At 45.3% G+C, this 69,003-nt stretch overlaps 6 protein-coding genes and 3 pseudogenes across 11 annotated transcripts; 6 read left to right on the top strand and 3 right to left on the bottom strand.

Annotated features, from left to right (window-relative positions):
- The first annotated feature begins 17,626 nt into the window (after nt 1-17,626).
- Nucleotides 17,627-19,105, top strand: LOC126956488 (mitochondrial fission factor-like; annotated as a pseudogene). Its single transcript, XR_007726394.1, has one exon. The product of XR_007726394.1 is annotated as a mitochondrial fission factor-like (transcript).
- Nucleotides 19,106-19,265: 160 nt separating this feature from the next.
- LOC126956487 (uncharacterized) lies at nt 19,266-23,893 on the top strand. Of its 3 annotated transcripts, none has more exons than XM_050793480.1 (2): nt 19,266-20,001; nt 23,799-23,893. In XM_050793480.1, exons 1-2 carry the CDS (start codon nt 19,426-19,428, stop codon nt 23,862-23,864), a joined length of 642 nt encoding a protein of 213 aa, XP_050649437.1. In that variant the 5' UTR covers nt 19,266-19,425; the 3' UTR covers nt 23,865-23,893. The 3 variants fall into 3 exon arrangements, with proteins under 3 accessions (XP_050649437.1, XP_050649436.1, XP_050649435.1); XM_050793479.1 differs by having other exon boundaries at nt 19,266-20,226; XM_050793478.1 differs by having other exon boundaries at nt 19,266-21,013; nt 23,799-23,887.
- On the bottom strand, nt 21,145-56,219 carry LOC126956498 (uncharacterized). Of its 2 annotated transcripts, none has more exons than XM_050793489.1 (2): nt 54,963-56,219; nt 21,145-21,951 (listed from the first exon to the last, which is right to left on the bottom strand). In XM_050793489.1, exon 1 carries the CDS (start codon nt 56,217-56,219, stop codon nt 55,782-55,784), a length of 438 nt encoding a protein of 145 aa, XP_050649446.1. In that variant the 3' UTR covers nt 21,145-21,951; nt 54,963-55,781. The 2 variants fall into 2 exon arrangements, 1 of the variants encoding a protein (XP_050649446.1); XR_007726396.1 differs by lacking the exon at nt 21,145-21,951 and adding an exon at nt 30,538-34,884 and having other exon boundaries at nt 54,963-55,327.
- LOC126956493 (annexin-2 receptor-like) lies at nt 23,875-24,695 on the top strand (annotated as a pseudogene).
- A 1,092-nt stretch (nt 56,220-57,311) lies between the features above and the next one.
- LOC126956491 (annexin-2 receptor-like) lies at nt 57,312-59,216 on the top strand. Its single transcript, XM_050793485.1, has one exon. The coding sequence runs from the start codon at nt 58,556-58,558 to the stop codon at nt 59,138-59,140; it is 585 nt and encodes a 194-aa protein (XP_050649442.1). The 5' UTR covers nt 57,312-58,555; the 3' UTR covers nt 59,141-59,216.
- LOC126956484 (uncharacterized) lies at nt 59,212-60,282 on the bottom strand. The gene has a single exon (XM_050793475.1). The coding sequence runs from the start codon at nt 60,263-60,265 to the stop codon at nt 59,393-59,395; it is 873 nt and encodes a 290-aa protein (XP_050649432.1). The 5' UTR covers nt 60,266-60,282; the 3' UTR covers nt 59,212-59,392.
- A 1,825-nt stretch (nt 60,283-62,107) lies between these two features.
- Nucleotides 62,108-62,792, top strand: LOC126956490 (annexin-2 receptor-like). Its single transcript, XM_050793484.1, has one exon. It carries the CDS (start codon nt 62,117-62,119, stop codon nt 62,699-62,701), a length of 585 nt encoding a protein of 194 aa, XP_050649441.1. The 5' UTR covers nt 62,108-62,116; the 3' UTR covers nt 62,702-62,792.
- Nucleotides 62,773-63,844, bottom strand: LOC126956485 (uncharacterized; annotated as a pseudogene). The gene has a single exon (XR_007726393.1). The product of XR_007726393.1 is annotated as an uncharacterized LOC126956485 (transcript).
- Nucleotides 63,845-65,669: 1,825 nt separating this feature from the next.
- Nucleotides 65,670-66,354, top strand: LOC126956492 (annexin-2 receptor-like). Its single transcript, XM_050793486.1, has one exon. It carries the CDS (start codon nt 65,679-65,681, stop codon nt 66,261-66,263), a length of 585 nt encoding a protein of 194 aa, XP_050649443.1. The 5' UTR covers nt 65,670-65,678; the 3' UTR covers nt 66,264-66,354.
- The last annotated feature ends 2,649 nt before the right edge of the window (nt 66,355-69,003 follow it).

The raw sequence follows: 69,003 nt of genomic DNA, 5'->3' as shown, positions 1-69,003 counted from the left end.
TTTATATTAATACAACTGCACAGATAACCAGTTCTTAATATTACTTACCAGGCGAGGCAGCTTGGCTCACGCCTGTAATCCCAGCACTTCTGACAGCAGAGGCACAGGGATTGCTTGAGCTCGGGAGTTTGAGACTAGGCTGGGCAACAGGGTGAGACCTGTCTCTACAAAAAATACAAAAATTATCCATGTGTGGTGTTACGCACCTGTAGTCCCAGCTACTTGGGAGGTTGAGGTGGGAGGGTCCCTTGAGCTCAGAAGATAGAGGCTGCACCGAGCCAGATGGCACCAATGCACTCCAATGGAGCGAGACCCTGTCTCAAATAAGTAAGTAATTTAAAAGATTACTTATTCATGGGTCTCAGGGCTAGCAGTGTTTCCTGTGTCTTTTTCTTTGGAATAATAATTTAGTGTGGTTTATAAAAGAACTACCAGTTACTTAATCGTACCACAACTTTGTTTAGTAATTCCGGTAGACAGAGCAGGTCCGGGTTGGCCTTGCCTAATTTGTCTGTCTTTTCAGTTTTAAACCTCCTACATGTCAGAATATAGCCCTGATTGTGGTTTCTCTGCATAGGGAATCCAGATTTAAGCAGAACAAGTATCAGTTTATTTCGCCTGTGATAAAGAGCCTTAAGCCTGTGTTCAAAATATCTTATTCTGAGCGAGTCCTGGATTAGGGATTTCTTAGACTAACAAGTCCATGCTTCCATTCAAAGTACCCCTGTGAATGTGATTTCTTAGGCTCTTATAAGTCCAGATTGAGTCAAAACCAGTACTAGCGTAGCCATGCCTGCGACTTCTTAGTCCCAGTAACTTTTGGTTTCATAATAACTTACCCTGCTTTAGTTATGCCTGAGTTTTAAATATAGAAGTCCGGGCATGTCGGTGGAGATATTTTAGGAGTAGCAAGTAGCAGTTTAGCAGTGCCTGCAGTCCCTTAGTTAGAAGTCCTGGTGAGACCAAGCAGATATTGATATAGGTGTGACAGCGATATCACAGCTGTGAAACCACATTGTTTAGAAGTGTTTGCATTTTCTTCTTTGTAGAGTCAGTTTTCTATGTTTTGCTTGGTTTTGAATTTTCATTTTATGATTTTTTTCCCAAATGTATTGTTTTTATTTTATTTTCAGCTAACTTGCCCTTTTGAAAAACAACGGTTACTAATTTTTCTTTTGTCAACCCTTGGCTTTATGCTGTCTGGTTTGCGATGGCCTATGATCCCTGGAACTAAACACTCTAGTCTTTTCGCCTTACTGGCCTTTCGTGGATGGCATTACCACGCTAGATGCTCCTTGTTGGTTGCACTGCCGGTTGCTTCTGTGAGGCTTGCTAGAGCCCAGGATGTTGAGGTGCTGGGTGACCCCGTTTCCTCAGTTGTGTCTTTGATAGGTTCAACCACTCTGCGGGTTCTTGGTTTATTCGGCTGTGTTTTGGAACAAATGCTGATTCTTCCTGGGAGCTGAGTGTCTCTCAGTCGCGTTCTTGGCTGTTTTCTTCAAAAGCGGCCATTTCTCCTGGTAGCACCGCTTGTTGGCGACATCAGATGCTTTCCCCCATGGCAGTACTGGTTGTTGCATGGAGTGGCCGGTTTCTCACTCGCACTGTGGCAGCTGGCAGTTATTCTGTGGGGGCGCAGCTCTCAGCAGCTTTCCTTGGTCCTTCGTGTCAGCTGTCCCTGTACCGGTATTTGTGGCGGTATTTCCGTCTGTGTTTTTTAGATAACAATGCCGTTCCTTTCTCTAAAACCAGCTATGTCTGAAACCGGCAATTTCTCTCGGGCACAGAGTCCTCGGTTTCGCAGAGCCTGTTGTTTCTAGGTTCCGGAACTGCTGTTTGCTCCGTTCCAGCGACATTGCACCCAGTACTGTTAGGTGCTCCCTGTTGGAGTTTTGAGACAGCGTTTTGAGATAGATGCACGAGTACTCCAGACCTGACACCTGAAGAAAGCATTATCATTTCAAGCTCAGTAGGGCAATAGAATGAGTGGTGTTAGAGAAAGCAAGCAAATGCTTGAAGAAAGGGCCACTCCACAGTATTTTTGGCTTTCTCCCCACCTTTTTTTTTTTTTTTTTTTTTCTGAGACAGGGTCTGGCTTTATCACCCAGGCTGGAGTGCAGTGGCACAAGCATAGCTCACTGCAGCCTCAACCACCTGGGCTCATGCAATCCTCCCTCTCTGTCTTTCAAGTAGCTTGGACTGCAGGTAAGTGACACCATGCCTGGCTGGCTGATTTTTCAATTTTTTGTGGAGATGAGTTCTCACTCTATTACCTAAGCTGGTTTTGAACTCCTGGCCTCAAGTGATCCTTCTGCCTCGGCCTCCCAAAGTGCTTTTGTTGCAGGTGTGGGCCACTGCAGCTGGCCTATTTTTGACTTCAGACAAAACAATTCAATACCAGGTCCAGGTGAAACAAAGCAAGACAATAAATTACTAATCCGCATCTCTGAACAGCTGGTGTCAGTTCCAGTGCCTCAACTCAATGGGAAGCCTGCAGGCAAAATTAGTTCTCCAGTGCAGTCCATACAGGTTACTTCTTGCAACATAGTGCTGACTGAAGAGTGGTATGCGGATCTAAAGAGGCAAACTGATACTAGCTAGCAGTGTCTTCATGTTGATCAACCTAGTCAGAATGGTAACTTAGTTTTTTGGGTTTGTTTGTTTGTTTGAGACAGTCTTGCACTGTCACACAGGCTAGAGTGAAGCGGCATGATTTTGGCTAGTTGCAAACTCCACCTCCTGGGTTCAAGTAATTCTCCTGACTCAGCTTCCCCAGTAGCTGGGATCACAGGCATGCGCCACCACACCTGGCTAATTTTCCTGTGTTTAGGAGAGACCAGCCTGTGTTGACCAGGCTGGTCTCCAATTCCTGGCCTCAAGTGATCTGCCCACCTTGGCCTCCCAACGTGCTGAGATTTCAGGTGAGAGCCACCCCACCTGGCCTACAAGAGTAACTTTTTTTTTTTTTTTTTGAGATGGAGTCTTGCTTTGCACCCAGGCTGGAGTGCAGTGGCACAGTCTTGGTTCACTGCAAGCTCTGCCTCCTGGGTTCACGACATTTTCCTGCCTCAGCCTCTCGAGTAGCTGGGACTAAAGGCGCCCACCACCACGCCCGGCTAATTTTTTGTATTTTTTAGTAGAGACGGGGTTTCACCGTGTTAGCCAGGATGGTCTTGATCTCCTGATCTTGTGATCCGCCCGCCTCGGCCACCCAAAGTGCTGGGATTACAGGCGTGAGCCACCGCACCCCAGCCGTAATTTTTTTAAACAAATGATTTAGCACTGCCTGGAATCATTTTAGTCATACCAAGTATGATTTCGCAATAGAGAGTCTCGCTCTGGCTATGCTTGTAGCATAGCCTCATGTAGAAGTTGGGGTGTCTAGGCTACAGGACATTTTTGGTGTTGCAAATATCTGTTTATCCATGGCTATTTCTTCTTAATCCGAGGAAATTTCGGATAGGCGCAAGAGGCACGGGTTTAGTGCTAATGCAAATACAGTGGTAGGATAGATCGCTGCGTTCAACACTGTTTGCAATTTCTTTGTAGGGTTCTTTGTATGTTTTGTATACTCAAAAAAATTTTTTTTGATGTATCTTGTTCTGGGAGGGAGGTTACTGGTGTATTTTATTTTCATTTGTTTGCTTTAAATATTTCGTTACTTATTTTTTATTTAAATGTTATGCATTTTAGCTTTTCTTACCCACTGCCTTCCCCAGGATAGTAAATGTGGCATATTTCTTCTACTGAGTTTGAGTACCACGTCTCAGCTTTATGCTAACTTGCCTTCTCCCGCCCGCGGTGGAGCCGAGCTGGTGCCTGGTCTCTAGGGTTCTTTTCCGCAGTTCTGCTCCTATGCCGAGCCAGCGGTTTCGCATCAGCACTTTCGCCAATAGCGGAGACTCGTTGTTTTCTCGGTTGCTGCACTGTTGTTAGCGCTGAACAAAAAAACGTTTCAGCCGGACGCGGTGGCTCACGCCTGTAATCCTAGCACTTTGGGAGGCAGAGGCGGGTGGATCATTTGAGGTCAGGAGATGGAGACCAGCCTGGCCACCTGGTGAAACCGGTCTCTACTAAAACTACGAAAATTAGCCGTGCGTCGTGGCGCATGCCCCTAATCCCAGCTACTGGGGGTGGGGGCTGAGGCAGGAGAAGCACTTGAACCCGGGAGGCGGAGGTTGCAACAAGCCGATATTGCGCCACTGAACTCCCGCCTGGGCAACAGCGCAAGACTCCTTCTAAACAAACAAACAAACAAACAAACAAAAAAACAGAACGTTTATCGTTCTCAAGACTCAGAAGTTCTTTGTGGTATCGCTTCCTCTGTCGTAGCACCGCCACTTTCACCCCGCTGGGTGTCTCGCTGTCTCAGCACGGTGATTGGCTGAGACTTTCATGGGAAGGGCTTGTCCTCGGCTTTTCTGTCACAGGCGTATCCCACTGGGTAGGCGCTTTCTCGGTGGAAGCACCGTACAACCTTCCAACCCGCGATATTTCTCAGAGACCACAGTTTCTTAGTGGCAATACCTTAACTGCGCCAAAAATAAAGCTTGACGCCGGCTGCACCGCTGGTTGTTCAGTGTCGGCACTTGATATTGATGCAGGATTTTGCCTCCTTAGCTCAGCTAAGTCCGGATTCTTGTCTCAAGATCAGGAAGAAATGGGCACGCGGATATCGAAGAGTGGAGTAGAATTTATTAAGCTTCTATAAAAAGGGGGGGTCCTGAAAGAGGGTTGCTGGTTGCCTCCTTCGCAGTTGAATACAAAGAATTTTATATGAAAGCTGATGGGGCTGGGTTCCCTGTTTGTGTATGGCGAGATTTCCTGGTGGCTCCACCCACCCCCATTCCCCCAGTGCGCATGTGGGCCCTTAGTCTGCTGCAAGCGTGAGTTTAGGCAAGTTCCCTGTGCAAGTTCCCTTATCTGCACAAAACACCTGTCGGAGGTTGTCTGGGGACCCTTCCCTTACAGTCTCCCTAAAACTGGCTAACTCCTTTCACTATGTCCCAGTACCGCCGGTTCCTTGGACTGGCACTTTCTTAGTCGCAGCACTGATCATTCGTCCAAGCAGGATTGATCTCGGTGGCAGCATCGCTGTGGGTCGAGCCCGCCGCTTCTCCCGAGCAGTTTCGTTAGTTTTGGGTCCTAGCACCGCTAGTGGTACCTTAACGGCTCTTCATGGTCGTGGAGTTGCAGGACGTTTGCCAACTCCACCCCACGCTGCCTGTCTAGATTCGGCTACGGGGCAAAAAGAACAGACTCCTGCAAAGGAAGAACCCCGAGGGTTGGATATTTAGGAGTCCTTTGCAGTCCTTCGTCCCGGATGCTGCACTTGGCCTTTCTCCTCCCTCTTGGAGAAGAATGCATATTTACTTCTCTCCACTCTCCGGGTTGCATTGTCCAGGGATCTAGACTACCTGACATTTTAGAGCTTCTACTGGATCATCCTTTAGAAAGAATTATCAGTTACAATAGTGTCTATCCATCTGCTTTAAAAAGATTTGCCTTCACGATTCTTTGTCAATGTTTGGTGTCTTTCTCAATAAAATAACAGAGAAACATCAAATGCCTTTGGTTTCTTTTGTTTTGTTTGATCGTTATTGTTTTAGGATTAGGACCAAGTCAGAGGTGTGTGGCTGGGTAAGGAGTGCAGGTAGGGAACAAGCCGGGGCACCTCCTGCTTACATTCCCTGATTCCTCGACCCAAGCACATACTTGGTAGGGCTGTCTTTGACCAAAAGCTACCATCTTTGCAAGTTCTTCCTGGGCTCTGACAAGTACCTGGGAATTGGTGCCATAGTCCCCAACTCTACAAATTGCTTTACTGGAAGATGGGTTGTCAGACCAAGTTGACTAGTTGAAAGGTGACTGGGGCAGGTTAGGTAGGCAATGGTTACCTAAAGGCTGTAAAACCAAGTGACTAGACCTACATACCTTGGTGGTGAAGACCTAGGAAACCAGGTCTCATGCTTTGACTCAAAACCCAGCTCCATCACTTACACACTAGAAGGTGTAACATTTCAGAAGTAAATTCAAATCTTATGCTTCATATTCCTGATCAGTAAACTGAATGGCATATTACACTAATCATGGTGTCCATGTTTTTTCTAGGTTATACTATTGAAAGATCTTAGAACACTCTAACACAGTGTAAATGTTCATTATATATTACTTACAATTACTTTTTATGATTTTTTTCAGTCATTTTTTTAATACCCCAAATCACCAAACACAAGCCTGAATCCACTAAAATGTCCTAACACCCTCATTTTGAGACAACTCGTGGTTCTCCATGCTAAATTCTTCGTGAGGAGTAATAAATTCAGTTTACTGAACTACAAATTCAGTTTCTGGTGGTCTTTGGCTAAAGCATATTCACTCACACGAGAAATTAATGAAAATGACATCTAGCAGGGACGTTAATGGTTCTTTAATTACTTTGGGTTCATTTCTGATTGGCCTTTATTTCTAATAAAGGTATCAAGAAAGGCAAGAAATAAGAAAGTTTAGAGGGTGCTAGGAATTTTTTTTAACAAAATATTCACTTCACCACCCAGATTTGTGGAAGGAGAAGTAGTTTCAAATAGTTCTGTAATTATTTGAAACTGGAAGTATCAAATAGAGTCCCATAAGAATAAGTTTCCTTATTAGCAACTTGGAAGTTCCTAGAGTTATGAAAGGTGACGTTTTGTATTTTTCTTAAAGAGTATAAATTTTGCATCTATACTTATTTGTAAGGAGATCCTGGCCAGAAATATGATAAGGCTATGTATTGTGACTATTGTTTTCTTATTATTAGAAATTCTTCACTCTTTAATTTTTGTCTATCACCATTCTTTCCATGTGGGAAAACCTTTAAAGGATCCAATCCAAGGCCAGGCGCGGTGGCTCACGCCTGTAATCCCATCACTTTGGGAGGCCAAGGTGGGTGGATCACGAGGTCAGAAGATCGAGACCATCCTGGCTAACATGGTGAAACTCTTGTAGTCCCAGCTACACGGGAGGCTGAGGCAGGAGAATGGCGTGAACTCGGGAGGCAGAGCTTGCAGTTAGCCGAGATCATGCCACTGCACTCCAGCCTGGGTGACGGAGCGAGACTCCATCTCAAAAAAAAAAAAAAAAAAAAAAAAAGGATCCAATCCTCAAAGAAAAAAAAAAAAAACCCTTTGATTATGATTGTGCATGATAAGTTTAATTGATGCACCTATATTGTCTTGAAAATACAGTCTTTCTTTCTTTCTTTCTTTCTTTCTTTCTTTCTTTCTTTCTTTCTTTCTTTCTTTCTTTTTCTTTCTTTCTTTCTTTCCTTTTGAGACGGAGTCTTGCTCTGTCGCTCAGTGGCGTGATCTCGGCTCACTGCAACCTCTGCCTCCCGGGTTGAAGCGATTCTCCTGCCTCAGCCTCCCGAGTAGCTGGGACTATAGGCGCGTGCCACCACAGCCAGCTAGTTTTTGTTGTTGTTGTTGTTGTTGTTGTTGTTGTTTTAGACAGAGTCTCGCTCTGTAGCCCAGGCTGGAGTGCTTTGGCTTGATCTCGGCTCACTGCAAGCTCCGCCTCCTGGGTTCAGTCATTCTCCTGCCTCAGCTTCTGGAGTAGCTGAGACTACAGTCGCCCGCCACCACGCCCAGCTAATTTTTTGTATTTTTAGTAGAGACGGGGTTTCACAGTGTTAGCCAGGATGGTCTCGATCTCCTGACCGTGTGATCTGCCCGCCTCGGCCTCCCAAAGTGCTGGGATTACAGGCGTGAGCCACCGCACCTGCCTGAAGTGAAATCTTTACTGCTGCAATTGTTTGGTTGAAAGCATGGAAGAGGTGGAAGCCCCGGTAATCCACTGTGCTGCACACAGCAGAAGCCTCCGTCTAAGCAAACGCCTGCTGAACTGAGGCTCAGACTGATGCCTCAATTCTTGTTTATTTATTTAGAGACAGGGTCTTGCCCTGTCACCCAGGCTAGAGTGCAGAGACGTGATTACAACACTCCATCTCAAAGAATAAAATAAAGTGAAAGTTTAATGTATACTAGTATGCTAGCCAGAATTGAATTCTTTGTTTTAATCTGCATTTCTTTGATTTTAGTGAGCCTAAACTTATTTTTCCTATAGGTTTGAAGGAAACTTTTCTCTTCACAGAAATTAACCTTTTGTCAGCAAATTAAAATATTTTTCTGAATTTTTCTTTAACTTTCAAATTTAATTACATGCTTTCTTTTTAAAGGGGAAAGTGAGCAAAGAATATTTAGCATTTATATATTCAAATGTTTCAATCTTTTTCTTTGAAAGTTCAGAGTCTACATTGTTTTTTTCAATTAATTTTTTTAATGTGATAAAATACAAATAAGAGAAAATTTACCTTTTTAACCGTTATTAAATGTACAGGTCAGTGGCATTAAGTATATTCACAGTGTTGGGCCACCAGCAAACTGAAACTCTATACCCATAAACAAAAACTGCTCATTACCCACTCCCTCCAGTTCTTGCAAACCACCATTCTACTTTGTTTCTATAAATCTGTCTACTCTAGGTACCTCACACAAGTGAATCATGCAGTATTTTTGTCTCTATAAATTTGTCTACTCTACGTACCTCACACAAGTGAATCATGCAGTATTTGTCCTTTTTGACTGGCTTGTTTCACTTAACCTGTTATCCTCTGGGTAAATCCATATTGCAGCATATGTCAGAATGTTCTTCCTTTTAGAGGCTGAATAATGTTCCCTTGGATATATATATTCCATTATGTTTATTCATTCATCCATTGATGGACACCTGGATTTCCTCCATTTTTTGGCTTTTGTGAATAGTGCTTTTATGAACACAGGTTTATAAATATCTATTCAAATGCCTGCTTTCAAATGTCTGTGTATATCCCCAGCAGGAGAATTGCTGGATTACATGCTAATTCTATTTTTGGAGGAACTGTTATGCTATTTTCCATAGTGGCTGCATCATTTTATATTCCTGACAACAGTGCACAAAGATTCCAAGTGCTCCACATACATACTAACGCTTATCTTCTGTTTTTTTGTTTTTTGTTTTTTAAATAATAGTCATCCCAGTGGGTGGGAGGTGGTTATATTCACTTTTGCACTTGGAAAACTGGCAACAAAAGCCAAGGGCATGGCAAAGTGTAATAAAATGTGTAAAAAAAATCAAAAAAAAAAAAAAAAGCCGGGCACAGTGGCTCACGCCTGTAATCCCAGCACTTTGGGGAGCCGAGGTGGGAGGATCACGAGGTCAGGAGATCGAGACTATCCTGGCTAATATGGTGAAACCCCGTCTCTACTAAAAATACAAAAAATTAGCCGGGCGTGGTGGCGGGCACCTGTAGTCCCAGCTACTTGGGAGGCTGAGGCAGGAGAATGGCAAGAACCCGGGAGGCAGAGCTTAAAGTGAGCCGGGATTGCGCCACGGCACTCCAGCCCGGGCGACAGAGTGAGACTCATCTCAAAAAAAAAAAATTACTTACTTTGAATTTAGTGGTGTTTGAGCCAGGAGATGTGCCGACTACCTCAGCTTCTCAATAGGAAGCTATGGCTCTGGGAGGTGCCTCATCTCTCTTTAGAAGGTTTCACAGGAAATAGTAAGAAAGGGTGAAAAGAAAGGCGGAGTGTGGTCGCTCACACCTGTAATCCCAGCACTTTGGGAGGCCAAGGCGGGCGGATCACCTGAGGTCAGGAGTTCAAGACAAGCCTGGCCAACATGGTGAAACCATGTCTCTACTAAAAACATAAAAATTAGCTGGGTGTGGTTGTGGGCACCTGTAATCCCAGCTACTTGGGAGGCTGAGGCAGGAGAATTGCTTGAATCCGGATGGAGGTTGCAGTGAGCCGACACAGTGCCACTGCACTCCAGCCTGGGCAACACAGTGAGACTTCATCAGAAAAAAAACCACAAAAAAGCACCTAGATACTTTCCATTCCCTTATTTTGCTTTCTGATCCGTAAATGTTTTCTTTTTTTATTCTCCAAGACACCAAGAAATAAATTTTTTAAAAAATTCTGCAAGTTACTTAAGTTTTTAAAAGATCTGTTTATATAAGACCTGAATGAAAAATACAAGTTAGTTTTAATTATTATTTATTCTTAATCATTTTGTATTTTTTCTTGTATTATTTTATTTGTTTGTGTGGTTTTTTTTGTTGTTGTTGTTTTTGTTTTTGTTTTGAGATGGAGTCTCACTCTGTTGCCCAGCCTGTAGTGCTGTGGACCGATCTCGGCTCACAGCAACCTCCACTTCCTGGATTCAAGCGATTCTCCTGGCTCAGCCTCCCAAGTACCTGGGATTACAGGTGGGCACCACCACCCCCAGTTAATTTTTGTGTTTTTTAATAGAGATGGGATCTCAACATGTTGGCCAGTCTGGTCTCAAACTCTTGACCTCAAGCGATCCACCCGCCTTGGGCTCCCGAAATACTGGGATTACAGGCATGAGCCACCACACCTGGCCTTACTTGTTTATTTTAAAGATGGGAGTCTTACTGTGCTTCCTTATTTGTTTATTTTAAAGATGGGAGTCTTACTGTGCTGCCCAGCCTGGTCTCAAACTCCTGGACTGAAACAGTGCTCCCACCTCAGCCTCCTGAGTAGCTGCTACTGCAGTACTACAGGCAAGAGCCACCACACCCAGCTCCTTAGATGTTTTCAGTGTAAATTTCTTACAAAACTTTTTTTTTTTTTTTTTGAGACGGAGTCTCGCTGTGTCGCCCAGGCTGGAGTGCAGTGGCCGGATCTCAGCTCACTGCAAGCTCTGCCTCCCAGGTTTTTACGCCATTCTCCTGCCTCAGCCTCCTGAGTAGCCGGGACTACAGGTGCCCGCCACCTCGCCCGGCTAGTTTTTTGTATTTTTTAGTAGAGACGGGGTTTCACCGTGTTAGCCAGGATGGTCTCGAACTCCTGACCTCGTGATCCGCCCATCTCGGCCTCCCAAAGTGCTGGGATTACAGGCTTGAGCCACCGCGCCCGGCCTTACAAAACTTTTATAGGGGCTTTTCCTTTTTAAAACAAACAAACAAACAAACAAAAAACTGGCCATTAGAAGTATGACATTGAGTAAGAGAGCAATCATTGTCCTTATTTTAAGATATGTTTTCATAACTGGTACATGCACTTATATTTGTTTATCCACTTGTTTATAATACTGCATTAAACACTAAAATTGACAGAGTCTATTTTTTTTTTTTTTTTTTTTTTTTTGGAGACAGAGTCTTGCTCTGTCGTCCAGGCTGGAGTGCAGTGGCATAATCTTGGCTCACTGTAACCTCCACCTCCCAGGTTCAAGCAATTCTCCTTCCTCAGTCTCCTAAGTAGCTGGGATTACAGGCGTATGCCACCACGCCCAGGTAATTTTTTTCTTTTTTGAGATGGAGTCTTGCTCTGTTGCCCAGGCTGGTGTGCAGTGGCACGATCTCCACTCACTGCAAGGTCCGCCTCCTAGGTTCATGCCATTCTCCTGCCTCAGCCTCCTGAGTAACTGGGACTACAGGCACCCGCCACCACGCCCGGCTAATTTTTAGTAGAGACGGGGTTTCACCATGTTGGTCTCAATTTCCTGACCTCGTGATCCACCCGCCTCTGCCTCCCAAAGTATTGGGATTACAGGCGTGAGCCACCGCCCCCGACCAATTTTTGTATTTTTACTAGAGACGAGGTTTCACCATGTTAGTCAGGCTGGTCTCAAACTTCTGATCTCAGGTGATCTGCCCACTTTGGCCTCCCAAAGTGCTAGGATTACAGACATGAGCCACTGTGCCCAGCCCACAGTCTAATTTTAAACAGTTATTACTTCAGAGACACATGGTATCCATTTTGTGTTGTTCAATTTCTCTCATTCCAGCTCCCTTTACATATCTTGTTTTAAAATATTATGTTTTCCCCATTCCATCCTGCCTTCTAAAACCATCTCATCATAACCTCAAGTCTTTCTGGCCCTGTATGCTATATTTTCTGATATCATTTCCAATTTTCTTATCCTTTCCTGTGATTTCCATTTTTTGCAATTCATCTTTGAAAAATTGTAGAGTTTGGCAATCTTCTCGTTTTGTTTTTGTTGTGCCTGTGATGATTTTTTCAATGTCTTTCCTTTAAGCTCTGTTGGACTTGAGCGCCTGTGATTTCTAAAGTCGTTTCCAACAATCTGATTCTATGCTGCCCTCAAAGCCCTCATCTCTATGGCTAACATAGGAAATGAAAGCTCAGTTCCCAGAGTACCCAAATGCCAGCCACTGTCATCTGGATGGAGCTCTGGAAACTGAACTGTTCTTTATTTTGGAGGCCACATTGACTGTTTCCTTTGTGGCTAAAATAATCAGTGAAGATAGGGAGGAAAAGAAAAGCAGACTGAGACTTCAGAACAGGAAGTGAGAATGGTCACATGGGAAGCTTGCTCCATGTATAAATCACAAAAACACTTTCCAAACCTACTTCGAAAATGTATTGCCATTCTCTTATACTGATAATTGATGTTTAATCAATCTAACAAGAAGTGCAGTCTGGGCGTGGTGGCTCACACTTGTAATCCCAGCACTTGGGAGGCTGAGGTGGGCGGATCACCGAAGGTCAGGGGTTTGAGACCAATATGGAGAAACCCTGTCTCTATTAAAAATACAAAATCAGCTAGGCATGGTGGCACATGCCTGTAATTCCAGCTACTCGAGAGGCTCAGGCAGGAGAATCGCTTGAACCCAGTCGACAGAGGTTGCAGTGAGCTGAGATCTCACCATTGCACTCCAGCCTGGGCAACAAGAGCGAAACTCTATCTCAAAAAAAAAAAAAAACAAAACTGCATTTAAAAAAACTGCTATTCCTGCCTTCCAATTAGATAGTAGCACCTAAGCTCCCCTATATTCAAGTTTAGAACTCTCTCTGTGTGAAAGGAAAATGGCCTCATAGCTGACAAAATTAATGCCAACATTGAGTTTCTGGGTTTTAGTTTCTCATATCTAAGGTGACAAAAAAGTTTTAGTGTCCAAAGGGTGATTGCTACTACATGTTTTTTCATCTCTTTCTGAAGACACCCACTTTTCTGTGCCTGTCACACTGCAGGTTGAAGCTATGGAGATGCATAAATCTTTGCCCTGGGATATCTGCGGGAAGGAGTGAGTGTCAGATGCCGCAGGCCCTGAGATGGTAGAGACCGTGAGAGCATAGCCCCCCTGGGACAAGTATGCACCAGTGACATACTTGAGCCTTCAGTGTTGCTGGATTTCAAAATCTTGCTGGATATTTAGTTTTGCTGGACCCAATCCATGCGGATTCTTGAGGCTGGCGGGCCCCAGGTTGGAAGAATTCTCCAACTGCTGGGAATGTCCAACCCGGAGATAATGCCCTGGAATGCCATGGTTGTCAATTCAAAAAGCACAGGTCTGGGGATCTTCCTCATGTCAGCCTACATTTAATTTCCAACTCCACCCTGTTAATGTAAAATTCAGAGCATTGTAGGAATATTTATTGATGATTGCTCTCTGCTCTCAGCAGGGAGGCCAAGCTCAGTTTCAAGAGAACCCCAGGACAGTGGACCACTGCCCCTTCCCACCCTGTTGGTATCCATAGCTATTCAAAGGCTCCCTGAAGTTCAGCCTCCAGCTCTGACCTGGTTCCCGGCCCCTTTCATGCCCCTGCTGACCTATATGTGCTTCCAATCCTGACTCTACCCACCCAAAATCAATTCCACAGGTGGAAAATATGAAAGAAGGCTTTAATAATCATGTACAAAGAAATATGAATTATGAGCAGACCTAAAATTAAAGGGTTTTTTTTGCATATTATTGATTGTGTGAATAGAATTTTTCCAAATGAAACACCTTGAGGGCATTGAGAAGATGAAGAACAAAATATGGAAGGATCTCCACTGCAGAGACTTCCAGCTCCAGGCAGGGCACAGTCCTATGAAAGTCAACTAGAACAGCATGAGGGCCTCCACTGGGGTGCATGAGCTCCTTCCAGGGCATCATTTGAAAAGGGTGGTGCTATGAGCTATGAGCTATGAGCTATGAGCAAGTTCCTTTCTTTTCTGAGTTCCAGTCTGTCTTAAGCCTTAGTTTTCAGCCATTTCTTATGGGCAGCCTGGGCTCTTAGGCTTGCTCTGGGCATCTATCTGTCCACCTTTGTTGACTGTATCTCCTGGCTGGTTCAGGACCCATTAGGCTGTGTTATCTATAGCCCTACACTTATTTTTCAAGTGAGCGTAGCTCTTCTGTGATTTCAGCCATTGGTCCCTAGACATATGGGTCTCAACAGCATTTTTGTCCCCTTTAAACTCCAAGAATGACTTTAGCCTATGTAAGCACAGCCTGAATGCACTGCAGTTCATATTTGGACAGAACTGGGGACGTTGGCAGTGGTGGCTCAGTGCAGTGAAGCTGTCCAGTGCCCAGTCCCTGCTTATTTTAGGTTTAGGTCAGGTGGCATGTGGGCTCTGGACATGTTGCTTTCAAGACAGTTCTTCCAAAGATGATGAATGGAACCCCATATTTTAATCTCCTGATCAGGCCAACCTATATGGCTGGTCTAGGAAAGGCAGTAAATGATTCAGTTCAGTACTGAATGTGCTTTTATAATGTGTTCTGTCTTATATAGAATGGCAGACACCAAAGTCCAAACACTTGGGAGATGATCACTCATTTGCCTGGAAAATTTTCTTCAGGACTTAATACAATTAAGGTGAAAATTGTATTTTTCAGAAAGACACAGTTGAAAGTCAAAAGGGTTGTTATGATTGAATCAGGCAAGAACAGGGTAAATGAGGGAAATTCCATGGGAAATAGAGTACAGTTACTGCCGGTGTCCATTGTAGGGGAGAAAAAATACTACTTTTTCCTCACCCATTGCAAGGGCCATGGCTGACACTCTCATAACAAAACACAGATTAACAAGAGAAAAGCACACACAAATTATTTAACAAAGTTTTCTATGACAAGGGAGGCCTCAGAAATGAAGACCAAAGACCCAGTGAAAAGTATGTATTTTTATGCTTGGATTCTATGGACAGTCATGTAGAAGTATGATTGGACAAAAAGTGTATTATCTAGTGCTATTAAATTGGGTGCTGGGGAACCCAGAAATGGTGGTCTGTTCAGATGCTTTTTGGCCTCTGTGTCCAGGGATGGACCCTTTGGAATGAGGGTTTATGCCCTACCTTCAGGGGAGGTAGGCCAGATAATTCTTTAATGGCCAGCTACCACAGAGAAAGGCATAGTGTGTATGGCAGTAGTGAACTCGCTTCTGTGGTTTTCTTAATTGCCAAGGTACAATGAAACCTCCTTATGAAGTTTTACAGTTCACGATCTGGGTCTCTGTGTTATCCAGTTAGTCATTAAATGAGTCTCTCAGTCCTGAGAATAGGTCAGCTCAGTTAAACAGTTAACAGGACTGTCTCAAGTCAGGTGGTGGGATTGCAGAATGGCTTCCACCAAAGTTAGGCCTGTATATGACACAAGCAATCATTCATTTAGTTAGAGTTATTTCTGGCTGGGCACGGTGGCTCATGCCTGTAATCCCAGCACTTTGGGAGGCCGAGGCGGGTGGATCACAAGGGCAGGAGTTCGAGACCAGCCTGGCCAATATGGTGAAACCCCGTGTCTACTAAAAATACAAAAATTAGCCAAGCGGGTAGTGGCGCCTGTAGTCTCAGCTACTTGGGAGGCTGAGGCAGGAGAATCACTGGAACACAAGAGGCGGAGGTTGCAGTGAGCCAAGATCGCGCCATTGCACTCCAGCCTGGGCGACAGAGTGAGACTCCATTTCAAAAAAAAAAGAGTTATTTCTATTGAAACAAAAGAAAAACAAAGGTTACTGGTTAGAACCATCTATTAACTCAGTTTGTTGAGTCCAGAGGGCAGCCAGTTGAGAAATTTCTAGATGTTTAGCTTGAATTATCTTCAGTTTGAATGGGGGCAGGCAGTGGCAATCTGACAGAATTTCCTGGTTTGGAGTTTGCATGAGGTGTTCTGGTGAAATTCCTGAGTAGTCCATACATGAGTTGTGGTGATTTCTCTGCAGTCTACATTAAACCATCCAGCTTCAGTTTACAAGACTTCAGGAAAAGTGTAGTTTAGTTTTAGCAATTCCAAGTCAGAAGGGTAGAAGAAAAATCTGAAATATTAGTTTGAAGAGCCATACTGAGCCTGTTTTGGTTTTTTGTTTTTTTTTTTGGAGACAGAGCCTCACTTTGTCATCTAGACTGTAGTGCAGTGGCACGAACACGGATTACTGCAGCCTCCACCTCCCTGGTTCAAGCAATCCTTCTACCTCAGCTTTCCAAGTGGCTTGGACCACAGGCATGTGCCACCATGTACTTTTTGTAAAGATGGGGTTTTGCCACGTTACCCAGGTTGGTCTCGAACTCCTGGGCTCAAATGATCCTCCAGCCTTGGCCTCCCTAAGTGCTGGGATTACAGGCCTTAGCCATGGTGCCCAGCCCATAGCCAGATCTTAAAGGCAGCAAATAAATCAAGATCCAGTCTCGATTTCAGGTAAATGACAGAACCTCAAAAACAATGGGCTAGAATCTAATAATAGGTACACTCTAGGGTTTTATTCTAAAATTTTTCTCTCTCTAATTACCCCCATTTCTATCAAACATCATCAAAGTATTTTGTTGTTGTTGTTGTTGTTTTGTTTTGTGTTGAGATGGAGTTTTGCTTTTGTTGCCCAGGCTGGAATGCAGTGGCACGATCTCAGCTCACTGCAACTTCTCTGCCTCCTACGTTCCAGCAATTCTCCTACCTCAGCCTCCCAAGTAGCTGGGACTACAGGCTCATGCCACCATGCCTGGCTAATTTTTGTATTTTTGGTAGAGACAGGGTTTCACCATATTGGTCAGGCTGGTCTTGAGCTCCTGATCTCAAGTTATCTGCCCGCGTTGGCCTCCCAAAGTGCTGGGATTACGGGCCTGAGCCACCGGGCCCAACCATCAAAGTATTAATAAGAGTAATTTTTTTTTTTTTTGAGATGGAGTTTCACTCTTGTCACCCAGACTGGAGTGCAATGGTGTGACCTCTGCTCACTGCAACCTCCGCCTCCCGGGTTTAAGCATTTCTCCCCTGAGTAGGTGGGATTACAGGCACCCGCCACCATGCCCGGCTAATTTTTGTATTTTTAGTAGAAATGGGGTTTCACTATGTTGACCAGGCTAGTCTCAAACTCCTGACTTCACGTGATCCTTCCACCTCGGCCTCCCAAAGTGCTGGGATTGCAGGCGTGAGCCACCGCGCCTGGCCAAGTAATTTATTTACAAAATAAAGTTAGTGTCATTAAACTTGGCCTAATTATGTACACAAGTGCGGCTGGAATAGTGGTTTACCACATAGGCTCTCTTTAAGTTTCTGGACCTTATCATAAGGAATCTTAAATTACACTTTAAAAACCCTCTCATGGCTAGGAAACCAAGGCAAGATCTTGCTATCATACTTTGCCTGCAATACCTATAGATTTGGGTGAATTCTCCTTTTGTCAAAGGCCTCCAAATATCCTGATGTTCCTAGGCCTGCCAGGAAGTGGCATTTCTTACTCACCTGTAAGGCCAGGAACCCTTTTAAGCCAGGCCAGTTTTTCATGTCTGAGTGTGTTGTTTCTGTTCCTAAAAACCACGAAAGAGCTTTCGCTCATCTGCCCTGGCCCTCTGCGGACCGCTCCGCCCGTGCTGTGCCTGGGCGCCGGGGTGCTCTCGGCCAGCGGCCTCTGGGAGCGCCCACTGGAGTGCCCCAGGAGCCGGAAGGCGGCGGTCCTCGCCAGGACCCTCCTGTGGGCCCAGGGGGACAAAAGTGGCTCTCAATCCAGCACGTGCACATTGAAGCAAGTTTAAGGATTTAACATGAAGCACAGAAGCAGATAGTGCCTAACAGCAAGCGGTAGTTGGTACATATTTGGTGAATGGGTCAGCACTTCCTTCTCTCACTGCTGCTGAGATGGCAGAAATTAGTCGAATTCAGTACAAAATGCAATATACTGAAGGCATTAGTCAGCGAATGAAGGTCCCAGAAAAGTTAAAAGTAGCATCGCCAAACGCCGACCTGGAACAAGGATTCCAAGGAGTTCCAAATGCTAGTGTGATAATGCAGGTCCTGGAGTGGATTGTTGTCGCAGAAAATAATGAATATGTATCATTTTCAAGACTAGCAGATTTTGACCTTATTCAGTCAACTCCCTTTAAATCCCTGACACTAAAAACACCACCTCATGTACTTACACTAAGTGAAAGACCACTAGATTTTCTGGATTTAGAAAGACCTGCAAAACCCCTCAAAATGAAGAAATCCGTGCAGTTTGGCAAACTAAAAAGAGAGCGGTCTATGAGTGAAAATGCTGTTCGCCAAAATGGATAGCTGGTCAGAGATGATTCTCTGTATGGCATTTCAAATATAGATACAACAATTGAAGTAACGTCAGATGACCTAACTGTTGTAAATGCAGCTTCACCAAAACGACAGATAATCAAACTAAATAGACGTTTACAACTTCTGGAAGAGGAAAACAGAGAACGTGCTAAAAGAGAAATGGTCACGCATTCAATTACTGTAGCTCTCTGGCTGCTTAATAGCTGGCTCTTGTTTCGCCGCTAGAGGTAACATCAGCTTTCAAAAGTATTGTCTCAGCAGCTGGAAATATAAAAGATTTGCAAACTTCAAAAACAATATGAAAGAAATAAAACAGTGATATTACATTCAAGATGGTAACTCTAAATCTTTATTCTAACGATGGAAATATATCTTGGGTTTAATCCTGGTCTCCAGAATTTACCCAAGGCCACAAGAAAATAACAGCATGACACTATCTAAAAAAGAAAGAAAAACAAAACAAAACAAAACCGAAACCAGACTTTCCTAAGCTTTAGGGGACAGACATGAGAATCGAGAGTGGGTAGAGCTGGCAGTACTTTGGTGGCACCGATCGCGCAGTTGGTCGGTGACTGTACCGCTCCTTTCCTGGCTCCAGCGGTTTCTCAATGCCATCGCCACTCCTCTGTCAGAGTTACCGGATGCTCTCTGGCGGCAACATTATTTGCGCCAAAAGTTGTCTTTTGCAACAGCACAGGCATTTGCTGCGGGCAGGTGCTTGTTGGGTCCCAGGGCAGCTGGTTTCACAACTTCGCTGGTGTCTCCCCCCACAACCTCCCCCGCCTGCGCCACGTAGCATAAATCGGTGAATTGAGTCGGCAGTTTCCCCACAGCACCTTCGCCGGTAGCAACCTGCGAAGCCAGTGGATACAGTGGCGGCTAGGTTAATTTCACCGAGTCTGGTGTTTCTCGGTACCCGCACCGCTCTGCGCTTTGTGCCGGCCCCGGCCTGTCTCAGCACCGTTGGGTGCTTCCTAAAAGCGTTTGTCTGTGGTGGGTCTGATAGCTGCTGTGGGAGGACTGTTTTCAGAAGTTTCTAGTAGAGCCCAACTGGCGCTTTCTCAATCGTCGAACCACTGGTTGCGCGGAGCTGGATGTACTTTAGTGACAGCGCATGTTTCTCTGTGCCATCCCCATGGGTGTCGTCCAAACCGCAGTGTGTGTTTCGCTGGCACCATCGCCATATGGGTAACCTCCTTCAGTGGCTGCGCTGGTCCCTGCAACAAGTCTCCGTTTCTTATCCGCACTTTCTCCCAGAGAGCCAACCAGACACTTTTCCCCTTGTGTCTACTGCTAGTTGTGCTGTGCACAGTTTCCTGGTCTCTGTGCGTCGCTTTCTCCATCCGAGGCCCTCTAGTGCAGGCTTCACGGTCGCAGGACCCAGTGTTCCCATTGACTGTTTCGCCAGCGGTGCCGAGCCGCAGGTTTTTCTGTCACAGCACTTGTTGTACGGAGTTTCTTGGTGGCCGAACCTCTCTTTTTTTCTGAGTCGATGGTTTCTTGGTGACAGCACCATTGGTTTCATCAAAACGAATGTTGTCCTTGACAACCCAGTCGGCTGCCGGCACTCACAGGCTCCCAGTACTGCCATCTCACCAAGCCGAGGTCTCCTGGTCGCGGCACAGCTCGTTGGTGGGAGCCTTCATTTCCTCGATGGCGGCAGCAATCAGGTAGCCAATCTGAGGGATGCCGCGTCGCAGCTGCTCCAGTTGCATCGAGTCTGGTGTTCCCGGAGGAGGCGGCGCTGGCTGGGGGGAGCCCGCCGCTTCTCAGAGACGGTGGCAGGGGAGCTGCGCGGGCGCGGTCTCTTCCCAGCGCCTCCAGCGCCGCTGCACCGGCTCTGACTCGGCCTCCAGAAGTCCGCTCGCGCCTCTGTCGCAGGACCCTGCGGTTTCGTGAGTCGTTGGCTTCTTGGTTTTAGCAAGTTTCGATTTCGCGGTACCTGCCGTTTCTGCCTCTGTTCAAAGTCGAGGAATAGCCAAAATGTGATTTCTCAGCCCAAGGAAGTCCCGACTTAGGACAAACACTGGTCTAGCCCTGGCTGTGATTTCTAGGTCGTAGGAAGTCACTGTTTCGTCCTAGAAAGGCAGAGTTACCCTATGACTCCCCCCACCCCCTTTATTTTTTCCCCAGCAGCTTCGGGTTTCCTGTAGGCTCGGATTTCTCATCAAACAATCCCGGAGTTAGCCCTGCCTCAAGTTTCTTGGTCCTAGCAAGTTACGGTTTCGTACTAGTAAGCCCTGCTTTAGCTGTGCAGGGGATGTTTAACTCCTGTAGAAATCTGTGTAACAGCAATTGCGATTTTTTTTAGGTTTAGTGATGACCAGTTTAACAATGCCGGGGAGCTCTTATATCATGTTTGGTTTCGCAATAGCAGGTCCCGCCTTAGCTATTCCTGTGTTTTTAAAACTCCCCTGGAAGTCAGGAAATGCCGGCCAATGCGATTTCTCCGTTTTACCAAGCTCTGTTTGACAGTAGCAAATCTCGTTCAACTCGACTTTTTCTCTTGTGGACCAAGTAGGGATATACCAGCTCCTGCGATTTTTCACTAGTAGTTAAACAGGTTTAACCACGACTGGTTTGTTTTTGTTTTTGTTGAAGGAAATTTAGACTTAGGTGTAATACGTACGGGTTCAGCTCTGACATAGATATCCTAATTGTAGGACTGCATCGTTTCGCAAGGTTAGTAATTTCTTTGTAAGGTTGATTCTTTGTAATTTTTGCTTTTTTGTGTCTTTTGCTCTGAGAACGATGTTACCAGTGTGTTTGCTTTTTCATTTTTACTTGCACTTTTGACTTTAATGATTTTAAAATTCTTTCTTTCTGTTCTCTTTTCTTTTCTTTCTTTCTTTCTTTTTTTTTTTTTTTTTTTTTTTTTTTTTGACAGAGTTTCGCTCTTGTTGCCCAGGCTGGTGCAATGGCACGATCTCATCTCACCACAACCTCCACCTCCCAGGTTCAAGCGATTCTCCTGCCTCAGCCTCCCGAGTAGCTGTTGACTACAGGTGCCCGCCACCACATCCGGCTGACTTTTTATATTTTTAGTAGAGATGGGGCTTCTCCATATTGGCCAGGCTGGTCTCAAACTCCTGACCTTAGGTGATCCACCTGCCCCGGCCTCCCAAAGTGCTGGGATTACAAGCGTGAACCACCATTTTATTTTAGCTACGCCTAAAATTTTAGCTACGCCTAAAATTAGATTTTTATTTAAATGTTATGTGGTTTTTTCTTTTAATTTTGAGAGTGTCTCAGCTTCGTGTTCCTCGACTTCCATTCTTTCAGTAGCTGGAGAGCCCAGCTCAATCTCAGTCTCGCTGGTGTTAAGTCCCGGGTTCTGTCTAGTGTCTGTGCTTCTTACGCGAAGCTGACGGATTAGCATCAGCACTTTTGCCAGTAGTGCTCACTTGGCGTTTTCTCAGTTGCTGCACCATTGTTAGCGCCTAAAGTGACGTTTTCCTTTCGCAGGACCGGCAAGTTCTTTGTGCTGTCACTTTCTGGGTTCTAGCACCGCTAGTATCTTGTAGGAACTTCCTGAAGCTTGTTTTTATGTCGCAGAACGGTGATTGCACGAGCCTCTGTACCTGCTAGTAATTCCGTAGTACCATTAGCCGGAGCCTTTTCTGTCACAACACATTAAAATGGGTTAAAATACATTAAACGGATTAAAACATATTAAAATGTCAAAAAACATTTCAACTGAGTCGGTTCATTCCTCCAGGCAGGATGTTCGGGTGGAGAAGCACCACCTTTTTCTAAGAGTCTGCAGATTCTCTCTAGCAGCACCGTTTGCGGTGCAAAAACGGGTATTTGTTTGGCAACACCAGCGCTATACGCTGGGTGCTGGCACTTGCTACGTTCAGTTTCTCGTTAGGGAGGTCATTAGTAGGGAAGAGCCCTAGCGCACAGTTTTCTGGTGGCAGCAGTGCTTATTGATTTTGTCCCCTGAAGCGCTCTTTAATCCCGGGGTTCTGTAGCACTATTTCTGTCTAAGGTTTGCTTAGTGTCCGTTTCATTTCGGTTTCTTTTCTCGCTATGTTTTTCCGTCGGAATTACGGTTATGGTTTTATGTACTCTCTAACATGTTACCGTTTTTCATGTGTCTACTAATTTTCGTACATTTGTTTTCTTTCCCCTCCCTCCCTCCCTCCTTTCCTTCCTTCCTTCCTTTCTTCCTTCCTTCCTTCCTTCTCGGCTTACTGTGATCTCCGCCTCACAGGTTCAAGCAATTCTCCTGCCTCAGACTCCTGAGTGGCTGGGATTACAGGCCCGCGCCACCATGCCTGGCTCATTTTTGTACTTTTAGTAGAGACGGGGTTTCACCATGTTGGTCAAACTGGTCTCAAACTCCTGACCTCGGCCTCCCAAAGTGCTGGGATTACAGGCGTCAGCCACCGCACCCAGCCTATTGAGTTTCTTAATATCTGGCTGGCCTCTGCCCACCGGCTCTGGAAAGCATAAATACCCAGAGTGAAGGGGTGACCAGCCCCTCCACAACCTGTGGGTGTTTCTCATCAGTTGGGATGAGAGACTGAGAAAAGAAATAAGACACAGAGACAAAGTATAGAGAAACAAAAGTGGGCCCAGGGGACCAGAGCTCAGCATAGGGAGGACCAGCGCCAGCACTGGTCTCTGAGTTCCCTCGGTATTTTTTGATCACTATCTCTACCATCTCAGAGAGGGGGATGTGGCAGGACTATAGGGTAATGGTGGAGAGTCAGCAGGAAAACATGTGAGTAAAGATCTCTGTGTCATAAATAAGTTTAAGGAAAGGTGCTGTGCCTTAATGTGCACGTAGGCCAGATTTATGTTTGACTTTACACAAACATCTCGGTGCATTAAGGAGCAGTATTGCCACCAGCGTGTCTCACCTCCAGCCATAAGGCAGTTTCCTCCTATCTCAGTAAATAGAACCTAAGACTGGGTTTTACACCAAGACATTCCATTCCCAGGGATGAGCTGGAGACAGATGCCTTCCTCTTATCTCAACTGCAAAGAGGCCTTCCTCTTTTACTAATCCTCCTCAGCACAGACCCTTTATGGGTGTTGGACTGACGGTCAGGTCTTTCCCTTCCCAGGAGGCCATATTTCAGGCTATCACATGGGGAGAAACCTTGGACAATACCTGGCTTTCCTAGGAAGAGGTCCCTGCGGCCTTCCGCAGTGTTTTGTGTCCCTGGGTACTCAAGGTTAGAGAATGGTGATGACTTTTACCAAGCATACTGCCTTCAAGCACTTTTTTTTTTTTTTTTTTTTTTAACAAAGCACATCCTGCACAACCCTAAATCCATTAAACCTTGAGTCAACACAGCACATGTCTCTGCAAGCGCAGGGTTGGGGCTAGTGTTGCAGATTAACAGGATCTCAAGGCAGAAGAATTTCTCTTAGTACAGAACAAAATGGAGTCTCCTATGTCTACTTCTTTCTACATGGATACAGTAACAGTCTGATCTCTTTTTTTCCCACACAGAGTAATGGTAGTGCTGAAGGCTGTCCCTCCTCGATCAGAGCAAACATTTGTTTCCTCCTGGTCTGAGGCTTAAGCAATGGAGCAACATTTTCTTGGCTGTGTGAAGCATGTTTCAGATTCCGCAGAGGTGGCGCCAGAGCCCCAGCCTCCGCCTATTGTGAGTTCAAAAGATTGTGGTCCCTGGCCTCTTTCTATGTATCCAGTAGCAGGAGAGTACTCATTGGACAGCTGTGATTTGGGACTGCTTTCCAATCCTTGCTGGCGGCTACCCGGAGTCTACCCGCAAAACGGACTCTTTCCAAGAGTTCAGGGCATCTTAGAACCAAGTACAGTGGAGCCCACGAGTTCAGTTGGCCCTGGACACAGAAGCTATAAGAGGCACCTGTAGAAGAGGTGGACAGCTCAGAGGAAGCCCACAGATTCACGCTCCAGCAGCTTCCCTGGTGCAGTCCTCCCCACTCCAGGGACAAATAGCATGAAACCCAGGCCTCTGAAGGCGGGCGCCTTTCAGGGTGCCGCCATCCACCTGTCTTGAAGTGGTGGTGCCACCACCCGGGTTTCTCAGGCTGCCTGGAGTGGATTCGTCACCTTGGTTGTGCCCATTCTCTGTACGCTGGGGGTGCTGCCCAGGGACCTTTGGAGCCAAGAAGCTTTAGATAGCAGCAGGAGCCATTTTGGATTCTCCTCCTTGAAAAGATTCTCAGTTACAAAATGTCTTTATTTAGAAAGTAAAAATACATTTAGATGTGCTTTCAGTGCTCATGGTCAATTTTAAAATTTTCTGTTTCCTGACGTTTCTCCATGGTGTCCGGTCGCTTACTGCAGTTTCTGTTTATTTTAAACATTTATGTGTATTTCATTATATGTTTCATTTAACAATTTTATTTCTATCCGTTTCAACTCTGAGAAATCTATTTTATGATTTTAGAATTATTCAGAGTGTTGGCATATTTAAACTTTGTTTTCCATTTTATTTTTAATTATATTTGTACTATTTTTCAAGTTATTGCTTTTAAGTATATCATGTTTGTTTTCATTTAATTTTATTTCACATCTTTGGGTTATTAGAACGTCTTTTTAATTACTAATTTTATTTTTGTTTTAACAGCTGCGTTTGTTTTTACAGTATAGCAATTCATTGTGTTTCACACTGAGGTATTTTATTCGCAGTCATAAGATTGAGGGGTTTGGCCGGGCACGGTGGCTCATACCTGTAATCCCAGCACTTTGGGAGGCCGAGGCGGACGAATCACGAGGTCAGGAGATCGAGATCATCCTGGCTAACACGGTGCAACCCTGTCTCTACTAAAAAATATATACACACACACACACACACACACACACACACAATTAGCCGGGGGTGGTGGTGGGCGCCTGTAGTCCCAGCTACTTGGGAGGCTGAGCCAGGAGAATGGCATGAAAACGGGAGGAACTAACAGTGAGCCGAGATCGCACCACTGCACTCCAGCCTGGGCGACAGAGCAAGATTCTGTCTCAAAAAAAAAAAAAAAAAGATTGAGGGGTTCATCAGTCTTTGCTATTTCTCATGGAAGGACCAGGCAATTACTTATATTAATACAACCACACCGATGACCACTTCTTAAGATTATTTTTTCAGACGGTGCGGCGTGGCTCATACCTGTAATCCCAGCAATTTGGGCTGCTGAAGCATGCGGATTGCTTGAGCGCGGGAGTTTGAGACCAGCCTGGGCGATATGGTGAGATTCGTTGCTACAAAAAATACAAAGATTAGCTGGGCATGATGGCATGCACCTGTAGTCTCAGGTACTCGGGAGACTGAGATGGGAGGGCCACTTGAGCTCAGGAGGTCTAGGCTGCAGTGAGTCGAGTTTCCGACACTGCAATCCAACAGAGCGAGACCCTGTCTCTAAATAAACAAATAAATAAATAAATAAGACTACTTATTCATGGGTCTTAGGTATAGCAGCACTTCCTGTTTCTTTTTCTTTGGAATAAATAGTGTGGTTTATAAGAAAACTGCCAATTATTTAATCATACCACAACTTGCTTTAGCAATTTCAGTAGGCCGAGGAGGTCTGGGTTGGCCCTGCCTGCTTTGTCTGCCTTGATGGGATTTTTAAACCTCCTACACATCAGAATATAGCCCTGATTTTGATTTCTCTGCACAGCGAGTCTGAATTTAAGTGGAACAAGTATCAGTTTATTTTGCCTGTGATAAAGGTGCTTAATCCTGCTTTTAAAATATCCTATTCTGAGCGAGTCCTGGGATAGGGATTTCTTATAGAGTAACAAGTTCATTTTTGGATTCTAAGTGCCCGCGGGAATGCAGTTTCTTAGCTCTTGCAAGTCCAGATTTAGTCCAAACCAATACTAGCATAACCATGCCTGTGACTTCTTAGTTTAGGTTTCATAATTTCTTATCCTGCTTTAGTTATGCCTATGAGTTTTAAACTGGATGTCGGGGCATGTCAGTGAAGAAGATCTTTTAGGAGTAGCAAGTGTTGGTTTAGCAGTGCCTGCAATCCGTTAGAAGTCCAGGTTTAGATCAAGCAGATATTGATATAGGCATGACAGCGATATTACAGCTGTGAAACCATACTGTTTAGAAGTGTTTGCATTTTCTTCTTTGCAGAGTCAGTTTTTTATGTTTTGCTTAGTTTTGATTTTCATTCAATGAATTTTTCCAAATGTATTTCTATTGTGTTATATTTTCAGGTAACTTGCCCTTTTAAAAAACAATTGTTGCTAATTTTTCTTTTGTCAGCCCTCAGCTTTATGCTGTCTGCTCTGTGTTGACCCATGATCCCTGGAAACTAAAAATTACTATTTTTGCCTAACAGGCCTTTTGTCAGTGGCATTACCACTAGTTTTGCCGCCAGATGCTCCTCATTGGCAGCACTGCCTGTTGCTTCTACAAAGGCTTGCGAGAGCCCAGGAAGTTGAGGCTCTGGGTGACCCCGTTTCCTCAGTTGCGTCTGAAATAGGTGCAACCACTCTGCAGGTTCCCGGTTTATTCGGCTGTGTTTTGGAACAAATACCGATTATTTCTGGGAATTGGGTGTTTGTCAGTGGCATTCCTTTTTCTTCAAAAGTGGCCACTTCTGGCTTCACTGCTTCTCAGCGACGTCAGATGCTTTTTCCGTGGCAGTACCGGTCGTTGCATGGAGTGGCCGGTTTCTCATTCGCACTTTGCCGGCTGGCAGTTACTCCTTGGAGGCGCCGCTCTTGGCAGACCCCCTTGGTTCTCAGTATCGGGTTTCTGTGTGCTGGCGTTTGTGGTGGTATTTCCGTCACAAACATTTGCATAGAGCCAGTGTTTTCTTGAGGACAATGCCATTCATTTCTCTAAAACCGGCTGTGTCTGGAACCGGCTATTGCTCTCTGTCACACAGTCCTTTGTGACAGCCAGTTGTTTCTAGGTTCCTGCACGGCTGTTGACTCCGTGGTAGCAACATTACACCCAGCACCGTTAGGTTAGGAGTTTCCAGACACAGTTTTGAGAGGTGCAGCAGGTCGGTGTTTTCTCGGTCGCAGTTTCTACTAGAGCGGAGCTGGTGGATTTAAGCGGAGGGGCCTAGCTGGATATTTCTCTGTAGCAGCCCATTTCAAAGTGTTCAAGTGGTCTATACTGAAATGCCCCCAATAGGCCGCCTTAAATATTTACTAGTAATAGTAGATCATCTTACCCACTGGGTAGAAGCCATTCCTTTCCCAAGTGCAACAGCCAGTAATGTAGTCAAAGCTCTATTGGAACATCATACCCAGGTTTGGACTAACAGAGAACATTGATTTGGATCATGGAACCCATTTCACTGCACACATTATTAAAGGACTAACCCAAGCACTAGGGATAAAATGGGAATATCATACTCCTTTGCACCCTCCCTCCTCAGGAAGAGTAGAAAGAATGAATCAAACTCTAAAGAATCATCTAACCAAATTAATATTAGAAACTCGGTTGTCATGGACAAAATGCCTTTCCATTGCTTTATTAAGGATCCAAACTGCCCCTTAGAAAGATCTGGGCCTGTCTCCCTATGAAATGCTTTATGGGTTGCCTTACCTAAACACTACTACTGACCTTCCCACATTTGAAACAAAAGATCAGTTCCTTAGAAATCATTTATTTGGTCTTTCTTCCACCCTTTCTACCCTCAGGACTCAAGGCTTTCTAGCACAGACTCCACCCCTCCAATTTCCAGTCCACCAACACCAACCCACAGATCACCTTCTGATCAAAGGCTGGAAAGAGGGAAAACTCGAACCTACCTGGGAAGGACCCTATGTGATGCTCATAACAACTAAGACAGCAGTCCGAGCCACTGAGAAAGGGTGGACTCATTATACTCCAGTTAAAAAGCAATTACCTTGTCCAAAGCCATGGATGGTTGTCCCAGGGTCAACTCCCACCAAAGTAATGTTAAAGAAAAAAGCTTAATCTACCTATCTCTTCTTTTCTTTTCCTTAACTGCTCCCCATCTTATAATTAAGGTAACTAGATCAAGTCCACCCCAGATTATTACCTTTGATGCTTGTTTAGTCATATCCTGTGGATATTTACAAAACCAAAGACAGTTACTGCTTCAGACAAATATCTCTGCCCCTCTTGGACTTCCTCAGATTGGAAAGATATAGTAAATTCCTACATAGATAATAATCCCAAGAATAGTAGTTGTATTAACTGGTGGGAATGGGACTCTTGTCCCCCTAAAACAGAGTCCATCTGCTATTCTTGATCTAATGTCCTATGGAACACCAAAGGTCTAGGCTGAACTGCTCCCACAAGTCTTTGTCAGTTCTTAAAACCATATATCCATTTTACCAAAGAGGCTGCTCCTACTAATTGTCAACATAACCAGTGTAATCCTGTACAGCTTACTATCACTATTGCAACATCCCCAAACTCTTCCCCATCATTAAGTCATATTTATGGTACGGGAGCCAACATCTCAGGAACAGATCCTAGAGGATTTTTTGAAATACACTTTGTTGCTGCTTCAACCTCTCTATCCCATCCTCCTAAAACAATCATCCATCTCATACCCAATGACAAAACCAAAGTAGTGTAGTAGAAGTAAAAGACCTAAGGCAAACTTTAGCAATTAAGACAGGGTACCAAGATGCAAATGCCTGGTTGGAATGGATTAAGTATTCCATCCACGTTCTAAATAAAAGCTATTGTTACGCTTGTGTGCATGGTAGACCAGAGGCCCAAACTGTCCCCTTTCCACTTGGATGGTCTTCTAATTGACCAGACATGGACTGCATGGTGGCTCTCTTCCAAGACCCCACGGCCTGGGGTAATAAATCGTGCCAAACACTCTCTCTGCTATTCCCTGAGGTCCAGCACCCTGCAGGTCAGCCCCTGAGGGCCATCCAGCCTTCATCTTCCAGGGCCAATTTTGCCTCCTGTCTCTCACGACAGGGGGAAAACTTGGTGTTCCTTGGAAACCTAACAGGATGCAGTGAGCTCAGGCACTTCCAAGAGTTAACCCATCAATCCGCCCCTATCCATCCTCGAGCAGATGTATGGTGGTATTGTGGTGGACCTTTATTGGACACTCTGTCAAGTAACTGGAGTGGTACTTGTGCTTTAATTCAATTGACTGTCCCTTTCACCCTGACATTTCATACACCGTAGGAAATAACAACCAAACACTGGAGCACAAGAAATGTCCCTTGTAAGTCCTTTGACCCTAATGTTTATATAGATGCGATTGGAGTCCCACAAGGAGTACCAGATGAATTTAAAGCCCAAAATCAAATAGCCGCAGGATTTGAGTCATTATTTGGGTGGGTGACTATCAGTAAAAATGTAGACTGGATAAATTATATTTCCTACAACCAGCAACAGTTTGTTAATTATATAAGAGATGCTATTAAAGGAATAGCTGAGCAATTAGGACCCGCCAGTCAAATGGCTTGGGAAAATAGAATAGCATTAGACATGATACTAGCAGAAAAGGGTGGAGTTTGTATTATGATTGGAACCCCATGTTGTACCTTTATCCACAATAATACTGCCCCTGATGGAACTATAACAAAAACACTACAAGGTCTTACTGCTTTATCAAGTGAACTAACTAAAAATTCTGGGATAAATGATCCTTTCACTAACTTAATGAAGAGATAGTTTGGCAAATGGAAGGGACTCATGTCCTCAGTCTTCACCTCACCTGCCCTTATAGCAAGTGTGCTTATCCTTGTAGGATGTCGTATCATACCTTGTATTCATGGATTACTGCAAAAGCTTTTAGAAAAAGCTCTTACCAAAATCCTTTTCAACTTTCCTCCTCCTTATTCGGATAAGTTGCTCCTTCTAACTGACCAAGAAGAGCAACTGAGTCAAGACATTTTAAAAAGATTTGAAGAGGAAGAATGTAAAATCAAGAGGGGAAAATTTTTAAGAATAAAAGTTCTGGCCGGGCGCGGTGGCTCAAGCCTGTAATCCCGGCACTTTGGGAGGCCGAGACGGGCGGATCACGAGGTCAGGAGATCTAGACCATCCTGGCTAACATGGTGGAACCCCGTCTCTACTAAAAAATACAAAAAACTAGCCGGGCGCGGTGGCGGACGCCTGTAGTCCCAGCTACTCGGGAGGCTGAGGCAGGAGAATGGCGTAAACCCGGGAGGCGGAGCTTGCAGTGAGCTGAGATCCGGCCACTGCACTCCAGCCTGGGCTACAGAGCAAGACTCTGTCTCAAAAAAAAAAAAAAAAGAAAAAAAAAAAAAAAAAAAAAAAGAATAAAAGTTCTTGGCCGGGCGCGGTGGCTCAAGCCTGTAATCCCAGCACTTTGGGAGGCCGAGACGGGTGGATCACGAGGTCAGGAGATCGAGACCATCCTGGCTAACATGGTGAAACCCCATCTCTACTAAAAAATACAAAAAACTAGCCGGGCGAGGTGGCGGGCGCCTGTAATCCCAGCTACTCGGGAGGCTGAGGCAGGAGAATGGCGTGAACCCGGGAGGCGGAGCTTGCAGTGAGCCGAGATCCGGCCACTGCACTCCAGCCTGGGCGACAGAGCAAGACTCTGTCTCAAAAAAAAAAAAAAAAAAAAAAAAAAAAAAAAAAAAAAGTTCCTCTTCAAACTTTACCTTCGTGTTAAGAATAATAAGTTTTAAGAAGGATAGTTCCTCTTAAAAGCTTCTTTCAGGTTTCCTTTATGTTTCATAGTGACAAATCTTTTACTCTACTAATCACTCTTTGTTGTCCCCTGGGTGGTTGTTAAATACAGTAAAAGAATAAGCATATCCTATGTCCTTGTAATATTAATTGAAGGCCTAACCCATTTGTTCCCTGATCTGCCTGGACATGCCCAGACATGTCCAGGCACGTCCAAGCTTGCTGCCTATGCTTCTTTGCTTATTTGGAAATGTTACTGTCCTCCTAGTTTCCCGCAAGCAACCCCCTCCCTTTCTTTGTTGCCCATTGCACCTTTACCTATTTAGGAAAGTTTAAGTTTTTAGCCAATTGGGATCAGTCTAGATTATGCAGTCCAGCTGCAGCCAATGGAGATAGGACACAGCAGTAGGGACCCAATGTGTCAGGGATAAGAACCCCTGCTTTCCTTTGTTCAGGGTGCTCTCATGGCGATCAAGCTTACAGGCAGCACCCTTCTACAGAAGTAAATTCACGTTACTGATCAATCTTTTCAAGTGCTCGTTTTCTTTGCGACTCCAAGTTTTCATTTCCAACAGATTGCTTGTAAGTTGAGGGAGGAAATAGTAGCTTTTTAGTGGAGATACCAAATATCTTTCTAGGGTGATCAAACATCACCAATGAGCAGCAAGATATGGCATACTTTTAAATGTGATGCCTTGTAGTTGCATAACATGACTTCTGTGGCATTCCACAATAGGTGATGCATAATCTGAGTCTGAACAAGAGGGTAAATTAGAAAAAACCCAACCTGAGGACTATTCAGTGAAATAATTGGCCAGTTTTCTTCAAAATGTTAAGGCATGAAAGAGTTAAGGAACTGTTCCATATTAAAGGAAAATAAAAACAAAAGGTGATACTTGAATCTGGACTAGAACATGTACTATAGGAGTATATGTGCTGTAAAGGGCATTATTAGGAAGATTGGCAAAACTGGAGTATGGTCTTTATATTATATACATGCATTACAGTAGGGTTAAATTCCCTAAATTTGATAACTGTACTGTACTTACGTAAGAAAATATCCCTGTTCCTAGGAAATACACATTAAATATTAAAGTACACTGGCCATAGGTTGTATAATCTTTTTGCAAATTCTTTAGAGAGAGAAGAGCCAAATGTGGTATATTATTAAAAGTTGGGGACTATAGACAAAAGGTATGCTGGATTTCTGTGGTTCATTCTTGCATTTTTCTTGTATATTTTAAATTATTGTTAAATAAAAAGTTAAAATGTAGCATAAGAACTGTATATTCTGTATCTCCAGTTTTCAGAAGGCCTAACCCATTTGTTCTCTGATCTGCCTGGACATGCCCAGACATGTCCAGGCATGCTCAGGCACGTCCTAGCTTGCTGCCTATGCGTCTTTCCTTATTTGGAAATGTTTCTGTCCTCCTAGTTTCCCGCAAGCAACCCCAGTGAATCCTGCACAATGAAACGTATATTCCACCATTTCATTTTCCTATTTCCACAATCTTCAACCTCTCATCAGCACTTTGTATAACAAATGTATTTCTTCAGCTTCCATGTTATGTCACTGTCTTTTTCTTTTGCTTCGGCAGACACCCCATCTGTTTACTCCAATGCTCTATCATCTTTCTTTGTCCAAACTCTGAAATGCCCCAGAATTAAATATCTTGCTTTCCTAAATATTTTGGAGTAATTTTATACTTGCCAGTGGAACCTGTATCATTAACATTGCTGCATAAAACAGATGCGCACTCTAAAGGGGTAGCTGCGAAGAGTTTAATACAGTAACTGACTACTTACAATGCGCATGTATGCACACGTTAAAGGAAACAAAAGGTAGGGAGCACTCCAGACCTAGCCCTAGAAGAAAGCATTACCATTTCTATCTCAGGAGAGGCAAGAGAATGAGTGGAGTTAGAGAAAGCGAGAAACTGCTAAAGGGCCACTCCTCAGTATTTTTGGCTTTTTTGTTTTTTGAGGGAAGGTCTCACTCTGTCACCCATGCTGGAGTGCAGTGGCACATGCATAGTTCACTGCAGCCTCAACCACAAAAAGCATTTAAGAAAATCTATACCCATTCATGATTTAAAATTTAAAAACCAACTCTCAGCAATGTGGGAATAGAGGAAATTTCCTCACCCGTACAAAGAACATCTACAAAAAACTGTAGCTAATATTGTGTGTAATAGTGACAGACTCGATGCTTTTCCCATGAAATCAGGAACAAGACCAAGACATTCGCTGGAACCATTTCTATTCAACAAGGTACTGGAATTGTTTGCCAGTGAAATAAGGTGAGAAAAGGAGTTAAAAAGCATATACATTGGAAGCGAAAAAATGAAACTGTCCATACTTACAGAACATGAGCCTATGTAGAAAATCTAAGAGTCTAAAAGCAGGCAGGGTGCGGAGGCTCATGCTTGTAATCCCAGCACTTTGGGAGGCAGAGGCAAGGGGGTCATGAGGTCAGGAGATCAAGATCATCCTGGCCAACATGGTGAAACCCTGTCTTTACTAAAAAAGAAAAAAAAAAATTAGGTGGGTGTGCTGGCACGCGCCTATAGTCCCAGCTACTCGGGAGGCTGATGCAGGACAATCGCTTGAACCCGGCAGGCGGAGGTTGCAGTGAGCCTTGATCGCGCCACTGTACTCCAGCGTGGTGGGGAAGAAGACTCTGTCTCAAAAAAAAAAAAAAAAAAAAAAAAAAAAAAAAAAAAAAAATGAAGTCTGAAAGCAAACTTCCAGAACTCATGAGTTTAGCAAGGTCTCAAGATAGAAGGGCGCAAAGCCTCAGAGGGAAAAAGTTTCAGGGTCTTGGAACAGGAGAATTTCCTGCAGTAAGCTCTCAGGTCTGCTGCCTGGTCACTCGGTTTCCTGTAGGCCCAGCCTATGAGTCACCTGCTGTGCACAACCCCTGGCCGATCCTCCCCTCCAATCTCTGCATAAAACGCACCACTTTTTAAATTTTATTTTGCTCTGCAACCAGCAAATCTAGGTGACCCAAGGTTTCCTGCCAGTCCTGGCACCAGCAACCAGACACCCCACCCCTGAGTCTCATCCTTACTCAACATCATCAGCAGGAACCCAGGTAACAGAATTTTCACATTTGTGTACAACTTTATTGAGAAGGGGAAAGAAAAAGGCACAAAGTGATCTCAAGGCAAAACTTCTTCCTTCGCATTTGAGAAAACTCAGGTGTTACTGTAACTTTTTTTTTTTTTTTTTAACAAGAGGATCATCCAATGGGAGGTCTCAGAGGAAGTCTCAGGGCTCAGGACTCCAAAAGCAGGTGGTGTACCCAGTCTTAGGGCGTCTGCCCCCAGCACATGCAATCTGTAGCCAGCATTCTTGGAACTTTTGTTGGTGGCTTCGGGGAACACTAGTAGGCTGACACTCTGAAAGGTCTCCTCGGACGGACGTCTCCGGCTCCAGTCGTATGTCCTCTGAGCGAGGGCCGAGTTGCGAGGGAGACTGCGGGGGCGGGAGTCCGTTGGGACCCTGTGCAGCCTCTTGCTCTCCTGAGGGCTCCTATGGCTCCTCCTGGGATTCGGCGCGTAATCCAGAGCAGGCGATCCTGCGCCTCAGGATCTCAAGGTGCTCTGCACGTCTCAAGGTGCTCTGAGGCTTGGAAAGACACCTTTTCGCCGGCAGTTTCAGCGAAGAAGCACGCGGGAAGCGAAAGTAGGTCCCAGTGGAACTCTAGGCCGTCCCAGGAGGGCTCGCAATGGTAAGGACAGGAAGGGAGCATCCAGGACACCGAATGTACTGAGCTGGGAGCTGGAGGTATCTGGCCCCGCCGCCTTCTTTGCGGAATCTCGGGCCTACCAAACTCGGAGGGGAGACAGCAACTCCATTGCGGTCTTCTTTCAGCAGCTGACACCGGGTATCTGGGACTCGGAAGTCAACATCTCGTTTTTATACTCTTCTGGCCTCATGGGCGGTCCAAATCAGATTGTAAGGGAGGTGGGTGGGAACCTTAATTTTAGGAGCAAATTACATCAGGACATGGAATTAATAAGATTAACGCAAAGTCCTATCATCTGTGATGAAGTTATCTAGTTAAATAGTTTGCTTTAAGGATTGAAAAGAAAAAATATTACCTTTCTTGTGGAGAGAAAGGTTTTTGGGGAGACCCTGGTTAGAAAGTTCCTTACTGCCCCCAAATGCATTGCTGGTACTGGAGCACACTGGGTCCCTTTCTGCCCCAGAGTAATGCTTGTTAGATGCCTAAAGGATCACGATGTTACTGAGGAGCAGGCCAGGGTGGTTGCCAAATTTTTTAATCAAAATATCATTTTTTGTGTATTTTATTATATTATTATTCTGTATTATGTTGACTCATGTTGCATTTTAATTTTAGATTCGGGGGTACATGTGTAGATTTGTTAAAAGAATATATTGCGTGATTCTGAGGCTTCTATTGATCCCATCACCCAGAGAGTGAACTACTAAGTCCCCAGGAGGAAGTTTTTCAGCCTCTACCCCCTTATCTTCTCCCCTCTCTCCTTTTGGAGTCCCCAGTGGGCTATTATTCTCATCTTTATGTCCCTTTGTACCAGTTTTAGCTCCCACTTATAAGTGACAACATGCAATATTTGTTTCTGCATTAATTTGCTTAGGATAATGGCATCCTTACAGAATAGTTTCAAGTTGGATAATGTGATGCCTCAGGCTTCCCCCCTCCCTTAGGATGCTTTGCCTATTCATTGTCCTTTTTTTTTTTTTTTTTTTTTTAATGAGACATTGTTTTTCTCTGGAGCTCTGGTGGGAATGCAGTGTCATGCTCTTGGCAGCCTGGACCTCCCAGGCTCAAATGATCATCCCTGGTCAGCCTCCAGAGTAGCTGGGAACAAGAATGTACCAACATACCTGGCTAATTTTTTTCTTTTCTTTTTTTTTTGCATTTCTTTGCAAAGATGGGATTTCACCATGTTGCCCAGGCTAGTCATTGCCCAATTCTCCACGCCCCCGCTCACCCGCCCCTGGAAATGGGGTCTTGCTCTGTCTCCTAGGCTGGACTGCAGTGGCACAATCTCCGCTCACTGCAACGCCCACCTCCTGGGCTCAAGTGATTCTCCTGACTCAGCCTTTCAAGTAGCTGGGATTACAGGCCCCCACCACCATGCCTGGCTAATTTTTGTATTTTTAGTAGAGACAGGGTTTCACCATGTTGGCCAGGCTGGTCTGGAACTCCTGACCTCAAATGGCCTGCCCGCCTCGGCCTCCCAAAGTGCTAGGATTAAAGGCAGGAGCCATCACGCCTGGCCTCATTGCCTAATTCTTAATGTGGTCTTTCACTCTCCCAGTTTTGTCTTCTGCTGTTGAATTGCTGAATTTAAAGTATTGCAGAATTTGGGTGTATGTGTAAAATAACATACAAGGGAGCTGATAGGGCACATAATCACCTGGGCTCAGGATTGGTGGCCTCTGGTGTCCTGGTGCCTGGTCTGTTGAATCCCAGGCCTGTTGCACCCCAGAGGAAAGTCCTGCTCCTGCTGCACCCCAGGGGGAAAGTGCTGCTTCATTGCATCCATCTCACAATTGGTGACAGAGTATCAGGAACTCAGAAATCTCCAGTGTTTGCATTTTTATACCCTTCTGCTCTCTTGGGTGGTTCTAAGCAGATAACAAGAAACTGGGTGATGACTTTAGTCTTAGGAGCAAATTTTCTCAGAAGATGGAATTAATGATGTTAACAAAAAATTTTATCAGCTGGGATGAAATTATCTAGATTAGTGACAGTTTGGTTTAGGAAATGAAAGGAGAAAGTACTACTATGCCTGTGGAGGAAAAGCTGTTTTTATGGTACCTGGCTTTCTTATAGAAAGTTCATTGCTGCACCAAATCACATTGCTGGTCCTAGAGCAGACTGAAACCTTATGTATCAGCAAAGAAAAACTTGGGAGGGAATGTGCGAAGGATGATTTGGGATGTTATTGAGGAGCAGGGTAAGCATAGTTGCCCAATTGTTAGTATGGTCTTTCCCAGTTTTGTCGTCTACTGCTGAATTGTTATATTAAGAAGATTTTGACCAGGTGCAGTGGCTCACAGCTGTAATCTCAACACTTTTGGAGGCCAAGGCAGGCAGATCTCTTGAGCCCAGGAATAGGAGACCAGCCTGGGCACATTGGCAAAATCCTGTCTACGAAAAATGCTGGCCGGGGGCGGTGGCTCACGCCTCTAATCCTAGCACTTTGGGAGGCCGAGGTGGCTGGATCATGAGGTCAGGAGATCAAGACCATCCTGGCTAACACAGTGAAACCCTGTCTCTACTAAAAACACAAAAAGAAAAAAAAAATAGCCGGGCATGGTGGCAGGCGCCTGTAGTCCCAGCTACTTAGGAGGCTGAGCCAGGAGAATGGGATGAACCCAGCAGGCGGAGCCTGCAGTGAGCCGAGATTGCGGCCACTGCACTCCAGCCTGGGTGACAGAGCCAAACTCTGTCTCAGAAAAAGGAAAATACAAAAATCAGCTGGGCGTGGTGGCACCTAACTGTAGTCCAGCTACTTGAAAGACTGAGGCAGGAGAATCACCTGAGGCCAGGAAATTGAGGCAGCAGTGAGCTGAGATTGAGCCACTGTACTCTAGCCTGAGCAATGGAATAAGAGCCTGTCACCAAAAAGAAAAAGATTTCAGCACTTCTGTGTACAATAGCAAGAAGCTAAAGTCTCAGGCCCCAGTGGCTAAGTTACAGAGAAGTTATATGCCGTTCTAGATGAGTGACCCTTGGCACGTTATCTATCCCTGTAGCCTTTATTAACTACCTCTGAAATGGAAGCCAAATGTACTCTCATTTTACAAAGTAACTATCAGGAATACTTTTGATAGCAAAAGTTAATGTTTAGACAGTATCTGGTTGAAAGTAATTTGCTCAGTTTTTAACAATATTATCATTGTAGATTTTATCATGGATTGAAAGATAACCTTAATCGGAATGAATGTAAAATGGGTCCTTCTTTGTTGTATTCTTTCTGTAGATTATTTCTTCCTTTTCATATCCATTGTGAAATCGGAATTCATGTGAGACAAACATGGTATTTACAAAGCATCAATGGTTACAATTATAGAATTACTTAATCAAACATTATTGTTTACTATTATAAAACCTGATCCCGGCCGGGCGCGGTGGCTCAAGCCTGTAATCCCAGCACTTTGGGAGGCCGAGACGGGCGGATCACGAGGTCAGGAGATCGAGACCATCCTGGCTAACACGGTGAAACCCCGTCTCTACTAAAAAATACAAAAAACTAGCCGGGCGAGGTGGCGGCTGCCTGTAGTCCCAGCTACTCGGGAGGCTGAGGCAGGAGAATGGCGGGAACCCGGGAGGCGGAGCTTGCAGTGAGCTGAGATCCGGCCACTGCACTCCAGCCTGGGCCACAGAGCGAGACTCCGTCTCAAAAAAAAAAAAAAAAAAAAAAAAAAAAAAAAAACCTGATCCCAAAATTTAGCAAGCATGTTTTGATACCCTACCGTGTTCCAGGGGCTATAAAGGGAGCCACAAATACAAAGATGAGGAACTGGCTGCAGCTCTCACAGCTCTTACTAATGAGAGAATAATCTCGAGACTGTTCAGAACACAGCTAACTCTGTGTTTACTCCAGGAGCTGATTTGAAAACCAGAAAGACAAGGTTCAAATGTGATGCTTCTCTTCAAAGCCATGTTTCTTTTTACTTGAAAAAAGGAAAATATACAACTATAGAACAGGAAATGAAAAATAATGAAACAGAATGAGAATGACAGAATAGATATAGAAGGCAGAAAATTGAAAGGTCTTGTTAGGTGAAAGGTTTATGGACTCTAGGTGTCTGGAGAATGGATCCCGAGAGCAGGAGGAACCCCTACCTGCCAGTAATTGCTAGCGAAACACCAGTGGTGATCTCAGAAAAGTAGCTTTATCATTTCTTTGAGCATGTAGCTGGCATATGTCTCTCCAGGAGTGAACAGTGAATAGAAACTTGCATTATAGAGAGTTGGCAGTGCTCTGGATGGGTATAACACACATAAGAGTGACAACTCCCAAAGGGGATCTGTGTCACCCAGGTAGACACCTGCTGTCCACACTCTTATGTGGACATGCCTCTCCCTCCAAACTGTGCAAAAGAATCTACTAGTTCTTTTCAACTTCCCTAGACAAAAACTGCTAAGGCAGGTGATGCTTTGTTAAAGAATCTTAATTTACACAAACTGCAATTATACTATTATACTTATATCTAAGTTCTAGTGGTCTCCAGTATTTGTGGAAGGGTCCACTAATTAACTAACCCATTTCCCATTTGTCCTGAGAATACTGGCTGGCGGTGCTTGCAGCTGTATTTTTTACCCTGAGATAACTGGTAGATTACAGTCCTAAACTTATCCTCAGATGCTTTTCAGAGAATTACATCAAAGTAGGCCTGATACGGTTGGGACAGCTTGTTTGAACAGAAAGCTGAAAACAGATACCAAATGATCTGGAAAACAAAAATCTGTGAATGATCTCGGGGTAAATGCTGCAGCTGCATGTGCCACCTGCCTGTATTCTTGGGGCAAAGGGGAAATGGGTAAAAAAATTGCTTATAGTATTTTGCTTTTACATTTTATTTATTTTCTCTTATATCCTGGAAGAATTAATGTGTCATAACCTAGAGAATAAAGAGGTCAGCTGATATAGGGGTCAACTAATCTGATATACTCAGGGAGAAAATGTAGAAACACACCATCAAGCATAATCAGTTAGAGCTCCCTTAAAAATGCCTTGACTACATCTTTGGCCAACCTCATAATTTATGGAGTCAATATCATATATGTGGGCACTGTATCATCAGTAATTAAACAATTCAATCAAAACTAAATCAAAACTGACATCTTTACCTAATCATGTATCAGGTTTGCCTGGAGGCCAGCATGGCATCTTGGGCAGAAGACTAGAAGATTGTTGTAATCTGGAGACCTCCCACATGGGTCACTGAAAGCCATTATTTGTTTTCTCTCTTTCCCTAGCTGTAATAAACATTTTTTTTTTTTTTTAAATTTTCGAGGCAAAGCCTCACTCTGTAAGCTCAGACTACAATATAGTGGTACCATCATAGCTCACTTCAGCCTTGAACTCCCGGGCTCAAGCAATCCTCTTGCCTCAGCCTCCTGAGTGGGTGGGACTACAGGCAGGAACTACCACACCCTGCTAATTAAAAACTTTTCTTTTTTGGTCGGGGGTAGAGATTGGGTTTCACTATGTTGCCTGGGCTGGTCTTGAACTTCTGGCCTCAAGTGATCCTCTTGCCTCAGCCTCTCAAAGTGCTTGGATTACAGATGTGAGCCACCATGCCTAGCCCATAATAAAGTTGTTCTATTCTTAGAATCTTCTCTCATGATGGTAATTCCACCTTCATTTTTGTGTGTGTGTGTGTGTGTGTGTGTGTGTGTGTGTGTGTTTGTTGAGATCTCAGCTCACTGCAACCTCTGACTCCTGGGTTTAAATGATTCTCCCACCTTAGCCTCCCAAGTAGTTGGTATTACAAGTGCATGCCACCACACCTGGCTAATATTTTTGTATTTTTAGTAAAGATGGGCTATCACCATGTTGGCCAGGCTGGTCTCAATCTCCTGGCCTCAAGTGATCCCAAAGTGCCAGGATTACAGATGTGAGCCACTGTGCATGGCCCAGATCTTTTTTTTTTTTTTTTTGCTTTGTTCATTGCATTATTCATACCAAAGTGGAAGTATCTCTGATAATTCTATCTTTACTACACTAGCTAATATAGGATCCTCCTAGCTACCTTTCCAGCTCACTTGTGTTAAGTTTCTTGATAGCATTTATCATATAAACACTATCTTATTTATTTATTTGTTGTCATGTTTACTGTTTTTATTTTTTTCCAACCCATGAAGGTATCAAACACTTTATGGCCAAGTCCGTGTCTGCTTGTTGATCACTTATCTCCGGCACCTTGATCACTACATAGCACAATATAGACACTTAGTATTTGTAAATGAAGAGTCAGTAAATGTATTAAAAGACTCAGTGTTGTGGCTGATGCCTGCAATTCCAGCACTTTGGGAGGCTGAGGTGGGAGGACTGCTTGAGCCCAGGAGTTTGAGCCCAGTCTGGGCAACATAGGGAAAGTCCATCTCTACAAAAAATTAAAAAATTATCTGGGTGTGTGGGGCACACCTGTAGTCTTAGCTACTTGGGAGGCTGAGGTAGGAGGATTGCTTGAGCCTAGGAGATTGAGGATGAACAGTGCTTATGCCACCACCACATTGCAGCCTGGGTGACAGAGTGAGACCTTGTCTCAAAACAAATAAACAAACAAAAAAAAGGGTAGTGTTCAGAGCTCTATAACTGATTATAAACTACCCTATAAAAGGATCAAGGTAAAACAATAATTGTGGATGATAAAATTATTAGAATAGCAATGGTTAAAGACACAATTGACAAGGAAATTGGTTATATTTATGACATACCACAATTTAATATAATGATGATAATTAGTTCTGATAACATGTACTAAGACATTTCAGAATCACAGGAATCTCATAACATTTTGGAACACACATTAATAACACATTTATATAAATACAATCCAAAAAGGTTAAACATCATTTCATATTTGATAATACTTCTTGTGTGATTTTATTATGCCAAGTGAGCCAAATATGCCTCTCTGGATTTCAGGGGAAGTAATGTCAAAAAAATTAGTGAGGGCAAAAACACTGAATTTAGAATTAGATTTTAGAAAGTTTGTCAAACATCAAAGTTTTAAAACATTTGATATCATAAAATAGGATCACAGGTCGTTGTAAAATAAGTCATTCATTTAGTCAAAATGGTAACTCAAAGATTTCAAAACCAGAAAGGCAAAAACTTCTACTCTTTGAGTCTTTCTTTCCCAAACATGAGACCTAATAAAGACAGGAGGAAGTCAACTAAATCTGTTTCTCAAATCTTAAAGACAAATCTACTAAATTGTAATCATCTTGACCATAAGATATAATTTTTATAAACTTTTTCATAACCTTTCATAATTTTTAAATAAAGAATGTTGCCGGGCGCGGTGGCTCAAGCCTGTAATCCCAGCACTTTGGGAGGCCGAGACGGGCGGATCACGAGGTCAGGAGATCGAGACCATCCTGGCTAACACGGTGAAACCCCGTCTCTACTAAAAAATATAAAAAACTAGCCGGGCGAGGTGGTGGGCCCCTGTAGTCCCAGCTACTCGGGAGGCTGAAGCAGGAGAATGGCGTGAACCCAGGAGGCGGAGCTTGCAGTGAGCTGAGATCCGGCCACTGCACTCCAGCCTCGGTGACAGATCCAGACTCCATCTCAAAAAAAAAAAAAAAAAAAAAAGTCTTAATGCTCCAATAAAACATTGTTAATCTGACCCCAGGGGCCCACATACTGGTCTTGCATTAGTGTTCCTTTGATACTAACGTTTCATTTATAGGCTGGCCTCAGTGATTTACGCCTGTAATCTCAGCACCTTGGGAGGCCTAGGTGCGCAGATTTCTTGAGCTCAGGAGTTCGACACCAACCTGGGCAACATGTTAAAACCCCCGTCTCTACAAAAAAATCCAAAAGTTAGCCAGGCATGGTGGTGCACACCTGTAGTCCCAGCTACTTGGACGGTTGAGGTGGCAGTGTCACTTGAGTGTGGGAGGCAGAGATTGCAGTGAGCCAGAATCACACCACTGCACTCCAGCCTGGGTCAGCTAGAACCTGTCTCAAAACAACAACAGTGACAATAACAAAAACACAACTGTTTAATTTATAGAGAAACTCTGAACTAATTTTGTCTCTGAAAATGGGTCCTTACAAACTCATAATCCACTTCTTCTGCAATATTCCCAGGGATTAAGAGGGTTGAATTGTTTTTATTTCTGGCCCCACGTCTCATGAATGCCCCTTATTCTGATTTTCATCTTCGCCTATGTCTGAAAATGAGGCTTCAATTGCTATCAATGCTTAAGATTTAGCAGGAGTTAGCGACCTTTTTAGATCCAGGAGTCAAAGCCTTGTAATTTAGTAGCACAATGACTTTAAAAGAAATACAGAAAGTTGGCCGGGCGTGGTGGCTCACGCCTGTAATCCCAGCACTTTGGGAGGCCGAGGGGGGCGGATCACGACGTCAAGAGATTGAGACCATCCTGGCCAACATGGTGAAACCCCGTTTCTACTAAAAATACAAAAATTCACTGGGCTTGGTGATACACTCCTGTAGTCCCAGCTACTCTGGAGGCTGAGGCGGGAGAATCACTTGAACCCAGGCGGCGGAGTTTGCAGTGAGCCGAGGTTCTGCCACTGCACTCCAGCCTGGCGACAGAGCGAGACTCACTCTCTCAAAAAACAAAACAAAACAAAACAAAACAAGAAATACAGAAAGTTTCATGGATATAATAACCTAATTTTTAAAAAACTTCCCAAAAAAGAAGTATGGGAGGGGAGGGAGGAGGGGGGTGTTGGGGAAGAAGCAGGTTGCAGTTGAACTCTTGGTTGTTCCTGGAAAACTGGCACAAGTATTGGGGGGCACACGATGGATGGAAAGTGAGAGGACAGGGTCCAGAATATACTGAGCTCAGGGCTTGCAGCCTCTAGGGCTCCTGGGCCTCTTCAGCAGAACCCCAGACCTCTGGCTCACCGCGAAGAAAGTGCTGTGCCACCGTGTCTGTCGCAGGTAATCAGGGACTCTTAGACTCACAAGCCACCAGTTTTTGTAATTTTATACTCTTCTGGCCCTGGTCATTCCACATAGCTTAGGAACCTGGCTGATGACTTTAATCCTGAAGCAAATTGCACATGAAAAGGGAATTAATGACACTAACATAAAATTCTATAATCTAGGGCAAAAGCTATCCAGAGTCAAATAGTTTGGTTCAGGGGATGAAAAAAAAAAAAAAAAAAGGCAGTACTGGGCCCATGAAGAGAAAGTTTTTCTGGGGAACCCTGGTTTATAGAAAGTTTATCATTTCCCCAAATCACATAGTTGCTCCTGAGCAGAGACTGGAATTCTGTCCTGCCAGGAAAAAAATGCGTAGGGGTGATTAGAAAGGAACATTTGGGATGTTAGTGAGGGGCACGCAAGAGTAAGTTCCTAGTTCTCTCTCTCTCTCTGTAAAATACACATAAGTTTACACATAAAGTTTACCATCTTAAGCATTATGTGTACAGTTCATAATGCTTTGCAACCGTTATCATCAACCATGTCCACTACTCTTTGTATCTTCTAAAGGCGGAATTTGCTTTTATTGCCCAGGCTGGAGTGAAGTGGTATGATCTCGGCTCACCGCAACCTCCACCTCCCGGGTTCAAGCGATTCTCCTGCCTCAGCCTCCCGAGTAGCTGGGGTTACAGGCATGTGTCACCATGCTCGGCTAATTTTGTATTTTTAGTAGAGACAGGGTTTCTCCATGTTGGTCAGGCTGGTCTCGAACTCCTGATCTCAGGTGATCTGCCCGCCTTGGTCTTCCAAACTGCTGGGATTACAGTCATGAGCCACCACACCTGGCATAAGTTAGTTTTAACTATTCTTCATCATTTTGTATTTATTTATTTATTTTAAAGTTGGGGTCTTATTGTACTGCCCAGCTTGGTCTCAAACTCCTGGAATGAAGCAATTCTCCCACCTCAGCCTCACGAGTAGCTGGTACTACAGTACTACAGGCATGAGCCATTAAACCCAGCTCCATAAATGTTTTCAGTATAAACATGTTACAAAACATTTATAGGGGCTTTTCTTTCTTAAAAAAAAAAACAAAAACTGGCCATTAGAGGCATGACACTGAGTAATACAGCTATCATAGTCCTTATTTTAAGACATATTTTCATAACTGGTGCCACGTACTTATACTTGTTTATCCACTTGTATATAATATTGCATTAAATCCTAAAATTGACACAGTCTAATACTAAACAGTTATTATTTCAGAGATGCATGGTATCCATTTCCTGTTGTTCAATTTCTCTCCTTTCAACTCCCTTTACATTTCTATTTTTTAAATGTGATTTTTTTCCGAATTCCATCCTGCCTTCTAAAACCATCTCATATTCTAAAATCTTTCTGGCCCTGTATGCTATATTTTCTGATATCACTTTAAATTTTCTTTCTTTCTTTTTTTTTTTTTTTTTTTGAGATGGAGTCTCGCTCTGTCCCCCTGGCTGGAGTGCAGTGGCGCGATTTCGGCTCACTGCAAGCTCCGCCTCTCGGGATCATGCCATTGTCCTGCCTCAGGCACCTGAGTAGCTGGGACTACAGGCACCTGCCACCGCGCCCGGCTAATTTTTTTTTGTATTTTTAGTAGAGACGAGGTTTCACTGTGGTCTCGATCTCCTGACCTTGTGATCCGCCCGCCTCGGCCTCCCAAAGTGCTGGGATTATAGGCGTGAGCCACCGCGCCTGGCCAAATTTTCTTATTGTTTTCTGTGATTTCTTTTTTGCAGTCCTTCTTTATAGAATTGTAGAGTTTAGCAGTCTTCTCATTTTTTGTTGGTTTGTTTTTGTTTTTGTTTTATTTTGTTTTGTTTTTGTGTGTGTGTGTGCGCCTGATTTTTTAATTTTTGTTTTATTTTGTTTTGTTTTTTTGTGTGTGTGCCTGATTTTTAATTTTTTTTTTTTTACTTTAAGCTCTGTTGGGCTTGAGTGCCTGTGATTTCTATGTCATTTCCAACAATCTGATTCCATGGCGCCCTCAAAGCCCTCATCTCTGTGGCTAACATAGGAGATGAAAGCTCAGTTCCCAGAGTATCCAAACACCAGAATCGATGAAGAGAGGGAGAGAAACAAAAGTAGACTGTAAGACTTCAGAATAGGAAGTGAGAATGGTCACATGGGAAGCCTGCTCCATATCCAAATCACAAAACCACTTTCCAATTCTACTTTGACAATTTATTGCCATTTTCTTATACCGATAACTGGCATTTAATCAATCTAACAAGAAGTGCAAGGCAAAGACAGTTTTATTCCCACGTTCCATTCAGATTGTAGCACTTAAGCTCCTCTATATTCAGATTTAAAACTGTGACAGTGTGGGAAAAAAAAATGACCTCATAGCTAGACACAATTAATACCAACACTGAGTTTCTGGGTTTTAATTTATCACATCTAAGGTGACAGAAAAGTTTTGAAGTCCAAAGGGTGATTGCTACTGCAAGTTTTTTCATCTCTTTCTGAAGACACCCATTTTTCTGTGCCTGGCACACTGCAGGTTGAAGCTATGGGGATGCATAAATCTTTCTCCTGGGATACCTACAGGAAGGAGTGAGTCTCAGATGCTGCAGGCCCTGAGATGGGGAGAGACTGTGAGAGAATAGCCTCCCTGGGCCAAGTATGCACCGGTGATGTTCTTGAGCCTTCAGTGTTGCTGGATTTTGAAGTTTTGCTGGATATTCAGTTTTGCTGGATTCAATCCATGTGAATTCTTGAGATGGGCATGACCCACATTGGCAGAATTCTGCAAATGCCTGGAATGTCTGACCTGGAGCTGATGCCCTGGAATCCCATGGTTGTCAATTCAAAAGGCACAGGGCTGGGGGTCTTCCTCATGGCTCCATAAATTTAATTTCTACTTCCACCCTGTGAATATAAACTTCAGACCATTGAAGGAATGTTTATTGATGATTGTTCTCTGCTCTCAGCATGGAGGCTATGCTCAGCTTCAAGATTACCCCAGGACAGTGGACCACTGCCCTTTCCCACCCTGTTGACATCATATCCATAGTTATTCAAAGACTCCCTGGAGTTCAGCCTCCAGCTCTGATGTGGGTCCCAGTCCCCTTCATGCCACCATGCCCACCTATATGTGCTTCCAATCCTGACTCTACCCACTCCAAATCTATGTCACGGGTGGAGAATATGGAAGAAGGCTTCGATCCTCATGTACAAAGAACTATGAATTCTGAGATCTAAAAGTAAAGTTCCTTAGCACATTATTGATTATACGAACAGATTTTTTTCCAGTTGAAAGCCTTGAAGTGATTCAGAAAATGAAGAGCAAAATATGGAAGGATCTTCACTGCAGACACTTCCAGTTCCAGGCAGGGCATAGTCCTATGGAAGTCCACAAGAACAGCATGAGGGCTCCCACTGGGGTGCATTAATTCATTCCAAGGCATTGGTAGAAAGGGCTGGTGCCATGAGCCATGAGCAAGACTGGGTTCCTTTATTTTCTGGGTTCCTGTCTGTCCTAAGCCTCAGTTTTCAGCAATTTCTTGGGGGCAGCCTGGGCTCTGAGAGTTACTCTGGGCATCTGTCTGTCCATCTTCGCTGGTTGGCATCTCCTGGCTGGGTCAGGGCCCATTGTGTTGTGTTGTCTATAGCTTACACCTGTTTTTCAAGTGTGTGTAGCTCTTCTCTGGTTTCAGCAATTGGCCCCAGACATGTGGGTCTCAACAACATTTTTTGTCCCCTTTAAACTTCAGGAATGACTCTAGCTTATGTAAGCCCAGCATGGCAGCCTGAATGCACTGCACTTCATATGTGCACAGAACTGGGGACACTGACAGTAGTGGCTCAGTGCAGTAAGGCTGTCCAGTTCCCAGTCCTGGCTTATTTTAGGTTTAGGCCAGGTGGCATGTGGGGCTCTGGACATACTGCTTTCAAGACAGTCCTTCCAAAGATGATGAATGGGGCTCCATATTTTAGCCTCTAGATCAGGCAAAGCTATGTGGCTTGTCTAGGAAAGGGAGTAAATGATTCAGTACAGTACGGAGTGTGCTCTGTCATATACAGAATGGCAGACACCAAAGTCCAAGTAGTTGGGGAGATGATCACTAATTTGCCTGGAAAAATTGCCTTAGGACCTGATAGGATTAAGGTGAAAACTGTAGACACAATTGAAAATCATCAGGGTAGGCCGGGCGCGGTGGCTCAAGCCTGTAATCCCAGCACTCTGGGAGGCCGAGACGGGCGGATCACGAGTTCAGGAGATCGAGACCATCCTGGCTAACACAGTGAAACCCTGTCTCTACTAAAATACAAAAAAAATTAGCCGGGCGAGGTGGCGGGCGCCTGTAGTCCCAGCTACTCGGGAGGCTGAGGCAGGAGAATGGCGTGAACCCGGGAGGCGGGGCTTGCAGTGAGCTGAGATCCGGCCACTGCACTCCAGCCTGGGGGACAGAGCCAGACTCCGTCTCAAAAAAAAAAAAAAAAAAAAAAAAAAAAAAAAAAAAGAAAATCATCAGGGTTGTTATGATTGAATCAGGTAAGAAAAGGGGAAGTGAGGGAAATTCCATGGGATGTTAGATTCTCATTATAGCCAGTGTCTATCGTAGGGGAGAAAAAGTAATAGTTTTTAGTCCATGCATGAGTTGTGATGATTTGATTTCTTTGCAGTCTATATTAAACCATCCAGCTTCAGCTTACAGGTCTTCAGGAAAAGTATAGTTTAACTTCAGCAATTCCAAGCCACAAGGATAGAAGGAAAGTTAGAAATATTAGTTTGAACAGCCATAGTTAGATTTTTTTTTTTTCTTGAGACAGGGTCTTGCTTTATCACCGAGGCTGGTGTGCAGAGGCACAAACAAGGCTCACCGCAGCCTCTACCTCCTTGGCTCAAGCAATCCTTCCACCTTTGCCTTCCAAGTAGCTGTGACCACAAGCACATGCCACCATGCCCAGCTAATTTTTGTACTTTTTGTAGAAACAGGGTTTTGCCATTTTGCTCAGGCTAGCCTTGAAGTCCTGAGCTCAAGCAATCTTCTCACCTCGGCCTCCCAAAGTGCTGGGATTACAGGTGTGAGCCTGACACCCAGCCGATTGCTCTATATTAAAGGGAACAAAAAGTTCAAGATCCAGTCTAGATTTCAGGAAGATGACAAGACATCAAAAACAATGAGCTAGAATCTAATGACAGGTACACTATAGTTTTTTTTTTTTCCTGAAATTTTTTTCTGTATGCTTATGCCCTTTTCTATCAAACAACATGAAAGTATTAATAAAACTAATTTGTTTGCAAAATAAATTTGATGTCGTTAAAGTTGGCCTAATTATTTACACAAGTGCAGAAGGAATAGTGGTTTATCACATAGGCTCTCTTTAAGTTAGCTTTTCTGGACCTTTTCATAAGGAATCTCAAATTACACTTTTTTTTTTTTTTTTTTGAAACGGGGTCTCACTCTGTCACCCAGACTGGAGTGCAGTGGCGCAATCTCAGCTCACTGCAGCCTCTGCCTCCTGGGTTCCAGCAATTCTTCCACTTCAGCCTCCCTAGTAGCTGGGATTGCAGGCGAGCGCCTCCATGCCCAGGTAATTTTTGCATTTTTAGTGGAGACAGGCTCTCACCATGTTGCCCAGTCTGGTCTCGAACTCCTGACCTCAGGTGATCCACCCACCTCAGCCTCCTAAAGTGCTGGGATTACAGGCATGAGCCACTGTGCCCGGCCATGTTCTTTGCTCAAAACATATGAGATATGGCCCAGCTTTATAGTTATTGTCATGCTACCTTACATGCATGTAAATCTCTTAAGGCTAACTCAATACTAGTGTTCTCTGTCTCTTCTATTGGGTACACAGGGGTCTTTTTGTTGTCAGGATTGTTTTATTTCCCCCACAGTGGATATGTTCTTCCCCTTTCTTTCTTCCTAAGTGGATTATTCTGAGAAGCAGTCAAAAATAGGGCTACCTAGAAGATGGTTCCATGTGATCAAGCAAACTGTTGTGTTCATGGTAGGTTCAGTTCATAGAACCCAGTGTTGTTACAGGTAGTGGGGAATTCTCTTTAGGAAAAAGAATAAAACTTTTGAGTACAAGATTATAGACCTGTTTAAAGGGATCCTAAAAGCTAAGCTTCCTTAGCTGCATGGTAAATTCACCTCTGACCCTGACCCAATTTGGGCCAATGAGGTAGCACAGCATGGAATTGCCTCTTACTCCTTCCTTTTTCACTTCCCTCTCTTTTAACTCCCACTCTCTTTAAAACAAACAAACAAACAAACAAAAACTCACTTTTGAATTAAAAGGTTTCACATAAGTTTTCACTTTAGCTAATACTTCCTGGGGAAGCCAGGTGAAGAAAAATATGTCTCTGCTTAACTTACATGCTTTGACCTTTTTCCTTTGCTGTCTGAATCCTCAATAATTCAATCTGTACTGAAAAGATTATGAGGGTGCCTACAAAAATAGAATGATTCAGTCCACTATTGACTTTTGAATGGCCCCGAATGAGACATGATGCCAGTATTTAATAAGTCTGCCTGAGCGGGGCAGAAAAAATACATAGAAAGGCCTTTTTAAGTATCAAGCAAGTATGAATATTTATAAGCCAATTTTGCATATCAGTCTTATCAATCCCCCAATTTTTGGTTAGCCAATAACTCTTATGATCACAGGTATTAAAAAATTATAAATAATGGATTAGCGTACTGAATCCAGAAATGTAAGTTTTTAAAAATACATCATGATCTTGTGGGATTTATTCCACAAACTCGATATTGGTTTAGCATTTGAAAATCAGTTAATATTATTCACATTAACATTAAAAAGGAATAAAACTATATGATAATATCAGTAGATGCAGAAAATTGTTTAAAATTTAACTTATTATTATTATTAAAACAAAACATATCTTAACAAATTAGAAAAAGTGGATTCCCTTATTTATTTAAAACTATATCTATAAGAGACATACAGTTAATATTCCACTTTGAAGGAAATAAAAAATGTTTAACCCCAAAATACATTTATTTGACATATTTTCAGATGGCTGTCAGAGAACCAGCAAAAGAAATAGCCCTGCAATGCTGTGGTTTGTGGGAAAAATTTACATCTGTGGACAATCTGCACTGATACATAAAGGCCTTCTCTTGTCCACATCTAGGAAGAATTAACAGAGAGTCTGGAACCGTTAAAGGTTTTCTCCCACCTTTAACTTGTTTTGCCATGATCCACTTTTTTCTGTAAACTCAGGATAGTATATAAGCTCCTGCACCTCACTGAGGGGCTGGGCAATCACACATTTTGTATGTGTTTTCTCCTATTAATCTGCCTCTGTGAGTTGATTTTTAGAGCAAACTTTCAGAGTGCTAAGAGAAAGATTTCCCTGGGCCCCTGAAAATTGGGTGCTTTGAGCAGGAACAGAAAGTTTGGCTCTTTTGGAAGCCCACGGTTGAGGGAAAGCAGGAGCTGATCAGCTAGCATAAGGATAAGAATTTCTTACCAGCCAGATTCCAGGCTCCACTCTGTGGAATCTGGTCACTCTCTGTTTATTTTTCCTGTCCAAAATCTTGACTGATGGGAGAAAAGGATTTGTGTGACCAGTGCCGGTGTATCGACTCTGTTGTACTTTCTGGTACTCTGTGGTAAGAATCATGTTGTTTCATCCTCTTTCCTCCCAGAATAGTGTTTTCTTTGTCTTTATCTTTCTGTGTTGCTCTGTCATAAAGAGGAGTAAGGAGTATAGCAGGACAGATGAGGGTTTTCTCTCATCTTGTTTTGTTTTTTTACATTTTAATTTAATTTCTTTTTTTTTTATACAGAGTCTTGCGCTGTTGTCCAGGGTGGAGTGCAGGGGCATAATCCGGGCTCACTGCAACCTCTGCCTCTTGGGTTGAAGCAATTCTCATGCCTCAATCTTTGTGTAGCTGGGATTATAGGAATGCACCACCACATCCAGCTAATTTTTATATTTTTAATAGAGACTGGGTTTCACCACGTTGGGCAGGCCTCAAACTCCTGGCTTCAAGTGATCTGCCCACTTCGGCCTCCCACCATCCTGGGATTACAGGCGTGAGCCACCAGTTCCCAGTCCTATTTTGTTTTTGTTTTAGAAACAGGGTCTTACGCTGTCACCCAGGCTGAAATGCAGTGGCATGATTATAGTTCTCTGTAACTTCAAACTTCTGGACTCAAGCCATCTTCCTGCTTTAGCCTCCCTAGTAACCAGGACTACTTTTTAAAAAAATACTTTTGTAGAGATGGGACTCCCTATGTGCTCAGCCTTCTCATGAACTCCTGGCCTCCCAAAGCACTAGGATTACAGGTGTGAGCCACCATGCCAGGCCCGAAATAATCAATATGCCAGAGGTATATTGTTATACTGGTATATTGGGGTGGTGATTCTGGTGTCCAACAGTCATATTTTGGTAGAGTGTATCCAGAATAATCAACTCAGAACGTAGGTTGGTATCTTGAACTGGAGTGTTAGGGAGAAGGGACACAGTAAAATCACACACGCACACACACACACACACACACACACACACCATGAGAAGATGAGTCTTAAATTTGCACCAAGAGTTGATTTCTTAACACTGAATGCTAAAATTACATTTATCTATTCAGTCACAGGCAGAGCTATACACACTCCAATTTCCCTAAGTGAGGCTGTGCAACTACAAAATGGAGAGAACTGAGAAGCAAGCCCAGCACAAAGCACGTGCTCACCACAGTTTTCAGTTGAGAATGAAACAAGGTAAAGCACAAAATACAGTTGGCATGGTGTCTGTCACAAATAATGATTTTTATGCCACAAACCACACAATATGTGAGTAAACTAAAAGGGGAGGCAAGAAGCTGAAATTGTTTCTGAGAAATTGCACCTTACAGATACTGGAGGAGTGGGGAAGATGATTTTCCCACTCACCCAACCATTTCAATGTATTGAGCTACACCGCAAAAAAAAACCAAATACAATAAAAAAAAAAGGTTTCAAAAATTACAACTCAGCTTGGCATGGTGGCTCATGGCTGTAATCCTGGCATTTTGGGAGGCCGAGGCGGGTGGATCACATGAGACCAGGAGTTCGAGGCTAGCCTGGCCAACACGGTGAAACCCCGTCTCTTCTAAAAATACAAAAATTACCTGGGTGTTATGGCAGGAGCCAATGGTCCCAACTACTCGGGAGGCTGAGGCACAAGAATGGCTTGAACCTGGGAGGCAGAGGTTACAGTCAACCAAGATCATGCCACTGCATTCCAGCCTTGGCGACAGAGCAAGATTCTGTCTCAAAAATAAATAAGTGAACAAAATAAAAATAATTAAAAAAGTAAAAAATCACAACTCTAATCTCTATGCTATTTTCAAGACATAAACTAAAAAATGGCACTAAAGATTGAAAACAAAGGAGTGGATACCTGAATTTAATCAATTCTAAGGTAAATGTTTTTATCATTTAGTATCTCTGAAACATGTATATATTTTTAAATGGGTGGCCTCTTACCATTGGGACACAGTACAATTTGCAGCATTCTCCTCTGTTAATGGTATATGTAATAATGTCTCAAGTGACCCCCTTCTTGCAGGGCTTGTAATCCCAGCTATGTTATTTTATTTTATTTTATTTTTTTGAGACAACATCTCCCTCTGTCACCCAGACTGAACTGCAGTGGTGCAGTCACAAATCACTATTCACTGCAGCCTGAATCTCCAGGGCTCAAGAGATCCTCCCACTTCAGCTTCCCTAGTAGCTGGGACTACAGGCACTCAAGACCAAATCTGACTAATTTTTCAATTTTTTTTCTTTTCTTTTCTTTTTTTCTTTTTTTTTTTTGTTTTTTTGTAGAGGCAAGGGCCTTACTTTGTGCTTAGGGTGGTCTTGAACTTCTGGACTAAAGAGATCCTCCTGACTCAGCCTCCCAGAGTGCTGGGACTACAGGAGGGAGCTACTGCTCTGAGTCAGCTTTTCTGCTAAAATGCTCTGCTGAGGTGGAAATGAGGAGGGTGAAGCAGTGGGCGGGCATTTGTTTTAAAAAGGCTCTACCTAGGCTGTTCCTTTTGGTGAAGTGCTTGTAACTTTTAAGGTGGAAACGATGCCATTTTTCATTTATTCTCCCGTCTGTAAGACCAGAAGGCAATTGGAGGATCCTGGAATACAGGGAGAAACCAGGTAGCAGAAGAAGTAGTATGGTGGGAGGGGAAGATCAAAACAAACACCTTGGGAGTGGGTGAGAATTGCGACCCCAAATTGGGTCTCCTGACTTGTCAAGGCCCTTCTCTGGGCTCCTCTGCACCTGTCCTCTGCCCAGGTTCATCCAGAAAAGGATGGAATTGGTTGCATGGTGCCTTCAGGATGCGATTGGGAGATGATGCGTTTGCGTGGGAACGCTCTTGGTAGGGTCTGTAAATCTCTTGGGGGGGGGGGGAATTACATCCGGATGTGTAGTGTTTTTTTGGGAAATGTGAAAGCTTATGGGAAAAATACGTTTTTCTTCCAAGCCGTGGCAGTTCCTTATTTCCTGTGAGGAAGGAGTTTATAGCCCCACTCTTGACTGAAAAGTGTGAGAGAATTCAAGCTCTTGAAAATTCAGCTGTTTGCATTTCCGGAAAGACAGAGAAAGCCTCAGTGATCCATTTCACAAATCAAGGGTATAGGAAAGTGGATGGCAATTTGAGATGTTTATTGGGTTTAGAAAGGGAACAGACGTCTGCCATCAATCCCACCTCCTGTGCTGGAGTCTTGCAGTTCATTTTTCTCTCCAGCCCTCTTCCAACTCCTATGCCCAATATCAAAGACATCTGACAGAGTTAACCATCAGAATCAACGAGCGGTTCCCACAGAGTTCGCTCCTGCAGGAGTGGTACCGGGACAGGCGAGGGAGACCTGAAGCTGCGGTCAGAAAACGCTGTGCCTTTTACGCTCCTAGGGAACCTTAGACCGAGAGTTTCAAGTGTCGAAGGCAAGCAGTTGTCGGCCCCTCCTGTAGGATCCTGTGGGTTCCGGACCCGGAAGAGAGCCTGGGAGCCAGGGGTGACCTGGAAGAGCCCAGTCACGAAGGCTGGATGGCTGTTTGCTGCGTAGGAAGCTGTTGGCGACCAGAATGGTTTTTACTTTGTTCCTGGGACCAACAGGATCTGCGTGGTTCTCAGGGCATAAGTCAACTACTCTCCCACTGCGCAACGCAATGCGTGGAATGCAAGAACAGTACAGACTTCCTGCCGGCCTCGGTGGCCAACGCCTGTGATCCCAGCACTTTGGGAGTCCCAAGCGAGCAAATCACTTGAGCTCAGGAGTTCAAGACCAGCCTGGGCAACATAGCGAGACCCCAGTCTCTAATACACACACACACACACACACACACACACACACACACACACACACACACACACACACACACACACACGAATTAGACGGGGGTGGTAGCACTCACCTGTGGTTTCGGCTACTCTAGAGGCTGAGGCGGGAGGATCGCTGGATCCCAGGAAGTCGAGGCTGCACTGAGCCAAGATGACACCACTGCACCAGCGTAGGCCAGAGAGGAAAAAAGAAAAGGACAACAGACTTCCCTAAGCCTGTGGGGGACAGAGTGGGTAGAACCGGTAGCACTTTGGAGGCACCAAGCGCGCGGTTGGTCGGTCGCTGCACCGTTCCTTTCCCAGCGCCAGCGGTTTCTCACTGCCAACGCCACTCCTTTGTCAGCGTTATCGGATGCTCTCTGACTGCAACCTTCCTTCCGCCAAAAGTTGTCTTTTGCAACTGCACAGGCATTTGCTACGGGCAGGTGATCGCTGGGTCCCAGCGCCGCTGGTTTCACAACTTTGCGGGTGCCCCACCCCACCATCACCCGCCAGGAGCATAATCGGTGAACCGAGCCCGCGGTTTCTCCGCTGCGCCTTCGCCCATTGCGTCCTGCGAAGCCAGTGGACTCGCTGATCGCAAGGTTGGTTTCACCAAGTCCGGCGTTTCTTGGCACCGCTCTGTGCTTTGTGCTAGCCCAGGCCGGTCTCAGCACTGTTAGGTGCCCTCCAAAGGCGACTCTCTGTCATGGGTAGGAAAGCTGTTATGAGACGACAGTTTTTCAGAAGTTTCTAGTCGAGTCCAGCTGACAGTGGTTTCTGAATCGCAGAACCACTGGTTGCGCGGAGCTGGATGGTACTTCTGTGGCCGCGAATGTTTCTCTGTCGTATCCCCAAGGCTGTCGTCGAAATCGCGGTTTTTCTCTGGCCCCACAGCCACGCGGGTAACTTCTTCAGTGGCTGCGGGGTTCACTCCACTGAGTTGCTCTTTTTGATCCGCGCTTTGTCACAGAGACCAGAGCAGACACTTTTCTGTTTGTGTCAACTGCTAGCTGTGCTGTGCACAGTTTCCTTGTCTCCGTGCGAGGCTTTCTCCAGCCGAGGCCCTCTAGTGCCGGCGTCGCGGTCGCAACACCCAGCGTTTCCATTGACTCTTTCGCCAGCAGCGCGGTGCCAGCGGTTTTGCCTTCACAACACTTGTTGAACGGAGTTTCTCGGTGGCCGAACTTCTCTTTTTTTCTCAGAGTCGACGGTTCCTTGGTGACAGCACCGTTGGTTGCGCCAAAACGAATGTTGTCCTTGACAACGTCGCTGGCTGCATTCCTTCCCAGGCTCCTGGCACCGCCATTTCGCCGAGCGGTGGTCTCTTGTTCGCAGTTCTGTGCCTCCATTTATCGGTGGCGGCAGCCCTCAGGCCACGGATCTGAGACGTTCAGAGTGGCCGGTGCCCCAGTTGCGCTGAGTCTGGCGTTGCCCGACGGACGGGTGCTGCAGGGCTGGGCGGGCGGAGCCCGAGGCTCCTCAGAGCCGGTGACAGGGGAGCTGCACGGGCACAGTCTCTTCCCAGGGCCGCCGCACGGGTTCCGGCTCGGCCGCCGGAACGCAGTCCTGGGGCGGCGCCGCTGCGCGTCTCTGTCGCAGGACCCCGCGGTTTCCCGCGACCTTGGCTTCTGGGTCCTAGCAAGTTTCCATTTCGCGGTGCCCAGGATTTCTACCCCCGGTCCAAGTAGGGGAACGGCCAAAATGTGATTTCTCAGCCCAAGCAAGTCCTGACTTAAGACAAACACCGGTCTAGCCCTGGCTGCGATATCTGGGCCGTAGGAAGTCACCGTTTTGCCATAGGAAGGCGAAGTTACTCTGTGACTCATTTGTCAGCAGCTCCGGGTCTCCGGTAGCCTCGGATTTCTAATCGTAACAGCCGTGGGGTCAACCCAGCCTCAAGTTTCTTAGTCCTAGCAAGTTCCGGTTTCCTACTAGTGAGCCTTGCTTTAGCTGCGCAGGAGACGTTTAACTCCTGTGGAAATCTGGGTACCAGCGAATGCGTTTTTTTTTGTTTTGTTTTGTTTCGTTTTGTAAAGGTTTAGTGATGGTCAGTTTAGCGGTGTTGGGAGCTCTTATGCCAAGTTTGGTTTCGCAATAGCGAGTCCCGTCTTAGCTAGGCTTGTGGTCTAGTGTCTTCAGAACTCCCAGGGAAGTCAGGAAGGCCGGCGAACGCGATTTCTCGGTTTTACCGAGCTCCCTTTGACAATAGCAAGTCCCGCCCATCGCGACTTTTTCCTCCTGTGGACCGAATCGGCATATACCAGTTACTACGATTTTTTAGTCGCACCTAAACACGTTTAACCGTGGCTATTTTTGTTTGTCATAGGAAATTATGACAGGAGCAACCTGCAGGGCTTTAGATGTGACAGAAACATTCTAATGGTAGGCATTGCATCGTTTAGCCATATCTGTAATTTCTTCTTTGTACGGTTCGCTCTCTGTAATTTTCGCTAATAAATGCACATTATTTTTGTGTATTTTGCTCTGAGGACAGTGTTACCGATGTGTTTTGCGTTTTTACTTGCATTTCAGACTTTCATTATTTTAAATTTTTATTTTTATTTAAATGTTACGTTTTTGTTTTTGTTTTTGTTTTTCCTACTAATTTTGAGCGTCTCAGCTTCGTGCTTCTTGACTTTCATTCTCTCAGGAGCCGGGGAGCCGAGCTCGGTCTTAGCCTCGCTGGTGTTAGGCTCCGGGTTCTGTCTGGCGGCTCCGCTTCCCATGCGGAGCTGGCGGTTTTGTATCAGCAAGTTTGCTAGCAGCGCCCACTGGGCGTTTTCTCAGTTGCCGCTCCCAACGTGACGTTTCCCGTTCGCGGGGTCCTTACGTTCTCAGTGCTGTCACTTTGTCGCTCCTAGAACCGCTAGTATCTCGCAGGAACTTCCTGAACCCCGTTTTGCGATGCAGAACGGTGACTGCACCCAGCCGCCGTTGGCACTAATAACTCCGTGGTACCATTAGCCGGCGCTTTTTCTGTCACAACCCATTAGAACGGGTTAAAACATATTAAACCTGTCAAACACACTGAGCGGATTAAAACACATTAACATGCCACAACACATTTTCCTGGCACGACACATTTAAACAGAGTTGGTTCATTTCCTCCAAACAGGTTGTTTAGGCGTGGAAGCACCGCTCTTTTCTAAGAGCACGCTCTTTCTCTTTAGCAGCCCCGCTTACGGCGCCGAAAACGGATATTTGTTTGGCAATACCAGCGCTATCCGCTAGGTGCCGGCGCTTGCTAAGTTCAACGTGCCAGTTTCTCGTTAGCAAGACGGTTATTAGCGCAGAGCCCCAGCGGACAGTTTTCCGGTGGCAGCAACGCTCATTTCCCGAAAACGAGTGGTTCTTGGTCCTTGCAGCGCTCTTTAATACGTGCGTTCTGTAGTGCTAGTTCTCTGCAAGGTTTGCTTAGCGTTGTTTCCTTTCGGTTTCTTTTCTCGCTATGTTTTTCTGTCGGAATCACGGTTCGTTTTGGTTCTATGAACTCTCTAAAATTTTATCGTTTTTCATTTGTCTACGAATCTTCGTGCATTTGCTACTAATGAGTTTCTTGATATCTGACTGGCCTCCGCCCACGGGCTCTGGTAGAGCATAAATACCCAGGCTGAGGGTAGTGCAGAAGGCTCTCCCTCCTTGATCAGGGCAACCGTTTGTTTCCTCCTGGTCTGAGGCTTAAGCGATGGAGCAACATTTTCTTGGCTGTGTGAAGCGGCCTTGGGATTCCCCCGAGGTGGCGCCAGAGCCCGGGTCTCCGCCTATTGTGAGTTCAGAAGATCGTGGGCCGTGGCCCCTCCCTTTGTATCCAGTACTAGGAGAGTACTCATTGGACAGCTGTGATTTGGGACTGCTTTCCAGTCCTTGCTGGCGGCTACCGGGAGTCTACTGGCAAAACGGACTCTTTCCTGGAGTCCAGAGCACCTTGGAACCAAGTACAGCGAAGTCCCCTGAGTTCGGTTGGCCGGGGACACAGAAGCAGCAAGAGGCATCCGTGGAAGAGGTGGGGCAGGGAGAGGAACCCGACAGACTCACGCTCCAGCAGCTCTCCTGGTGCAGTCCTCCGCATTCCTGGAACAGACAGCAGGACACCGACGTCTCTGACAGCGGGTGCCTTTTGGAAGGCCGCCATCCTCCTGCCCTCCATCTGTGGCGCCACCCCCCGGGGGGTTTCTCAGACTGCCTGGAGCGGATTCTTCGCGTTGGTTTTGCCGCGTTCTCTGTACTCTGGGCGTGCTGCCTACGAATCTGTGGAGCTAAACAGCCTTAGATATCAGCAGGAGGCTTTTTGGATTCTCCTCCTTGAAAAGATGCTCAGTTACCAAGCGTCTCCACCTAGAAAATAAAAATACGTTAAGATGGGCTTTCATTGCTGGTTGTCCGTTTTTGAATTCTCCTTTTTCCTGATGTTTCTTTCTTGTTTCGTGTGGCTTATTACTTTCAGTTTCCTTGTCTTTTATACACTTATATTTATTTTATTAAATATTTCACTTGTATCTGTTTTAACTTTGAGAAATCTATTTTATGATTGTAGAGTTCTTAGCAGACCAGACACTTTTCTGTTTGTGTCAACCGCTAGCTGTGCCGTACACAGTTTCCTTGTCTCGGTGCGGAGCTTTCTCCATCCGAGGCCCTCTGGTGCCGGCGTCGCGGTGGCAGCACCCGGCCTTTCCGTCGACTCTTTCGCCACCGGCGCGGAGCCGGCGGTTTTGCTGTCACAGCACTTGCTGCACGGAGTTTCTCGGTGGCCGAACTTCTCTTTTTTTCTCGGAGTCGACGGTTCCTTGGTGACAGCACCGTTGGTTGCGCCAAAACGAATGTTGTCCTTGACAACGTCGCTGGCTGCATTCCCTCCCAGGCTCCTGGCACCGCCATTTCGCCGAGCGGTGGTCTCTTGTTCGCAGCTCTGTGCCTTCGTTTCTCGGTGGCGGCAGCCCTCAGGCCACGGATCTGAGAGATTGGAAGTGGCCGGTGCCCCAGTTGCGCTGAGTCTGGCGTTGCGGGACGGACGGGTGCTGCAGGGCTGGGCGGGCGGAGCCCAAGGCTCCTCAGAGCCGGTGACAGGGGAGCTGCACGGACACAGTCTCTTCCCAGGGCCGCCGCACGGGTTCCGGCTCGGCCGCCAGAACGCAGTCCTGGGGCGGCGCCGCTGCGCGTCTCTGTCGCAGGACCCCGCGGTTTCCCGCGACCTTGGCTTCTGGGTCCTAGCAAGTTTCCATTTCGCGGTGCCCAGGATTTCTACCCCCGGTCCAAGTAGGGGAACGGCCAAAATGTGATTTCTCAGCCCAAGCAAGTCCTGACTTAAGACAAACACCGGTCTAGCCCTGGCTGCGATATCTGGGCCGTAGGAAGTCACCGTTTTGCCATAGGAAGGCGAAGTTACTCTGTGACTCATTTGTCAGCAGCTCCGGGTCTCCGGTAGCCTCGGATTTCTAATCGTAACAGCCGTGGGGTCAACCCAGCCTCAAGTTTCTTAGTCCTAGCAAGTTCCGGTTTCCTACTAGTGAGCCTTGCTTTAGCTGCGCAGGAGACGTTTAACTCCTGTGGAAATCTGGGTACCAGCGAATGCGTTTTTTTGTTTTGTTTTGTTTCGTTTTGTAAAGGTTTAGTGATGGTCAGTTTAGCGGTGTTGGGAGCTCTTATGCCAAGTTTGGTTTCGCAATAGCGAGTCCCGTCTTAGCTAGGCTTGTGGTCTAGTGTCTTCAGAACTCCCAGGGAAGTCAGGAAGGCCGGCGAACGCGATTTCTCGGTTTTACCGAGCTCCCTTTGACAATAGCAAGTCCCGCCCATCGCGACTTTTTCCTCCTGTGGACCGAATCGGCATATACCAGTTACTACGATTTTTTAGTCGCACCTAAACACGTTTAACCGTGGCTATTTTTGTTTGTCATAGGAAATTATGACAGGAGCAACCTGCAGGGCTTTAGATGTGACAGAAACATTCTAATGGTAGGCATTGCATCGTTTAGCCATATTTGTAATTTCTTCTTTGTACGGTTCGCTCTCTGTAATTTTCGCTAATAAATGCACATTATTTTTGTGTATTTTGCTCTGAGGACAGTGTTACCGATGTGTTTTGCGTTTTTACTTGCATTTCAGACTTTCATTATTTTAAATTTTTATTTTTATTTAAATGTTACGTTTTTGTTTTTGTTTTTCCTACTAATTTTGAGCGTCTCAGCTTCGTGCTTCTTGACTTTCATTCTCTCAGGAGCCGGGGAGCCGAGCTCGGTCTTAGCCTCGCTGGTGTTAGGCTCCGGGTTCTGTCTGGCGGCTCCGCTTCCCATGCGGAGCTGGCGGTTTTGTATCAGCAAGTTTGCTAGTAGCGCCCACTGGGCGTTTTCTCAGTTGCCGCTCCCAACGTGACGTTTCCCGTTCGCGGGGTCCTTACGTTCTCAGTGCTGTCACTTTGTCGCTCCTAGAACCGCTAGTATCTCGCAGGAACTTCCTGAACCCCGTTTTGCGATGCAGAACGGTGACTGCACCCAGCCGCCGTTGGCACTAATAACTCCGTGGTACCATTAGCCGGCGCTTTTTCTGTCACAACCCATTAGAACGGGTTAAAACATATTAAACCTGTCAAACACACTGAGCGGATTAAAACACATTAACATGCCACAACACATTTTCCTGGCACGACACATTTAAACAGAGTTGGTTCATTTCCTCCAAACAGGTTGTTTAGGCGTGGAAGCACCGCTCTTTTCTAAGAGCACGCTCTTTCTCTTTAGCAGCCCCACTTACGGCGCCGAAAACGGATATTTGTTTGGCAATACCAGCGCTATCCGCTAGGTGCCGGCGCTTGCTAAGTTCAACGTGCCAGTTTCTCGTTAGCAAGACGGTTATTAGCGCAGAGCCCCAGCGGACAGTTTTCCGGTGGCAGCAACGCTCATTTCCCGAAAACGAGTGGTTCTTGGTCCTTGCAGCGCTCTTTAATACGTGCGTTCTGTAGTGCTAGTTCTCTGCAAGGTTTGCTTAGCGTTGTTTCCTTTCGGTTTCTTTTCTCGCTATGTTTTTCTGTCGGAATCACGGTTCGTTTTGGTTCTATGAACTCTCTAAAATTTTATCGTTTTTCATTTGTCTACGAATCTTCGTGCATTTGCTACTAATGAGTTTCTTGATATCTGACTGGCCTCCGCCCACGGGCTCTGGTAGAGCATAAATACCCAGGCTGAGGGTAGTGCAGAAGGCTCTCCCTCCTTGATCAGGGCAACCGTTTGTTTCCTCCTGGTCTGAGGCTTAAGCGATGGAGCAACATTTTCTTGGCTGTGTGAAGCGGCCTTGGGATTCCCCCGAGGTGGCGCCAGAGCCCGGGTTTCCGCCTATTGTGAGTTCAGAAGATCGTGGGCCGTGGCCCCTCCCTTTGTATCCAGTACTAGGAGAGTACTCATTGGACAGCTGTGATTTGGGACTGCTTTCCAGTCCTTGCTGGCGGCTACCGGGAGTCTACTGGCAAAACGGACTCTTTCCTGGAGTCCAGAGCACCTTGGAACCAAGTACAGCGAAGTCCCCTGAGTTCGGTTGGCCGGGGACACAGAAGCAGCAAGAGGCATCCGTGGAAGAGGTGGGGCAGGGAGAGGAACCCGACAGACTCACGCTCCAGCAGCTCTCCTGGTGCAGTCCTCCGCATTCCTGGAACAGACAGCAGGACACCGACGTCTCTGACAGCGGGTGCCTTTTGGAAGGCCGCCATCCTCCTGCCCTCCATCTGTGGCGCCACCCCCCGGGGGGTTTCTCAGACTGCCTGGAGCGGATTCTTCGCGTTGGTTTTGCCGCGTTCTCTGTACTCTGGGCGTGCTGCCTACGAATCTGTGGAGCTAAACAGCCTTAGATATCAGCAGAAGGCTTTTTGGATTCTCCTCCTTGAAAAGATGCTCAGTTACCAAGCGTCTCCACCTAGAAAATAAAAATACGTTAAGATGGGCTTTCATTGCTGGTTGTCCGTTTTTGAATTCTCCTTTTTCCTGATGTTTCTTTCTTGTTTCGTGTGGCTTATTACTTTCAGTTTCCTTGTCTTTTATACACTTATATTTATTTTATTAAATATTTCACTTGTATCTGTTTTAACTTTGAGAAATCTATTTTATGATTGTAGAGTTCTTAGCAGACCAGACACTTTTCTGTTTGTGTCAACCGCTAGCTGTGCCGTACACAGTTTCCTTGTCTCGGTGCGGAGCTTTCTCCATCCGAGGCCCTCTGGTGCCGGCGTCGCGGTGGCAGCACCCGGCCTTTCCGTCGACTCTTTCCGCCACCGGCGCGGAGCCGGCGGTTTTGCTGTCACAGCACTTGCTGCACGGAGTTTCTCGGTGGCCGAACTTCTCTTTTTTTCTCGGAGTCGACGGTTCCTTGGTGACAGCACCGTTGGTTGCGCCAAAACGAATGTTGTCCTTGACAACGTCGCTGGCTGCATTCCCTCCCAGGCTCCTGGCACCGCCATTTCGCCGAGCGGTGGTCTCTTGTTCGCAGCTCTGTGCCTTCGTTTCTCGGTGGCGGCAGCCCTCAGGCCACGGATCTGAGAGATTGGAAGTGGCCGGTGCCCCAGTTGCGCTGAGTCTGGCGTTGCGGGACGGACGGGTGCTGCAGGGCTGGGCGGGCGGAGCCCAAGGCTCCTCAGAGCCGGTGACAGGGGAGCTGCACGGACACAGTCTCTTCCCAGGGCCGCCGCACGGGTTCCGGCTCGGCCGCCAGAACGCAGTCCTGGGGCGGCGCCGCTGCGCGTCTCTGTCGCAGGACCCCGCGGTTTCCCGCGACCTTGGCTTCTGGGTCCTAGCAAGTTTCCATTTCGCGGTGCCCAGGATTTCTACCCCCGGTCCAAGTAGGGGAACGGCCAAAATGTGATTTCTCAGCCCAAGCAAGTCCTGACTTAAGACAAACACCGGTCTAGCCCTGGCTGCGATATCTGGGCCGTAGGAAGTCACCGTTTTGCCATAGGAAGGCGAAGTTACTCTGTGACTCATTTGTCAGCAGCTCCGGGTCTCCGGTAGCCTCGGATTTCTAATCGTAACAGCCGTGGGGTCAACCCAGCCTCAAGTTTCTTAGTCCTAGCAAGTTCCGGTTTCCTACTAGTGAGCCTTGCTTTAGCTGCGCAGGAGACGTTTAACTCCTGTGGAAATCTGGGTACCAGCGAATGCGTTTTTTTGTTTTGTTTTGTTTCGTTTTGTAAAGGTTTAGTGATGGTCAGTTTAGCGGTGTTGGGAGCTCTTATGCCAAGTTTGGTTTCGCAATAGCGAGTCCCGTCTTAGCTAGGCTTGTGGTCTAGTGTCTTCAGAACTCCCAGGGAAGTCAGGAAGGCCGGCGAACGCGATTTCTCGGTTTTACCGAGCTCCCTTTGACAATAGCAAGTCCCGCCCATCGCGACTTTTTCCTCCTGTGGACCGAATCGGCATATACCAGTTACTACGATTTTTTAGTCGCACCTAAACACGTTTAACCGTGGCTATTTTTGTTTGTCATAGGAAATTATGACAGGAGCAACCTGCAGGGCTTTAGATGTGACAGAAACATTCTAATGGTAGGCATTGCATCGTTTAGCCATATTTGTAATTTCTTCTTTGTACGGTTCGCTCTCTGTAATTTTCGCTAATAAATGCACATTATTTTTGTGTATTTTGCTCTGAGGACAGTGTTACCGATGTGTTTTGCGTTTTTACTTGCATTTCAGACTTTCATTATTTTAAATTTTTATTTTTATTTAAATGTTACGTTTTTGTTTTTGTTTTTCCTACTAATTTTGAGCGTCTCAGCTTCGTGCTTCTTGACTTTCATTCTCTCAGGAGCCGGGGAGCCGAGCTCGGTCTTAGCCTCGCTGGTGTTAGGCTCCGGGTTCTGTCTGGCGGCTCCGCTTCCCATGCGGAGCTGGCGGTTTTGTATCAGCAAGTTTGCTAGTAGCGCCCACTGGGCGTTTTCTCAGTTGCCGCTCCCAACGTGACGTTTCCCGTTCGCGGGGTCCTTACGTTCTCAGTGCTGTCACTTTGTCGCTCCTAGAACCGCTAGTATCTCGCAGGAACTTCCTGAACCCCGTTTTGCGATGCAGAACGGTGACTGCACCCAGCCGCCGTTGGCACTAATAACTCCGTGGTACCATTAGCCGGCGCTTTTTCTGTCACAACCCATTAGAACGGGTTAAAACATATTAAACCTGTCAAACACACTGAGCGGATTAAAACACATTAACATGCCACAACACATTTTCCTGGCACGACACATTTAAACAGAGTTGGTTCATTTCCTCCAAACAGGTTGTTTAGGCGTGGAAGCACCGCTCTTTTCTAAGAGCACGCTCTTTCTCTTTAGCAGCCCCACTTACGGCGCCGAAAACGGATATTTGTTTGGCAATACCAGCGCTATCCGCTAGGTGCCGGCGCTTGCTAAGTTCAACGTGCCAGTTTCTCGTTAGCAAGACGGTTATTAGCGCAGAGCCCCAGCGGACAGTTTTCCGGTGGCAGCAACGCTCATTTCCCGAAAACGAGTGGTTCTTGGTCCTTGCAGCGCTCTTTAATACGTGCGTTCTGTAGTGCTAGTTCTCTGCAAGGTTTGCTTAGCGTTGTTTCCTTTCGGTTTCTTTTCTCGCTATGTTTTTCTGTCGGAATCACGGTTCGTTTTGGTTCTATGAACTCTCTAAAATTTTATCGTTTTTCATTTGTCTACGAATCTTCGTGCATTTGCTACTAATGAGTTTCTTGATATCTGACTGGCCTCCGCCCACGGGCTCTGGTAGAGCATAAATACCCAGGCTGAGGGTAGTGCAGAAGGCTCTCCCTCCTTGATCAGGGCAACCGTTTGTTTCCTCCTGGTCTGAGGCTTAAGCGATGGAGCAACATTTTCTTGGCTGTGTGAAGCGGCCTTGGGATTCCCCCGAGGTGGCGCCAGAGCCCGGGTTTCCGCCTATTGTGAGTTCAGAAGATCGTGGGCCGTGGCCCCTCCCTTTGTATCCAGTACTAGGAGAGTACTCATTGGACAGCTGTGATTTGGGACTGCTTTCCAGTCCTTGCTGGCGGCTACCGGGAGTCTACTGGCAAAACGGACTCTTTCCTGGAGTCCAGAGCACCTTGGAACCAAGTACAGCGAAGTCCCCTGAGTTCGGTTGGCCGGGGACACAGAAGCAGCAAGAGGCATCCGTGGAAGAGGTGGGGCAGGGAGAGGAACCCGACAGACTCACGCTCCAGCAGCTTTCCTGGTGCAGTCCTCCGCATTCCTGGAACAGACAGCAGGACACCGACGTCTCTGACAGCGGGTGCCTTTTGGAAGGCCGCCATCCTCCTGCCCTCCATCTGTGGCGCCACCCCCCGGGGGGTTTCTCAGACTGCCTGGAGCGGATTCTTCGCGTTGGTTTTGCCGCGTTCTCTGTACTCTGGGCGTGCTGCCTACGAATCTGTGGAGCTAAACAGCCTTAGATATCAGCAGGAGGCTTTTTGGATTCTCCTCCTTGAAAAGATGCTCAGTTACCAAGCGTCTCCACCTAGAAAATAAAAATACATTAAGATGGGCTTTCATTGCTGGTTGTCCGTTTTTGAATTCTCCTTTTTCCTGATGTTTCTTTCTTGTTTCGTGTGGCTTATTACTTTCAGTTTCCTTGTCTTTTAAACACTTATATTTATTTTATTAAATATTTCACTTGTATCTGTTTTAACTTTGAGAAATCTATTTTATGAGTATAGAATCCTTACTTTTTGGCAAATTTATAATTTTTTTTCCATTTTGTTTTTAAATCTTATTTGTAGTATTTTTCTAATTATTCCTTTTTAAATATATTGTTTGTTTACTTTTAATTTTATATCAAGTCTTTTACGTTATTATAACGTCTTCTTAATTTCAATTTTTAATTTTATTTTTAACAGGTGTTTCTGTTTTTCAGTTTATCAATTCATTTTGTTTTACACTCAGAAATTTTATTCACGTTCAAGAGTGGGAGTTTGATCAATCGTTGCTATGTCTCGTGGAAGGACCACGCAATAACTTATATTAATATAACTTCACACATGATCAGTTCTTAGTGTTACTTATTCTGGTGTGACAGCGTGGCTCACAGCAGTAATCCCAGCACTTTTAGCGTTGGAGGCATTCGGATTGCTTGTGCTCAGAAGTTTGAGAACAGCCTGGGCAAGAGGGTGAAGCCTGTCTCTACAAAAAATACAAAAATTAGCCGGGGGAGGTGGCGTGCACCTATAGTCCCAGCTACTCCAGAGGGTGGAGTGGGCTGGTTGGTTGAGCTCAGGAGGTTGAGGCTGCAGTGGGCTTGAGCCGATAGCACCAACGCCCTCCAGCAGAGTGAGACCCTGTCTCAAAATAAATAAATAATTGAGAAGATTACTTATTCATGGGTGACGGCTAGCAGTGTTTTCTGTGTCTTTTTCTTTGGAACAGTTTAGAGTGGCTTACAAGAGAACTACCAATTACTTAATAGTACCACAACTGGGTTTAGCAATTCCGGTAGGCACAGCAGGTCCGGCTTGGCCCTGCCTGCTTTGACTGCCTTTTCGGGAATTTTAAACCTCCTACACTCGGAATATAGCCCTGACTGTGGTTTCTCTGCATAGGAAGTTCGGATTTAAGCGGAATAAGTAACGGCTTATTTCACCTGTGATAAAGATGCTTAACTCTGCTTTTGAAATATTCTGAGCGAGTCCTGGGTTAGGGATTTCTTAGAGTGACAAGTACATGCTTCGATTGCAAGTGCCCCTGTGAATGTGATTTTTTAGCTCTTGCAAGTCCATATTTAGTCGCAACCAGTACTAGCATAGCCATACCTGCGACTCCTTATTTCCAGTAACTTTCGGTTTCATAATAACTTATCCTGCTTTACTGATGCCTGAGTTTTAAATATAGAAGTCCGGGCATGTCGTTAAAGAAGATATTTTAGGAGTAGAAAGTAGCGGTTTAGCGGTGCCTGCAGTCCCTTAGAAGTCCTGGTGAGACCGAGCAGATATTGATATAGGCCTGACAGCGATATCACAGCTGTGAAACCACATTGTTTAGAGGTGTTTGCATTTTCTTCTTTGTAGAGTCAATTTTTCTATGTTTTGCATTTTCATTTGATGAATTTTCCCAAATGTATTGTTTTTATTCGGGGTGTGTGTGTTTCAGCTAACTTGCCCTTTAAAAAGAATTGTTACTAATTTTTGGTTTGTCAACCCTCAGCTTTATGTTGTCTGGTTAGCGCTGGCCTATAATCCCCGGAACTAAATACTCTACTCTTTTCGCCTAACTGGCCTTTCGTCGATGGCATTACTGCTAATTTTGCTGCTCTAGGTGCTCCTCGGAGGTAGCACTGCCGGTTGTTTCTGTGAGGCTTGCTAGAGCCCAGGACGCTGAGGTGCTGGGTAACCCCATTTCGGTGCAACCACTCCGAAGGTTCTCAGTTTATCCGGCTGTGTTTTGGAACAAATGCCCGTTCTTCCTGGGAGCCGAGTGTCTCTCAGTCGCGCTCCCCGCTGTTTTCTTCAAAAGCGGCCGTTTCTCTTAGTAGCACCGCTTTTTGGGGACGTCGGATTCTTTTCCGTGGCAGTACTGGTCTTTGCATGAAGTGACCGGTTTCTCACTCGCACTGTGTCGACTGGCAGTTATTCCGTGGGGGCGCAGCTCTCAGCCACTTCCCGTGGTTCTCGGTGTCGGCTGTCCTGTACCAGGGTTTGTGGCGGTATTTCTGTTACAAACAATCGAGTCCCTGTTTTTTCGATGACGACGCCATTCATCTCTCTAAGACCGGCTATGTCTGGAATCGGCGATTTCTCTTGGTCACAGAGTCCTTGGTTTCCCAGAGACTGTTGTTTCCACGGTCCTGGACTGCTGTTTGCTCAGTGTTAGCAATGTTGCACCCAGTACAGTTAGGTGCTCCCTGTTGGAGTTTTGAGACAGCATTTTGAGATAGGTGCATCAGCACTCCAGACCTGGCACCTGAAGAAAGCATTATCATTTCAAGCTCAGTAGGGGCAATAGAATGAGTGGTGTTAGAGAAAGCAAGCAAATGCTTGAAGAAAAGGCTACTCCACAGTATTTTTTGGCTTTTTTCTTTTTTCACTTTTTTTTGAGGCAAGGTCTGGCTGTGTCACCCAGGCTGGAGTGCAGTGGCACAAGCATAGCTCACTGCAGCCTCAACCATCGTGGGTCATGCAATTCTCCCTTCTCAGCCTCATA

Source organism: Macaca thibetana, chromosome 6 (genome assembly GCF_024542745.1).
Source record: "Macaca thibetana thibetana isolate TM-01 chromosome 6, ASM2454274v1, whole genome shotgun sequence".
NCBI lineage: Eukaryota > Metazoa > Chordata > Mammalia > Primates > Cercopithecidae > Macaca > Macaca thibetana.
Note: the sequence above shows the minus strand (reverse complement) of the source record. Positions and strands in the feature narration are given on the sequence as shown.

What these genes read in the sequence shown, in the direction of transcription:
- LOC126956487 (XM_050793479.1), top strand. Translation starts at nt 19,426, where the DNA reads ATGTACTTTAGTGACAGCGCATGTTTCTCTGTGCCATCCCCATGGGTG.
- LOC126956498 (XM_050793489.1), bottom strand. Translation starts at nt 56,219, where the DNA reads ATGGAGGCACAGAACTGCGAACAAGAGACCACCGCTCGGCGAAATGGC.
- LOC126956491 (XM_050793485.1), top strand. Translation starts at nt 58,556, where the DNA reads ATGGAGCAACATTTTCTTGGCTGTGTGAAGCGGCCTTGGGATTCCCCC.
- LOC126956484 (XM_050793475.1), bottom strand. Translation starts at nt 60,265, where the DNA reads ATGAGTCACAGAGTAACTTCGCCTTCCTATGGCAAAACGGTGACTTCC.
- LOC126956490 (XM_050793484.1), top strand. Translation starts at nt 62,117, where the DNA reads ATGGAGCAACATTTTCTTGGCTGTGTGAAGCGGCCTTGGGATTCCCCC.
- LOC126956492 (XM_050793486.1), top strand. Translation starts at nt 65,679, where the DNA reads ATGGAGCAACATTTTCTTGGCTGTGTGAAGCGGCCTTGGGATTCCCCC.